Source organism: Procambarus clarkii, chromosome 29 (assembly GCF_040958095.1).
Source record: "Procambarus clarkii isolate CNS0578487 chromosome 29, FALCON_Pclarkii_2.0, whole genome shotgun sequence".
NCBI lineage: Eukaryota > Metazoa > Arthropoda > Malacostraca > Decapoda > Cambaridae > Procambarus > Procambarus clarkii.
In genome coordinates, this window is record NC_091178.1 from 38,011,875 (window position 1) to 38,083,963 (window position 72,089).

The following is a 72,089-nucleotide window of genomic DNA, read 5'->3' on the forward strand; positions in this document are numbered from 1 at the left end:
TGGCATATTTTTTTTTTGAGATAAAAAGTCGTAATTTCAAACTGCGAATAGGTGCAGAGAGCCAGAATTTGGGTCCAAAATATGGCTCAGGTATCGAATTTGGGATGTCTGGGATATTTTGAAAACTGCAGAGGAGTTTGGGCAAAATGTGACCCACCGCCGCTTTCAGTAATTGGCATATTTTTGTTATAAAAAGTCGGAATTTCAAACTGCGAATAGGTGCAGAGAGCCAGAATTTGAGTCCAAAATATGGCTCAGGTATCGAATTTGGGATGTTTGGGATATTTTGAAAACTGCAGGGGGGTTTGGGCAAAATTTGACCCACCACCGCTTTCAGTAATTGGCATATTTTTGGTATAAAAAGTCGGAATTTCAAACTGCGATTACGTGCAGAGAGCCAAAATTTGGGTCGAAAATATGGCTCAGGTATCGAATTTGGGATGTTTGGGACATTTTGAAAACTGCACGGGGGGTTAGGGCAAAATGTGACCCACCGCCGCTTTCAGTAATTGGCCGATTTTTGGTATAAAAAGACGGAATTTCAAACGGCGAATAGGTGCAGAGAGCCAGAATTAGAGTCCACAATATGGCTCAGGTATCGAATTTGGGATATTTGGGATATTTTGAAAACTGCAGGAGGGTTTGGGCAAAATGTGACCCAACGCCGCTTTCAGTAATTGGCACATTTTTGGTATAAAATTCGGAATTTCAAACTGCGAATAGGTACAGAGAGCCAGAATTTGGGTCCAAAATATGGCTCAGGTATCGAATTTGGGATGTTTGTGATATTTTGAAAACTGCAGTGGGGTTTGGGTCAAAATGTGACCCACCGCCGCTTTCAGTAATTGGCATATTTTTGGTATAAAAAGTGTGAATTTTAAACTGCGAATATGTGCAGAGAGCCAGAATTTGGGTCCAAAATACGACTCAGGTATCGAATTTGGGATGTTTCTAATATTTTGAAAACTGCAGAGGGGTTTGCGCAAAATGTGACGCACCGCCGCTTTCAGTAATTGGCATATTTTTGGTATAGAAAGTCGAAATTTCAAACTGCGAATAGGTGCAGAGAGCCAGAATTTGGGTCCAAAATATGGCTTAGGTATCGAATTTGGGTTGTTTGGGATATTTTGAAAACTGCAAGGGGGTTTGGGCAAAATGTGACCCACCGCCGCTTTCAGTAATTGGCATATTTTTGGTATAAAAATTCGGAACTTCAAACTGCGAATAGGTGCAGAGACTCAGAATTTGGGTCGAAAATATGGCTCAGGTATCGAATTTGGGATGTTTGGGATATTTTGAAAACTGCAGGGGGGTTTGGGCAAAATGTGATCCATCGCCGCTTTCAGTAATTGGCATATATTTGGTATAAAATTCGGAATTTCAAACTGCGAATAGGTGCAGAGAGCCAGAATTTGGGTCGAAAATATGGCTCAGGTATCGAATTTGGGATGATTGGGATATTTTGAAAACTGCAGGGGGGTTTGGGTAAAATGTGACCCACCGCCACTTTCAGTAATTGGCATATTTTTGGTATAAAAATTCAGAATTTCATACTGTTAATAGGTGCAGAGAGAAAGAATTTGGGTTGAAAATATGGCTCAAGTACCGAATTTGGGATGTTTGGGATATTTTGAAAGCTGCAGGGGGGTTTGGGCAAAATGTGACCCACTGCCGATTTCAGTAATTGGCAGATTTTTGGTATAAAAAGTCGGAATTTCGAACTGCGAATAGGTGCAGAGAGCCAGAATTTGGATCCAAAATATGTCTCAGGTATCGAATTATATATGTCTGGGATATTTTGAAAACTGCAGGGGGGTTTGGGCAAAATGTGACCCACCGTCGCTTTCAGTAATTGGCAGATTTTTAAAATAAAAAGTCGGAATTTAAAACGGCGAATAGGTGTAGAGAGCCAGAATTTGGGTCCAAAATATGGCTAAGGTATCGAAATTGGGATGTTTGGGATATTTTGAAAACTGCAGGTGGGGTTTGGGCAAAATGTGACCCACCGCTGCTTTCAGTAATTGACATATTTTTGGTATAGAAATTCGAAATTTCAAACTGCGAACAGGTGCAGAGAGCCAGAATTTGGGTCGAAAATATGGCTTAGGTATCGAATTTGGGATGTTTGGGATATTTTGAAAACTGCAGGGGGGTTTGGGCAAAATGTGACCCACCGCCGCTTTCAGTAATTGGCATAATTTTGGTATAAAAATTCGGAACTTCAAACTGCGAATAGGTGCAGAGAGACAGAATTTGGGTCGAAAATATGGCTCAGGTATCGAATTTGGGATGTTTGGGATATTTTGAAAACTGCAGGGGGGGTTTGGGCAAAATGTGACCCACCGCTGCTCTCAGTAATTGGCATATTTTTTAGATAAAAAGTAGTAATTTCAAACTGCGAATAGGTGCAGAGAGCCAGAATTTGGGTCCAAAATATGGCTCAGGTATCGAATTTGGGATGTCTGGGATATTTTGAAAACTGCAGGGGAGTTTGGGCAAAATGTGATCCACCGCCCCTTTCAGTAATTGGCATATTTTTGGTATAAAAAGTCGGAATTTCAAACTGCGAATAGGTGCAGAGAGCCAGAATGTCTGTACAAAATATGGCTCAGGTATCGAATTTGGGATATTTGGGATATTTTGAAAACTGCAGGGGGTTTGGGCAAAATAAGACCCACCGCTGCTTTCAGTAATTGGCAGATTTTTTGTATAAAAAATCGGAATTTCAAACTGCGAATAGGTGCAGAGAGCTAGAATTTGAGTCCAAAATATGGCTCAGGTATCGAATTTGGGATGTTCGGCATATTTTGAAAACTGCAGGGTGTGTTAGGGCAAAATGTGACTCACCCCCGATTTCAGTAATTGCCATATTTTTGGCATAAAAATTCGGAATTTCAAACTAGGAATAAGTGCAGAGAGCCACAATTTGGGTCCAAAATTTGGCTCAGGTATCTAATTTGGGATGTTTGGGATATTTTGAAATATGCAGGTGGGTTTGGGCAAAATGTGACCCACAGCCGCTTTCAGTAATTGGCATTATTTTGGTATAAAAAGTCGGAATTTCAAAGTAGGAATAAGTGCAGAGAGCCAGAATTTGGGTCGAAAATATGGCTCAGGTATCGAATTTGGGATGTTTGGGACATTTTGAAAACTGCAGGGGGGGTTTGGGCAAAATGTGACCCACCGCTGCTTTCAGTAATTGGCCGATTTTTGGTATAAAAATTCGTAATTTCAAACTGCGAATAGGTGCAGAGAGCCAGAATTTCGGTCCAAAATATGGCTCAGGTATCGAATTTGGGATGTCTGGGATATTTTGAAAACTGCAGGGGAGTTTGGGCAAAATGTGATCCACCGCCCCTTTCAGTAATTGGCATATTATTGGTATAAAAAGTCGGAATTTCAAACTGCGAATAGGTGCAGAGAGCCAGAATTTCTGTCCAAAATATGGCTCAGGTATCGAATTTGGGATGTTTGGGATATTTTTAAAACTGCAGCGGGGTTTGGGCAAAATAAGACCCAACGCCGCTTTGCGTAATTGGCATATTTTTTGTATAAAAAGTCGGAACTTCAAACTGCGAATAGGTGCAGAGAGACAGAATTTGGGTCGAAAATATGGCTCAGGTATCTAATTTGGGATGTTTTGTATATTTTGAAAACTGCAGGGGGGTTTGGGCAAAATGTGACCCACCGCCGCTTTCAGTAATTGGCATATTTTTTTTTTTAGATAAAAAGTCGTAATTTCAAACTGCGAATAGGTGCAGAGAGCCAGATTTTGGGTCCAAAATATGGCTCAGGTATCGAATTTGGGATGTCTGGGATATTTTGAAAACTGCAGGGGAGTTTGGGCAAAATGTGACCCAGCGCCGCTTTCAGTAATTGGCATATTTTTGTTATAAAAAGTCGGAATTTCAAACTGCGAATAAGTGCAAAGAGCCAGAATTTGGGTCCAAAATATGGCTCAGGTATCGAATTTGGGATGTTTGGGTTATTTTGAAAACTGCACGGGGGGTTTGGGCAAAATGTGACCCACCGCCGCTTTCAGTAATTGGCCGATTTTTGGTATAAAAATTCGGAATTTCAAACTGCGAATAGGTACAGAGAGCCAGAATTTGGGTCCAAAATATGGCTCAGGTATCGATTTTGGGATGTTTGTGATATTTTGAAAACTGCAGGGGGGTTTGGGCAAAATGTGACCCACCGCCGCTTTCAGTAATTGGCATATGTTTGGTATAAAAAGTCGGAATTTTAAACTGCGAACAGGTGCAGAGAGCCAGAATTTGGGTCGAAAATATGACTTCGGTATCAAATTTGGGATGTTTGGAATATTTTGAAAACTTCAAGGGGGTTTGGGCAAAATGTGACCCACCGCCGCTTTCAGTAATTGACATATTTTTGGTATAGAAATTCGAAATTTCAAACTGCGAACAGGTGCAGAGAGCCAGAATTTGGGTCGAAAATATGACTTAGGTATCGAATTTGGGATGTTTGGGATATTTTGAAAACTGCAGGGGGGTTTGGGCAAAATGTGACCCACCGCTGCTCTCAGTAATTGGCATATTTTTGAGATAAAAAGTCGTAATTTTAAACTGTGAATAGGTGCAGAGAGCCAGAATTTGGGTCCAGAATGTGGCTCAGGTATCGAATTTGGGATGTCTGGGATATTTTGAAAACTGCAGGGGAGTTTGGGCAAAATGTGACCCACCGCTGCTCTCAGTAATTGGCATATTTTTGAGATAAAAAGTCGTAATTTTAAACTGTGAATAGGTGCAGAGAGCCAGAATTTGGGTCCAGAATGTGGCTCAGGTATCGAATTTGGGATGTCTGGGATATTTTGAAAACTGCAGGGGAGTTTGGGCAAAATGTGACCCACCGCCGCTTTCAGTAATTGGCATATTTTTGTTATACAAATTCGGAATTTCAAACTGCGAATAGGTGCAGAGAGCCAGAATGTCTGTCTAAAATATGGCTCAGGTATCGAATTTGGGATGTTTGGGATATTTTGAAAAGTGCAGGGGGGTTTGGGCAAAATACGACCAAACGCCGCTTTGCGTAATTGACATATTTTTGGTATAAAAAGTCGGAACTTCAAACTGCGAATAGGTGCAGAGAGCCAGAATTTGGGTCGAAAATGTGGCCCAGGTATCGAATTTGGGATGTTTGGGACATTTTGAAAACTGCAGGGGGGTTTGGGCAAAATGTGACCCACCGCCGCATTCAGTAATTGGCAGATTTTTGGTATAAAAATTCGGAATTTCAAACGGCGAATAGGTGCAGAGAGCCAGAATTTGGGTCGAAAATATGGCTCAGGAATCGAATTTGGGATGTTTTGGATATTTTGAAAACTGCTTGGGGGTTTGGGCAAAATGTGACCCACCGCCGCTTTCAGTAATTGACATATTTTTGGTATAAAAAGTAGTAATTTCAAACTGCGAATAGGTGCAGAGAGCCAGAGATTCCGACTTTTAATACCAAAAATCTGCCAATTACTGAAAGCGGCGGTGGGTCACATTTTGCCCAAACCCCCCTGCAGTTTTCAAAATGTCCCAAACATCCCAAATTCGATACCTGAGCCATATTTTCGACCCAAATTCTGTCTCTCTGCACCTATTCGCAGTTTGAAGTTCCGACTTTTTATACAAAAAATATGCCAATTACGCAAAGCGGCGTTGGGTCTTATTTTGCCCAAACCCCCCTGCAGTTTTAAAAATATCCCAAACATCCCAAATTCGATACCTGAGACATATTTTGGACAGAAATTCTGGCTCTCTGCACCTATTCGCAGTTTGAAATTACGACTTTTTTTACCAATAATATGCCAATTACTGAAAGGGGCGGTGGATCACATTTTGCCCAAACCCCCCCTGCAGTTTTCAAAATGTCCCAAACATCCCAAATTCGATACCTGAGCCATATTTTCGACCCAAATTCTGGCTCTCTGCACGTATTCGCAGTTTGAAATTCCGACTTTTTATACCAAAAATATGCCAATTATTGAAAGCGGCGGTGGGTCAAATTTTGCCCAAACCCCCCTGCAGTTTTCAAAATATCCCAAACATCCCAAATTCGATACCTGAGCCATATTTTGGACCCAAATTCTGGCTCTCTGCACCTATTCGCAGTTTGAAATTATGACTTTTTATCTCAAAAAAATATGCCAATTACTGAAAACGGCGGTGGGTCACATTTTGCCCAAACCCCCCTGCAGTTTTCAAAATATCCCAAACATCCCAAATTCGATACCTGAGCCATATTTTCGACACAAATTCTGGCTCTCTGCACCTATTCGCAGTTTGAAATTCCGAATTTTATACCAAAAATATGCCAATTACTAAATGCAGTGTTGGGTCACATTTTGCCCAAACCCCCTTGCAGTTTTCAAAATATCCCAAACAACCCAAATTCGATACCTGAGCCATATTTTGGACCCAAATTCTGGCTCTCTTCACCTATTCGCAGTTTGAAATTTCGACTTTATATACCAAAAATATGCCAATTACTGAAAGCGGCGGTGAGTCACATTTTGCGCAAACCCCCCTGCAGTTTTCAAAATATCAGAAACATCCCAAATTCGATACCTGAGTCGTATTTTGGACCCAAATTCTGGCTCTCTGCACCTATTCGCAGTTTAAAATTCCGACTTTTTATACCAAACATATGCCAATTACTGAGAGCGGCGGTGGGTCACATTTTGCCCAAACCCCCCTGCAGTTTTCAAAATATCACAAACATCCCAAAATCGATACCTGAGTCGTATTTTGGACCCAAATTCTGGCTCTCTGCACCTATTCGCAGTTTGAAATTCCGAATTTTTATACCAAAAATCGGCCAATTACTGAAAGCGGCGGTGGGTCACATTTTGCCCAAACCCCCCGTGCAGTTTTCAAAATGTCCCAAACATCCCAAGTTCGATACCTGAGCCATATTTTCGACCCAAATTCTGGCTCTCTGCACGTATTCGCAGTTTGAAATTCCGACTTTTTATACCAAAAATATGCCAATTACTGAAAGCAACGGTGGGTCAAATTTTGCCCAAACCCCCCTGCAGTTTTCAAAATAACCCAAACATCCCAAATTCGATACCTGAGCCATATTTTGGACCCAAATTCTGGCTCTTTGCACTTATTCGCAGTTTGAAATTCCGACTTTTTATAACAAAAATATGCCAATTACTGAAAGCGGCGGTGGGTCACATTTTGCACAAACTCCCCTGCAGTTTTCAAAATATCCCAGACATCCCAAATTCGATACCTGAGCCATATTTTGGACCCAAAATCTGGCTCTCTGCACCTATTCGCAGTTTGAAATTACGACTTTTTATCTCAAAAAAAATATGCCAATTACTGAAAGCGGCGGTGGGTCACATTTTGCCCAAACCCCCCTGCAGTTTTCAAAATATCCCAAACATCCCAAATTCGATACCTGAGCCATATTTTCGACCCAAATTCTGGCTCTCTGCACCTATTCGCAGTTTGAAATTCCGACTTTTTATACCAAAAATATGCCAATTACTGAAAGCGGTGTTGGGTCACATTTTGCCCAAACGCCCCTGCAGTTTTCAAAATATCCCAGACATATCAAATTCGATACCTGAGCCATATTTTGGACCCAAATTCTGGCTCTCTGCACCTATTCGCAGTTTGAAATTACGACTTTTTATTTAAAAAATCTGCCAATTATTGAAAGCGACGGTGGGTCACATTTTGTCCAAACCCCCCTGCAGTTTTCAAAATATCCCAGACATATCAAATTCGATACCTGAGCCATATTTTGGACCCAAATTCTGGCTCTCTGCACCTATTCGCAGTTTGAAATTCCGACTTTTTATACCAAAAATCTGCCAAATACTGAAAGCGGCGGTGGGTCACATTTTGCCCAAACACCCCTGCAGATTTCAAAATATCCAAAATTCGATACCTGAGCCATATTTTCGACCCAAATTCTGGCTCTCTGCACCTATTCGCCGTTTGAAATTCCGACTTTTTATACCAAAAATCTGCCAATTACTGAAAGCGGCGGTGGGTCACCTTTTGCCAAAACCCCCCTGCAGTTTTCAAAATGTCCCAAACATCCCAAATTCGATACCTGAGCCATATTTTCGACCCAAATTCTGTCTCTCTGCACCTATTCGCAGTTTGAAGTTCCTACTTTTTATACCAAAAATATGCCAATTACGCAAAGCGGCGTTGGGTCACATTTTGCCCAAACTCCCCTGCAGTTTTCAAAATATCCCAGACATCCCAAATTCGATACCTGAGCCATATTTTGGACAGAAATTCTGGCTCTCTGCACCTATTCGCAGTTTGAAATTCCGACTTTTTATAACAAAAATAAGCCAATTACTGAAAGGGGCGGTGGATCACATTTTGCCCAAACCTCCCCTGCAGTTTTCAAAATATCCTAAACATCCCAAATTCGATACCTGAGCCATATTTTCGACCCAAATTCTGGCTCTCTGCACCTATTCGCAGTTTGAAATTTTGAATTTCCATACCAAAAATATGTCAATTACTGAAAGCGGCAGTGGGTCACATTTTGCCCAAACCCCCCCCCCCCCCTGCAGTTTTCAAAATATCCCAAACATCCCAATTTTGATACCTGAGCCATATTTTGGACCCAAATTCCGGCTCTCTGCACCTATTCGCCGTTTTAAATTCCAACTTTTTATTTTAAAAATCTGCCAATTACCGAAAGCGACGGTGGGTCACATTTTGCCCAAACCCCCCCTGCAGTTTTCAAAATATTCCAAACATCCCAAATTCGAAACCTGAGCCATATTTTGGACCCAAATTCTGACTCTCTGCACCTATTCGCAGTTTGAAATTTCGACTTTCTATACCAAAAATATGCCAATTACTGAAAGCGGCCGGGGGTCACATTTTGCCCAAACCCCCCTGCAGTTTTCAAAATATCAGAAACATCCCAAGTTCGATACCTAAGTCGTAATTTGGACCCAAATTCTGACTCTCTGCACCTATTCGCAGTTTGAAGTTCCGAATTTTTATACCAAAAATATGCCAATTACTGAAAGCGGCGGTGGGTCACATTTTGCCCAAACTCCCCTGCAGTTTTCAAAATATCCCAGACATCCCAAATTCGATACCTGAGCCACATTCTGGACCCAAATTCTGGCTCTCTGCACCTATTCACAGTTTAAAATTACGACTTTTTATCTCAAAAATATGCCAATTACTGAGAGCAGCGGTGGGTCACATTTTGCCCAAACCCCCCTACAGTTTTCAAAATATCCCAAACAATCCAAATTCGATACCTGAGCCATATTTTGGACCCAAATTCTGGCTCTTTGCACTTATTCGCAGTTTGAAATTTCGACTTTCTATACCAAAAATATGCCAATTACTGAAAGCGGCGGTGGGTCACATTTTGCGCAAACCCCCCTGCAGTTTTATAAATATCAGAAACATCCCAAATTCGATACCTGAGCCATATTTTGGACCCAAATTCTGGCTCTCTGTACCTATTCGCAGTTTGAAATTCCGAATTTTATACCAAAAATGTGCCAATTACTGAGAGCGGCGTTGGGTCACATTTTGCCCAAACCCTCCTGCAGTTTTCAAAATATCCCAAACATCCCAAATTCGATACCTGAGCCATATTGTGGACTCTAATTCTGGCTCTCTGCACCTATTCGCCGTTTGAAATTCCGTCTTTTTATACCAAAAATCGGCCAATTACTGAAAGCGGCGGTGGGTCACATTTTGCCCAAACCCCCCGTACAGTTTTCAAAATATCCCAAACATCCCAAATTCGATACCTGAGCCATATTTTCGACCCGAATTTTGGCTCTCTGCACGTATTCGCAGTTTGAAATTCCGACTTTTTATACCAAAAAATATGCCAATTGCTGAAAGCGGTGGTGGGTCAAATTTTGCCCAAACCCCCCTGCAGTTTTCAAAATATCCCAAACATCCCAAATTCGATACCTGAGCCATATTTTGGACCCAAATTCTGGCTCTCTGCACCTATTCGCAGTTTGAAATTCCGACTTTTTATAACAAAAATATGCCAATTACTGAAAGCGGCGGTGGGTCACATTTTGCCCAAACTCCTCTGCAGTTTTCAAAATATCCCAGACATCCCAAATTCGATACCTGAGCCATATTTTGGACCCAAATTCTGGCTCTCTGCACCTATTCGCAGTTTGAAATTACGACTTTTTATCTCAAAAAAAAGTATGCCAATTACTGAAAGCGGCGGTGGGTCACATTTTGCCCAAACTCCCCTGCAGTTTTCAAAATATCCCAAACACCCCAAATTCGATACCTGAGCCATATTTTGGACCCAAATTCTGGCTCTCTGCACCTATTCGCAGTTTGAAATTCCGACTTTTTATACCAAAAATATGCCAATTACTGAAAGGGGCGGTGGATCACATTTTGCCCAAACACCCCTGCAGTTTTCAAAATATCCCAAATTCGATACCTGATCCATATTTTCGACCCAAATTCTGGCTCTCTGCACCTATTCGCCGTTTGAAATTCCGACTTTTAATACCAAAAATCTGCCAATTACTGAAAGCGGCGGTGGGTCACATTTTGCCCAAACCCCCCTGCAGTTTTCAAAATGAACCAAACATCCCAAATTCGATACCTGAGCCATATTTTCGACCCAAATTCTGTCTCTCTGCACCTATTCGCAGTTTGAAGTTCCGACTTTTTATACAAAAAATATGCCAATTACGCAAAGCGGCGTTGGGTCTTATTTTGCCCAAACCCCCCTGCAGTTTTCAAAATATCCCAAACATCCCAAATTCGATACCTGAGCCATATTTTGGACAGAAATTCTGGCTCTCTGCACCTATTTGCAGTTTGAAATTCCGACTTTTTATACCAATAATATGCCAATTACTGAAAGGGGCGGTGGATCACATTTTGCCCAAACCCCCCCTGCAGTTTTCAAAATGTCCCAAACATCCCAAATTCGATACCTGAGCCATATTTTCGACCCAAATTCTGGCTCTCTGCACGTATTCGCAGTTTGAAATTCCGACTTTTTATACCAAAAATATGCCAATTACTGAAAGCGGCGGTGGGTCAAATTTTGCCCAAACCCCCCCTGCAGTTTTCAAAATATCCCAAACATCCCAAATTCGATACCTGAGCCATATTTTTGACCCAAATTCTGGCTCTCTGCACCTTTTCGCAGTTTGAAATTCCGAATTTTATAACAAAAATATGCCAATTACTGAAAGCGGCAGTGGGTCACATTTTGCCCAAACTCCCCTGCAGTTTTCAAAATATCCCAGACATCCCAAATTCGATACCTGAGCCATATTTTGGACCCAAATTCTGGCTCTCTGCACCTATTCGCAGTTTGAAATTACGACTTTTTATCTCAAAAAAATATGCCAATTACTGAAAGCGGCGGTGGGTCACATTTTGCCCAAACCCCCCTGCAGTTTTCAAAATATCCCAAACATACCAAATTCGATACCTGAGCCATATTTTCGACCCAAATTCTGGCTCTCTGCACCTATTCGCAGTTTGAAATTCCGAATTTTATACAAAAAATATGCCAATTACTAAATGCAGTGTTGGGTCACATTTTGCCCAAACCCCCCTGCAGTTTTCAAAATAACCAAGACATCCCAAATTCGATACCTGAGCCATATTTTTGACCCAAATTCTGGCTCTCTGCACCTATTCGCCGTTTGAAATTCCGACTTTTAATACCAAAAATCTGCCAATTACTGAAAGCGGCGGTGGGTCACATTTTGCCCAAACCCCCCTGCAGTTTTCAAAATGAACCAAACATCCCAAATTCGATACCTGAGCCATATTTTCGACCCAAATTCTGTCTCTCTGCACCTATTCGCAGTTTGAAGTTCCGAATTTTTATACAAAAAATATGCCAATTACGCAAAGCGGCGTTGGGTCTTATTTTGCCCAAACCCCCCTGCAGTTTTCAAAATATCCCAAACATCCCAAATTCGATACCTGAGCCATATTTTGGACAGAAATTCTGGCTCTCTGCACCTATTCGCAGTTTGAAATTCCGACTTTTTATACCAATAATATGCCAATTACTGAAAGGGGCGGTGGATCACATTTTGCCCAAACCCCCCCTGCAGTTTTCAAAATGTCCCAAACATCCCAAATTCGATACCTGAGCCATATTTTCGACCCAAATTCTGGCTCTCTGCACGTATTCGCAGTTTGAAATTCCGACTTTTTATACCAAAAATATGCCAATTACTGAAAGCGGCGGTGGGTCAAATTTTGCCCAAACCCCCCCTGCAGTTTTCAAAATATCCCAAACATCCCAAATTCGATACCTGAGCCATATTTTTTACCCAAATTCTGGCTCTCTGCACCTTTTCGCAGTTTGAAATTCCGAATTTTATAACAAAAATATGCCAATTACTGAAAGCGGCAGTGGGTCACATTTTGCCCAAACTCCCCTGCAGTTTTCAAAATATCCCAGACATCCCAAATTCGATACCTGAGCCATATTTTGGACCCAAATTCTGGCTCTCTGCACCTATTCGCAGTTTGAAATTACGACTTTTTATCTCAAAAAAATATGCCAATTACTGAAAGCGGCGGTGGGTCACATTTTGCCCAAACCCCCCTGCAGTTTTCAAAATATCCCAAACATACCAAATTCGATACCTGAGCCATATTTTCGACCCAAATTCTGGCTCTCTGCACCTATTCGCAGTTTGAAATTCCGAATTTTATACAAAAAATATGCCAATTACTAAATGCAGTGTTGGGTCACATTTTGCCCAAACCCCCCTGCAGTTTTCAAAATAACCAAGACATCCCAAATTCGATACCTGAGCCATATTTTTGACCCAAATTCTGGCTCTCTGCACCTATTCGCAGTTTGAGATTACTACTTTTTATTTAAAAAATCTGCCAATTATTGAGAGCGACGGTGGATCACATTTTGCCCAAACCCCCAAGCAGTTTTCAAAATATCCCAGACATATCAAATTCGATACCTGAGCCATATTTTGGACCCAAATTCTGGCTCTCTGCACCTATTCGCAGTTTGAAGTTCCGACTTTTTATACCAAAAATATGTCAATTACGCAAAGCGGCGTTTGGTCTTATTTTGCCCAAACCCCCCTGCAGTTTTCAAAATATCCCAAACATCCCAAATTCGATACCTGAGCCATATATTAGACAGACATTCTGGCTCTCTGCACCTATTCGCAGTTTGAAATTCCGAATTTTTATAACAAAAATATGCCAATTACTGAAAGTGGCGGTGGGTCACATTTTGCCCAAACTCCCCTGCAGTTTTCAAAATATCCCAGACATCCCAAATTCGATACCTGAGCCACATTCTGGACCCAAATTCTGGCTCTCTGCACCTATTCACAGTTTAAAATTACGACTTTTTATCTCAAAAATATTCCAATTACTGAGAGCAGCGGTGGGTCAAATTTTGCCCAAACCCCCCTGCAGTTTTCAAAATATCCCAAACATCCCAAATTCGATACCTGAGCCATATTTTGGACCCAAATTCTGGCTCTCTGCACCTATTCGCAGTTTGAAATTACGACTTTTTATTTAAAAAAAAAGTATGCCAATTACTGAAAGCGGCGGTGGGTCACATTTTGCCCAAACTCCCCTGCAGTTTTCAAAATATCCCAAACACCCCAAATTCCATACCTGAGCCATATTTTGGACCCAAATTCTGGCTCTCTGCACCTATTCGCAGTTTGAAATTCCGACTTTTTATACCAAAAATATGCCAATTACTGAAAGGGGCGGTGGATCACATTTTGCCCAAACCCCCCCTGCAGTTTTCAAAATGTCCCAAACATCCCAAATTCGATACCTGAGCCATATTTTCGACCCAAATTCTGGCTCTCTGCACGTATTCGCAGTTTGAAATTCCGACTTTTTATACCAAAAATATGCCAATTACTGAAAGCGGCGGTGGGTCAAATTTTGCCCAAACCCCCCCTGCAGTTTTCAAAATATCCCAAACATCCCAAATTCGATACCTGAGCCATATTTTTTACCCAAATTCTGGCTCTCTGCACCTTTTCGCAGTTTGAAATTCCGAATTTTATAACAAAAATATGCCAATTACTGAAAGCGGCAGTGGGTCACATTTTGCCCAAACTCCCCTGCAGTTTTCAAAATATCCCAGACATCCCAAATTCGATACCTGAGCCATATTTTGGACCCAAATTCTGGCTCTCTGCACCTATTCGCAGTTTGAAATTACGACTTTTTATCTCAAAAAAATATGCCAATTACTGAAAGCGGCGGTGGGTCACATTTTGCCCAAACCCCCCTGCAGTTTTCAAAATATCCCAAACATACCAAATTCGATACCTGAGCCATATTTTCGACCCAAATTCTGGCTCTCTGCACCTATTCGCAGTTTGAAATTCCGAATTTTATACAAAAAATATGCCAATTACTAAATGCAGTGTTGGGTCACATTTTGCCCAAACCCCCCTGCAGTTTTCAAAATAACCAAGACATCCCAAATTCGATACCTGAGCCATATTTTTGACCCAAATTCTGGCTCTCTGCACCTATTCGCAGTTTGAGATTACTACTTTTTATTTAAAAAATCTGCCAATTATTGAGAGCGACGGTGGATCACATTTTGCCCAAACCCCCAAGCAGTTTTCAAAATATCCCAGACATATCAAATTCGATACCTGAGCCATATTTTGGACCCAAATTCTGGCTCTCTGCACCTATTCGCAGTTTGAAGTTCCGACTTTTTATACCAAAAATATGTCAATTACGCAAAGCGGCGTTTGGTCTTATTTTGCCCAAACCCCCCTGCAGTTTTCAAAATATCCCAAACATCCCAAATTCGATACCTGAGCCATATATTAGACAGACATTCTGGCTCTCTGCACCTATTCGCAGTTTGAAATTCCGAATTTTTATAACAAAAATATGCCAATTACTGAAAGTGGCGGTGGGTCACATTTTGCCCAAACTCCCCTGCAGTTTTCAAAATATCCCAGACATCCCAAATTCGATACCTGAGCCACATTCTGGACCCAAATTCTGGCTCTCTGCACCTATTCACAGTTTAAAATTACGACTTTTTATCTCAAAAATATTCCAATTACTGAGAGCAGCGGTGGGTCAAATTTTGCCCAAACCCCCCTGCAGTTTTCAAAATATCCCAAACATCCCAAATTCGATACCTGAGCCATATTTTTGACCCAAATTCTGGCTCTCTGCACCTATTCGCAGTTTGAAGTTCCGAATTTTTATTCCAAAATTATGCCAATTACTGAAAGCCGCGGAGGGTCACATTTTGCCCAAACCCCCCTGCAGTTTTCAAAATATTCCAAACATCCCAAATTTGATACCTAAGTCATATTTTCGACCCAAATTCTGGCTCTCTGCACCTATTCGCAGTTTGATGTTCCGAATTTTTATACCAAAAATATGCCAATTACTGAAAGCGGCGTTGGGTCACATTTTGCCCAAACCCCCCTACAGTTTTCAAAATATCCTAAACATCCCAAATTCGATACCTGAGCCATATTTTCGACCCAAATTCTGGCTCTCTGCACCTATTCGCAGTTTGAAGTTCCGACTTTTTATACAAAAAATATGCCAATAACTGAAAGCGGCGGTGGGTCACATTTTGCCCAAACCCCCCTACAGTTTTCAAAATATCCTAAACATCCCAAATTCGATACCTGAGCCATATTTTCGACCCAAATTCTGGCTCTCTGCACCTATTCGCAGTTTGAAATTTTGAATTTCCATACCAAAAATATGTCAATTACTGAAAGCGGCAGTGGGTCACATTTTGCCCAAACCCCCCCCCCCCCCTGCAGTTTTCAAAATATCCCAAACATCCCAATTTCGATACCTGAGCCATATTCTGGACCCAAATTCCGGCTCTCTGCACCTATTCGCCGTTTTAAATTCCAACTTTTTATTTTAAAAATCTGCCAATTACTGAAAGCGACGGTGGGTCACATTTTGCACAAACCCCCCCCCCCCTGCAGTTTTCAAAATATTCCAAACATCCCAAATTCGAAACCTGAGCCATATTTTGGACCCAAATTCTGACTCTCTGCACCTATTCGCAGTTTGAAATTTCGACTTTCTATACCAAAAATATGCCAATTACTGAAAGCGGCCGGGGGTCACATTTTGCCCAAACCCCCCTGCAGTTCTCAAAATATCAGAAACATCCCAAGTTCGATACCTAAGTCGTATTTTGGACCCAAATTCTGGCTCTCTGCACCTATTCGCAGTTTAAAATTCCGACTTTTCATACCAAAAATATGCCAATTACTGAAATCGGCGGTGGGTCACATTTTGCCCAAACCCCCCTGCAGTTTTCAAAATATCCCAGACATCCCAAATTCGATACCTGAGCCACATTCTGGACCCAAATTCTGGCTCTCTGCACCTATTCGCAGTTTAAAATTACGACTTTTTATCTCAAAAATATTCCAATTACTGAGAGCAGCGGTGGGTCAAATTTTGCCCAAACCCCCCTGCAGTTTTCAAAATATCCCAAACATCCCAAATTCGATACCTGAGCCATATTTTTGACCCAAATTCTGGCTCTCTGCACCTATTCGCAGTTTGAAGTTCGGAATTTTTATTCCAAAATTATGCCAATTACTGAAAGCCGCGGAGGGTCACATTTTGCCCAAACCCCCCTGCAGTTTTCAAAATATTCCAAACATCCCAAATTTGATACCTAAGTCATATTTTCGACCCAAATTCTGGCTCTCTGCACCTATTCGCAGTTTGATGTTCCGAATTTTTATACCAAAAATATGCCAATTACTGAAAGCGGCGTTGGGTCACATTTTGCCCAAACCCCCCTACAGTTTTCAAAATATCCTAAACATCCCAAATTCGATACCTGAGCCATATTTTCGACCCAAATTCTGGCTCTCTGCACCTATTCGCAGTTTGAAGTTCCGACTTTTTATACAAAAAATATGCCAATAACTGAAAGCGGCGGTGGGTCACATTTTGCCCAAACCCCCCTACAGTTTTCAAAATATCCTAAACATCCCAAATTCGATACCTGAGCCATATTTTCGACCCAAATTCTGGCTCTCTGCACCTATTCGCAGTTTGAAATTTTGAATTTCCATACCAAAAATATGTCAATTACTGAAAGCGGCAGTGGGTCACATTTTGCCCAAACCCCCCCCCCCCTGCAGTTTTCAAAATATCCCAAACATCCCAATTTCGATACCTGAGCCATATTCTGGACCCAAATTCCGGCTCTCTGCACCTATTCGCCGTTTTAAATTCCAACTTTTTATTTTAAAAATCTGCCAATTACTGAAAGCGACGGTGGGTCACATTTTGCACAAACCCCCCCCCCCCTGCAGTTTTCAAAATATTCCAAACATCCCAAATTCGAAACCTGAGCCATATTTTGGACCCAAATTCTGACTCTCTGCACCTATTCGCAGTTTGAAATTTCGACTTTCTATACCAAAAATATGCCAATTACTGAAAGCGGCCGGGGGTCACATTTTGCCCAAACCCCCCTGCAGTTCTCAAAATATCAGAAACATCCCAAGTTCGATACCTAAGTCGTATTTTGGACCCAAATTCTGGCTCTCTGCACCTATTCGCAGTTTAAAATTCCGACTTTTCATACCAAAAATATGCCAATTACTGAAATCGGCGGTGGGTCACATTTTGCCCAAACCCCCCTGCAGTTTTCAAAATATCACAAACATCCCAAATTCGATACCTGAGCCATATTTTCGACCCAAATTCTGGCTCTCTGCACCTATTCGCAGTTTAAAATTCCGACTTTTTATACCAAACATATGCCAATTACTGAAAGCGGCGGTGGGTCACATTTTGCCCAAACCCCCCTGCAGTTTTCAAAATATCACAAACATCCCAAAATAGATACCTGAGCCATATTTTGGACCCAAATTCTGGCTCTCTGTACCTATTCGCAGTTTGAAATTCCGAATTTTTATACCAAAAATCGTCCAATTACTGAAAGCGGCGGAGGGTCACATTTTGCCCAAACCCCCCGTGCCGTTTTCAAAATGTCCCAAACATCCCAAATTCGATACCTGAGCCATATTTTCGACCCAAATTCTGGCTCTCTGCACGTATTCGCAGTTTGAAATTCCGACTTTTTATACCAAAAATATGCCAATTACTGAAAGCAACGGTGGGTCAAATTTTGCCCAAACCCCCCTGCAGTTTTCAAAATAACCCAAACATCCCAAATTCGATACCTGAGCCATATTTTGGACCCAAATTCTATCTCTTTGCACTTATTCGCAGTTTGAAATTCCGACTTTTTATACCAAAAATATGCCAATTACTGAAAGCGGCGGTGGGTCACATTTTGCCCAAACTCCCCTGCAGTTTTCAAAATATCCCAGACATCCCAAATTCGATACCTGAACCATATTTTGGACCCAAAATCTGGCTCTCTGCACCTATTCGCAGTTTGAAATTACGACTTTTTATCTAAAAAAAAATATGTCAATTACTGAAAGCGGCGGTGGGTCACATTTTTCCCAAACCCCCCTGCAGTTTTCAAAATATCCCAAACATCCCAAATTCGATACCTGAGCCATATTTTCGACCCAAATTCTGGCTCTCTGCACCTATTCGCAGTTTGAAATTCCGACTTTTTATAACAAAAATATGCCAATTACTGAAAGCGGCGGTGGGTCACATTTTGCCCAAACTCCTCTGCAGTTTTCAAAATATCCCAGACATCCCAAATTCGATACCTGAGCCATATTTAGGACCCAAATTCTGGCTCTCTGCACCTATTCGCAGTTTGAAATTATTACTTTTTATTTAAAAAAAAAGTATGCCAATTACTGAAAGCGGCGGTGGGTCACATTTTGCCCAAACTCCCCTGCAGTTTTCAAAATATCCCAAACACCCCAAATTCCATACCTGAGCCATATTTTGGACCCAAATTCTGGCTCTCTGCACCTATTCGCAGTTTGAAATTCCGACTTTTTATACCAAAAATATGCCAATTACTGAAAGGGGCGGTGGATCACATTTTGCCCAAACACCCCTGCAGTTTTCAAAATATCCCAAATTCGATACCTGAGCCATATTTTCGACCCAAATTCTGGCTCTGTGCACCTATTCGCCGTTTGAAATTCCGACTTTTAATACCAAAAATCTGCCAATTACTGAAAGCGGCGGTGGGTCACATTTTGCCCAAACCCCCCTGCAGTTTTCAAAATGTACCAAACATCCCAAATTCGATACCTGAGCCATATTTTCGACCCAAATTCTGTCTCTCTGCACCTATTCGCAGTTTGAAGTTCCGACTTTTTATACAAAAAATATGCCAATTACGCAAAGCGGCGTAGGGTCTTATTTTGCCCAAACCCCCCTGCAGTTTTAAAAATATCCCAAACATCCCAAATTCGATACCTGAGCCATATTTTGGACAGAAATTCTGGCTCTCTGCACCTATTCGCAGTTTGAAATTCCGACTTTTTATAACAATAATATGCCAATTACTGAAAGCGGCGGTGGATCACATTTTGCCCAAACCCCCCCCCTGCAGTTTTCAAAATGTCCCAAACATCCCAAATTCGATACCTGAGCCATATTTTCGACCCAAATTCTGGCTCTCTGCACGTATTCGCAGTTTGAAATTCCGACTTTTTATACCAAAAATATGCCAATTACTGAAAGCGGCGGTGGGTCAAAGTTTGCCCAAACCCCCCCTGCAGTTTTCAAAATATCCCAAACATCCCAAATTCGATACCTGAGCCATATTTTTTACCCAAATTCTGGCTCTCTGCACCTTTTCGCAGTTTGAAATTCCGAATTTTATAACAAAAATATGCCAATTACTGAAAGCGGCAGTGGGTCACATTTTGCCCAAACTCCCCTGCAGTTTTCAAAATATCCCAGACATCCCAAATTCGATACCTGAGCCATATTTTGGACCCAAATTCTGGCTCTCTGCACCTATTCGCAGTTTGAAATTACGACTTTTTATCTCAAAAAAAAGCCAATTACTGAAAGCGGCGGTGGGTCACATTTTGCCCAAACCCCCCTGCAGTTTTCAAAATATCCCAAACATCCCAAATTCGATACCTGAGCCATATTTTCGACCCAAATTCTGGCTCTCTGCACCTATTCGCAGTTTGAAATTCCGAATTTTATACCAAAAATATGCCAATTACTAAATGCAGTGTTGGGTCACATTTTGCCCAAACCCCCCTGCAGTTTTCAAAATATCCAAGACATCCCAAATTCGATACCTGAGCCATATTTTTGACCCAAATTCTGGCTCTCTGCACCTATTCGCAGTTTGAAATTACTACTTTTTATTTAAAAAATCTGCCAATTATTGAGAGCGACGGTGGATCACATTTTGCCCAAACCCCCAAGCAGTTTTCAAAATATCCCAGACATATCAAATTCGATACCTGAGCCATATTTTGGACCCAAATTCTGGCTCTCTGCACCTATTCGCAGTTTGAAATTCCGACTTTTTATACCAAAAATCTGCCAATTACTGAAAGCGGCGGTGGGTCACATTTTGCCCAAACCCCCCTGCAGTTTTCAAAATATCCCAAACATCCCAAATTCGATTCCTGAGCCATATTTTCGACCCAAATTCTGGCTCTCTGCACCTATTCGCCGTTTGAAATTCCGAATTTTTATACCAAAAATCTGCCAATTACTGAAAGCGGCAGTGGGTCACATTTTGCCCAAACCCCCCTGCAGTTTTCAAAATGTCCCAAACATCCCAAATTCGATACCTGAGCCACATTTTCGACCCAAATTCTAGCTCTCTGCACCTATTCGCAGTTTGAAGTTCCGACTTTTTATACCAAAAATATGTCAATTACGCAAAGCGGCGTTTGGTCTTATTTTGCCCAAACCCCCCTGCAGTTTTTAAAATATCCCAAACATCCCAAATTCGATACCTGAGCCATATATTAGACAGACAGTCTGGCTCTCTGCACCTATTCGCAGTTTGAAATTCCGAATTTTTATAAAAAAATATGCCAATTACTGAAAGTGGCGGTGGGTCACATTTAGCCCAAACTCCCCTGCAGTTTTCAAAATATCCCAGACATCCCAAATTCGATACCTGAGCCACATTCTGGACCCAAATTCTGGCTCTCTGCACCTATTCACAGTTTAAAATTACGACTTTTTATCTCAAAAATATGCCAATTACTGAGAGCAGCGGTGGGTCAAATTTTGCCCAAACCCCCCTGCAGTTTTCAAAATATCCCAAACATCCCAAATTCGATACCTGAACCATATTTTCGACCCAAATTCTGGCTCTCTGCACCTATTCGCAGTTTGAAGTTCCGAATTTTTATTCCAAAATTATGCCAATTACTGAAAGCCACGGAGGGTCACATTTTGCCCAAACCCCCCTGCAGTTTTCAAAATATTCCAAACATCCCAAATTTGATACCTAAGTCATATTTTCGACCCAAATTCTGGCTCTCTGCACCTATTCGCAGTTTGATGTTCCGAATTTTTATACCAAAAATATGCCAATTACTGAAAGCGGCGTTGGGTCACATTTTGCCCAAACCCCCCTACAGTTTTCAAAATATCCTAAACATCCCAAATTCGATACCTGAGCCATATTTTCGACCTAAATTCTGGCTCTCTGCACCTATTCGCAGTTTGAAGTTCCGACTTTTTATACCAAAAATATGCCAATAACTGAAAGCGGCGGTGGGTCACATTTTGCCCAAACCCCCCTACAGTTTTCAAAATATCCTAAACATCCCAAATTCGATACCTGAACCATATTTTCGACCCAAATTCTGGCTCTCTGCACCTATTCGCAGTTTGAAGTTCCGAATTTTTATACCAAAAATATGCCAATTACGCAAAGCGGCGTTGGGTCTTATTTTGCCCAAACCCCCCCTGCAGTTTTCAAAATATCCCAAACATCCCAAATTCGATACCTGAGCCATATTTTGGACAGAAATTCTGGCTCTCTGCACCTATTCGCAGTTTGAAATTCCGACTTTTTATACCAAACATATGCCAATTACTGAAAGCGGCGGTGGGTCACATTTTGCCTAAACCCCCCTGCAGTTTTCAAAATATCACAAACATCCCAAAATCGATACCTGAGCCATATTTTGGACCCAAATTCTGGCTCTCTGTACCTATTCGCAGTTTGAAATTCCGAATTTTTATACCAAAAATCGTCCAATTACTGAAAGCGGCGGAGGGTCACATTTTGCCCAAACCCCCCGTGCCGTTTTCAAAATATCCCAGACATCCCAAATTCGATACCTGAGCCATATTTTGGACCCAAATTCTGGCTCTCTGCACCTATTCGCAGTTTGAGATTACTACTTTTTATTTAAAAAATCTGCCAATTATTGAGAGCGACGGTGGATCACATTTTGCCCAAACCCCCAAGCAGTTTTCAAAATATCCCAGACATATCAAATTCGATACTTGAGCCATATTTTGGACCCAAATTCTGGCTCTCTGCACCTATTCGCAGTTTGAAGTTCCGACTTTTTATACCAAAAATATGTCAATTACGCAAAGCGGCGTTTGGTCTTATTTTGCCCAAACCCCCCTGCAGTTTTCAAAATATCCCAAACATCCCAAATTCGATACCTGAGCCATATATTAGACAGACATTCTGGCTCTCTGCACCTATTCGCAGTTTGAAATTCCGAATTTTTATAACAAAAATATGCCAATTACTGAAAGTGGCGGTGGGTCACATTTTGCCCAAACTCCCCTGCAGTTTTCAAAATATTTCAGACATCCCAAATTCGATACCTGAGCCACATTCTGGACCCAAATTCTGGCTCTCTGCACCTATTCACAGTTTAAAATTACGACTTTTTATCTCAAAAATATTCCAATTACTGAGAGCAGCGGTGGGTCACGTTTTGCCCAAACTCCCCTGCAGTTTTCAAAATATCCCAGACATCCCAAATTCGATACCTGAGCCATATTTTGGACCCAAAATCTTTCTCTCTGCACCTATTCGCAGTTTGAAATTACGACTTTTTATCTAAAAAAAAATATGCCAATTACTGAAAGCGGCGGTGGGTCACATTTTGCCCAAACCCCCCTGCAGTTTTCAAAATATCCCAGACATCCCAAATTCGAAACCTGAGCCATATTTTCGACCCAAATTCTGGCTCTCTGCACCTATTCGCAGTTTGAAATTCCGACTTTTTATAAAAAAAATATGCCAATTACTGAAAGCGGCGGTGGGTCACATTTTGCCCAAACTCCTCTGCAGTTTTCAAAATATCCCAGACATCCCAAATTCGATACCTGAGCCATATTTTGGACCCAAATTCTGGCTCTCTGCACCTATTCGCAGTTTGAAATTACGACTTTTTATTTAAAAAAAAAGTATGCCAATTACTGAAAGCGGCGGTGGGTCACATTTTGCCCAAACTCCCCTGCAGTTTTCAAAATATCCCAAACACCCTAAATTCGATACCTGAGCCATATTTTGGACCCAAATTCTGGCTCTCTGCACCAATTCGCAGTTTGAAATTCCGACTTTTTATACCAAAAATATGCCAATTACTGAAAGGGGCGGTGGATCACATTTTGCCCAAACCCCCCCTGCAGTTTTCAAAATGTCCCAAACATCCCAAATTCGATACTTGAGCCATATTTTCGACCCAAATTCTGGCTCTCTGCACGTATTCGCAGTTTGAAATTCCGACTTTTTATACCAAAAATATGCCAATTACTGAAAGCGGCGGTGGGTCAAATTTTGCCCAAACCCCCCCTGCAGTTTTCAAAATATCCCAAACATCCCTAATTCGATACCTGAGCCATATTTTTTACCCAAATTCTGGCTCTCTGCACCTTTTCGCAGTTTGAAATTCCGAATTTTATAACAAAAATATGCCAATTACTGAAAGCGGCAGTGGGTCACATTTTGCCCAAACTCCCCTGCAGTTTTCAAAATATCCCAGACATCCCAAATTCGATACCTGAGCCATATTTTGGACCCAAATTCTGGCTCTCTGCACCTATTCACAGTTTGAAATTACGACTTTTTATCTCAAAAAAATATGCCAATTACTGAAAGCGGCGGTGGGTCACATTTTGCCCAAACCCCCCTGCAGTTTTCAAAATATCCCAAACATACCAAATTCGATACCTGAGCCATATTTTCGACCCAAATTCTGGCTCTCTGCACCTATTCGCAGTTTGAAATTCCGAATTTTATACAAAAAATATGCCAATTACTAAATGCAGTGTTGGGTCACATTTTGCCCAAACCCCCCTGCAGTTTTCAAAATAACCAAGACATCCCAAATTCGATACCTGAGCCATATTTTTGACCCAAATTCTGGCTCTCTGCACCTATTCGCAGTTTGAGATTACTACTTTTTATTTAAAAAATCTGCCAATTATTGAGAGCGACGGTGGATCACATTTTGCCCAAACCCCCAAGCAGTTTTCAAAATATCCCAGACATATCAAATTCGATACTTGAGCCATATTTTGGACCCAAATTCTGGCTCTCTGCACCTATTCGCAGTTTGAAGTTCCGACTTTTTATACCAAAAATATGTCAATTACGCAAAGCGGCGTTTGGTCTTATTTTGCCCAAACCCCCCTGCAGTTTTCAAAATATCCCAAACATCCCAAATTCGATACCTGAGCCATATATTAGACAGACATTCTGGCTCTCTGCACCTATTCGCAGTTTGAAATTCCGAATTTTTATAACAAAAATATGCCAATTACTGAAAGTGGCGGTGGGTCACATTTTGCCCAAACTCCCCTGCAGTTTTCAAAATATTTCAGACATCCCAAATTCGATACCTGAGCCACATTCTGGACCCAAATTCTGGCTCTCTGCACCTATTCACAGTTTAAAATTACGACTTTTTATCTCAAAAATATTCCAATTACTGAGAGCAGCGGTGGGTCAAATTTTGCCCAAACCCCCCTGCAGTTTTCAAAATATCCCAAACATCCCAAATTCGATACCTGAGCCATATTTTTGACCCAAATTCTGGCTCTCTGCACCTATTCGCAGTTTGAAGTTCCGAATTTTTATTCCAAAATTATGCCAATTACTGAAAGCCGCGGAGGGTCACATTTTGCCCAAACCCCCCTGCAGTTTTCAAAATATTCCAAACATCCCAAATTTGATACCTAAGTCATATTTTCGACCCAAATTCTGGCTCTCTGCACCTATTCGCAGTTTGAAGTTCCGAATTTTTATTCCAAAATTATGCCAATTACTGAAAGCCGCGGAGGGTCACATTTTGCCCAAACCCCCCTGCAGTTTTCAAAATATTCCAAACATCCCAAATTTGATACCTAAGTCATATTTTCGACCCAAATTCTGGCTCTCTGCACCTATTCGCAGTTTGAAATTTCGACTTTCTATACCAAAAATATGCCAATTACTGAAAGCGGCCGGGGGTCACATTTTGCCCAAACCCCCCTGCAGTTCTCAAAATATCAGAAACATCCCAAGTTCGATACCTAAGTCGTATTTTGGACCCAAATTCTGGCTCTCTGCACCTATTCGCAGTTTAAAATTCCGACTTTTCATACCAAAAATATGCCAATTACTGAAATCGGCGGTGGGTCACATTTTGCCCAAACCCCCCTGCAGTTTTCAAAATATCACAAACATCCCAAATTCGATACCTGAGCCATATTTTCGACCCAAATTCTGGCTCTCTGCACCTATTCGCAGTTTAAAATTCCGACTTTTTATACCAAACATATGCCAATTACTGAAAGCGGCGGTGGGTCACATTTTGCCCAAACCCCCCTGCAGTTTTCAAAATATCACAAACATCCCAAAATCGATACCTGAGCCATATTTTGGACCCAAATTCTGGCTCTCTGTACCTATTCGCAGTTTGAAATTCCGAATTTTTATACCAAAAATCGTCCAATTACTGATAGCGGCGGAGGGTCACATTTTGCCCAAACCCCCCGTGCCGTTTTCAAAATGTCCCAAACATCCCAAATTCGATACCTGAGCCATATTTTGGACCCAAATTCTGGCTCTCTGCACCTATTCGCAGTTTGAAATTCCGACTTTTTATACCAAAAATATGCCAATTACTGAAAGGGGCGGTGGATCACATTTTGCCCAAACACCCCTGCAGTTTTCAAAATATCCCAAATTCGATACCTGAGCCATATTTTCGACCCAAATTCTGGCTCTGTGCACCTATTCGCCGTTTGAAATTCCGACTTTTAATACCAAAAATCTGCCAATTACTGAAAGCGGCGGTGGGTCACATTTTGCCCAAACCCCCCTGCAGTTTTCAAAATGTACCAAACATCCCAAATTCGATACCTGAGCCATATTTTCGACCCAAATTCTGTCTCTCTGCACCTATTCGCAGTTTGAAGTTCCGACTTTTTATACAAAAAATATGCCAATTACGCAAAGCGGCGTTGGGTCTTATTTTGCCCAAACCCCCCTGCAGTTTTAAAAATATCCCAAACATCCCAAATTCGATACCTGAGCCATATTTTGGACAGAAATTCTGGCTCTCTGCACCTATTCGCAGTTTGAAATTCCGACTTTTTATACCAATAATATGCCAATTACTGAAAGGGGCGGTGGATCACATTTTGCCCAAACCCCCCCCTGCAGTTTTCAAAATGTCCCAAACATCCCAAATTCGATACCTGAGCCATATTTTCGACCCAAATTCTGGCTCTCTGCACGTATTCGCAGTTTGAAATTCCGACTTTTTATACCAAAAATATGCCAATTACTGAAAGCGGCGGTGGGTCAAAGTTTGCCCAAACCCCCCCTGCAGTTTTCAAAATATCCCAAACATCCCAAATTCGATACCTGAGCCATATTTTTTACCCAAATTCTGGCTCTCTGCACCTTTTCGCAGTTTGAAATTCCGAATTTTATAACAAAAATATGCCAATTACTGAAAGCGGCAGTGGGTCACATTTTGCCCAAACTCCCCTGCAGTTTTCAAAATATCCCAGACATCCCAAATTCGATACCTGAGCCATATTTTGGACCCAAATTCTGGCTCTCTGCACCTATTCGCAGTTTGAAATTACGACTTTTTATCTCAAAAAAAAGCCAATTACTGAAAGCGGCGGTGGGTCACATTTTGCCCAAACCTTCCTGCAGTTTTCAAAATATCCCAAACATCCCAAATTCGATACCTGAGCCATATTTTCGACCCAAATTCTGGCTCTCTGCACCTATTCGCAGTTTGAAATTCCGAATTTTATACCAAAAATATGCCAATTACTAAATGCAGTGTTGGGTCACATTTTGACCAAACCCCCCTGCAGTTTTCAAAATATCCAAGACATCCCAAATTCGATACCTGAGCCATATTTTTGACCCAAATTCTGGCTCTCTGCACCTATTCGCAGTTTGAAATTACTACTTTTTATTTAAAAAATCTGCCAATTATTGAGAGCGACGGTGGATCACATTTTGCCCAAACCCCCAAGCAGTTTTCAAAATATCCCAGACATATCAAATTCGATACCTGAGCCATATTTTGGACCCAAATTCTGGCTCTCTGCACCTATTCGCAGTTTGAAATTCCGACTTTTTATACCAAAAATCTGCCAATTACTGAAAGCGGCGGTGGGTCACATTTTGCCCAAACCCCCTTGCAGTTTTCAAAATATCCCAAACATCCCAAATTCGATTCCTGAGCCATATTTTCGACCCAAATTCTGGCTCTCTGCACCTATTCGCCGTTTGAAATTCCGAATTTTTATACCAAAAATCTGCCAATTACTGAAAGCGGCAGTGGGTCACATTTTGCCCAAACCCCCCTGCAGTTTTCAAAATGTCCCAAACATCCCAAATTCGATACCTGAGCCACATTTTCGACCCAAATTCTATCTCTCTGCACCTATTCGCAGTTTGAAGTTCCGACTTTTTATACCAAAAATATGTCAATTACGCAAAGCGGCGTTTGGTCTTATTTTGCCCAAACCCCCCTGCAGTTTTTAAAATATCCCAAACATCCCAAATTCGATACCTGAGCCATATATTAGACAGACAGTCTGGCTCTCTGCACCTATTCGCAGTTTGAAATTCCGAATTTTTATAAAAAAATATGCCAATTACTGAAAGTGGCGGTGGGTCACATTTAGCCCAAACTCCCCTGCAGTTTTCAAAATATCCCAGACATCCCAAATTCGATACCTGAGCCACATTCTGGACCCAAATTCTGGCTCTCTGCACCTATTCACAGTTTAAAATTACGACTTTTTATCTCAAAAATATGCCAATTACTGAGAGCAGCGGTGGGTCAAATTTTGCCCAAACCCCCCTGCAGTTTTCAAAATATCCCAAACATCCCAAATTCGATACCTGAGCCATATTTTCGACCCAAATTCTGGCTCTCTGCACCTATTCGCAGTTTGAAGTTCCGAATTTTTATTCCAAAATTATGCCAATTACTGAAAGCCACGGAGGGTCACATTTTGCCCAAACCCCCCTGCAGTTTTCAAAATATTCCAAACATCCCAAATTTGATACCTAAGTCATATTTTCGACCCAAATTCTGGCTCTCTGCACCTATTCGCAGTTTGAAGTTCCGACTTTTTATACCAAAAATATGCCAATAACTGAAAGCGGCGGTGGGTCACATTTTGCCCAAACCCCCCTACAGTTTTCAAAATATCCTAAACATCCCAAATTCGATACCTGAGCCATATTTTCGACCCAAATTCTGGCTCTCTGCACCTATTCGCAGTTTGAAATTTTGAATTTCCATACCAAAAATCTGCCAATTACTGAAAGCGGCGGTGGGTCACATTTTGCGAAAACCCCCCCTGCAGTTTTCAAAATGTCCCAAACATCCCAAATTCGATACCTGAGCCATATTTTGGACAGAAATTCTGGCTCTCTGCACCTATTCGCAGTTTGAAATTCCGACTTTTTATAACAAAAATAAGCCAATTACTGAAAGCGGCGGTGGGTCACATTTTGCCAAAACTCCCCTGCAGTTTTCAAAATATCCTAAACATCCCAAATTCGATACCTGAGCCATATTTTCGACCCAAATTCAGGCTCTTTGCACCTATTCGCAGTTTGAAGTTCCGATTTTTTATACCAAAAATATGCCAATTACGCAAAGCAGCGTTGGGTCATATTTTGCCCAAACCCCCCTGCAGTTTTCAAAATATCAGAAACATCCCAAATTCGATACCTGAGTCTTATTTTAGACCCAAATTCTGGCTCTCTGCACCTATTCGCAGTTTAAAATTCCGACTTTTTATACCAAACATATGCCAATTACTGAAAGCGGCGGTGGGTCACATTTTGCCTAAACCCCCCTGCAGTTTTCAAAATATCACAAACATCCCAAAATCGATACCTGAGCCATATTTTGGACCCAAATTCTGGCTCTCTGTACCTATTCGCAGTTTGAAATTCCGAATTTTTATACCAAAAATCGTCCAATTACTGAAAGCGGCGGAGGGTCACATTTTGCCCAAACCCCCCGTGCCGTTTTCAAAATGTCCCAAACATCCCAAATTCGATACCTGAGCCATATTTTCGACCCAAATTCTGGCTCTCTGCACGTATTCGCAGTTTGAAATTCCGATTTTTTATACCAAAAATATGCCAATTACTGAAAGCAACAGTAGGTCAAATTTTGCCCAAACCCCCCTGCAGTTTTCAAAATAACCCAAACATCCCAAATTCGATACCTGAGCCATATTTTGGACCCAAATTCTGGCTCTTTGCACTTATTCGCAGTTTGAAATTCCGACTTTTTATATCAAAAATATGCCAATTACTGAAAGCGGCGGTGGGTCACATTTTGCCCAAACTCCCCTGCAGTTTTCAAAATATCCCAGACATCCCAAATTCGATACCTGAGCCATATTTTGGACCCAAAATCTGGCTCTCTGCACCTATTCGCAGTTTGAAATTACGACTTTTTATCTAAAAAAAAATATGCCAATTACTGAAAGCGGCGTTGGGTCACATTTTGCCCAAACCCCCCTGCAGTTTTCAAAATATCCCAAACATCCCAAATTCGAAACCTGAGCCATATTTTCGACCCAAATTCTTGCTCTCTGCACCTATTCGCAGTTTGAAATTCCGACTTTTTATAACAAAAATATGCCAATTACTGAAAGCGGCGGTGGGTCACATTTTGCCCAAACTCCTCTGCAGTTTTCAAAATATCCCAGACATCCCAAATTCGATACCTGAGCCATATTTTGGACCCAAATTCTGGCTCTCTGCACCTATTCGCAGTTTGAAATTACGACTTTTTATTTAAAAAAAAAGTATGCCAATTACTGAAAGCGGCGGTGGGTCACATTTTGCCCAAACTCCCCTGCAGTTTTCAAAATATCCCAAACACCCTAAATTCGATACCTGAGCCATATTTTGGACCCAAATTCTGGCTCTCTGCACCTATTCGCAGTTTGAAATTCCGACTTTTTATACCAAAAATATGCCAATTACTGAAAGGGGCGGTGGATCACATTTTGCCCAAACACCCCTGCAGTTTTCAAAATATCCCAAATTCGATACCTGAGCCATATTTTCGACCCAAATTCTGGCTCTGTGCACCTATTCGCCGTTTGAAATTCCGACTTTTACTACCAAAAATCTGCCAATTACTGAAAGCGGCGGTGGGGCACATTTTGCCCAAACCCCCCTGCAGTTTTCAAAATGTACCAAACATCCCAAATTCGATACCTGAGCCATATTTTCGACCCAAATTCTGTCTCTCTGCACCTATTCGCAGTTTGAAGTTCCGACTTTTTATACAAAAAATATGCCAATTACGCAAAGCGGCGTTGGGTCTTATTTTGCCCAAACCCCCCTGCAGTTTTAAAAATATCGCAAACATCCCAAATTCGATACCTGAGCCATATTTTGGACAGAAATTCTGGCTCTCTGCACCTTTTCGCAGTTTGAAATTCCGAATTTTATAACAAAAATATGCCAATTACTGAAAGCGGCAGTGGGTCACATTTTGCCCAAACTCCCCTGCAGTTTTCAAAATATCCCAGACATCCCAAATTCGATACCTGAGCCATATTTTGGACCCAAATTCTGGCTCTCTGCACCTATTCGCAGTTTGAAATTACGACTTTTTATCTCAAAAAAAAAGCCAATTACTGAAAGCGGCGGTGGGTCACATTTTGCCCAAACCCCCCTGCAGTTTTCAAAATATCCCAAACATCCCAAATTCGATACCTGAGCCATATTTTTGACCCAAATTCTGATTCTCTGCACCTATTCGCAGTTTGAAATTCCGAATTTTATACCAAAAATATGCCAATTACTAAATGCAGTGTTGGGTCACATTTTGCCCAAACCCCCCTGCAGTTTTCAAAATATCCAAGACATCCCAAATTCGATACCTGAGCCATATTTTTGACCCAAATTCTGGCTCTCTGCACCTATTCGCAGTTTGAAATTACTACTTTTTATTTAAAAAATCTGCCAATTATTGAGAGCGACGGTGGATCACATTTTGCCCAAACCCCCAAGCAGTTTTCAAAATATCCCAGACATATCAAATTCGATACCTGAGCCATATTTTGGACCCAAATTCTGGCTCTCTGCACCTATTCGCAGTTTGAAATTCCGACTTTTTATACCAAAAATCTGCCAATTACTGAAAGCGGCGGTGGGTCACATTTTGCCCAAACCCCCCTGCAGTTTTCAAAATATCCCAAACATCCCAAATTCGATTCCTGAGCCATATTTTCGACCCAAATTCTGGCTCTCTGCACCTATTCGCCGTTTGAAATTCCGAATTTTTATACCAAAAATCTGCCAATTACTGAAAGCGGCGGTGGGTCACATTTTGCCCAAACCCCCCTGCAGTTTTCAAAATGTCCCAAACATCCCAAATTCGATACCTGAGCCACATTTTCGACCCAAATTCTGGCTCTCTGCACCTATTCGCAGTTTGAAGTTCCTACTTTTTATACCAAAAATATGTCAATTACGCAAAGCGGCGTTTGGTCTTATTTTGCCCAAACCCCCCTGCAGTTTTCAAAATATCCCAAACAACCCAAATTCCATACCTGAGCCATATATTAGACAGACATTCTGGCTCTCTGCACCTATTCGCAGTTTGAAATTCCGAATTTTTATAAAAAAATATGCCAATTACTGAAAGTGGCGGTGGGTCACATTTTGCCCAAACTCCCCTGCAGTTTTCAAAATATCCCAGACATCCCAAATTCGATACCTGAGCCACATTCTGGACCCAAATTCTGGCTCTCTGCACCTATTCACAGTTTAAAATTACGACTTTTTATCTCAAAAATATGCCAATTACTGAGAGCAGCGGTGGGTCAAATTTTGCCCAAACCCCCCTGCAGTTTTCAAAATATCCCAAACATCCCAAATTCGATACCTGAGCCATATTTTCGACCCAAATTCTGGCTCTCTGCACCTATTCGCAGTTTGAAGTTCCGAATTTTTATTCCAAAATTATGCCAATTACTGAAAGCCACGGAGGGTCACATTTTGCCCAAACCCCCCTGCAGTTTTCAAAATATTCCAAACATCCCAAATTTGATACCTAAGTCATATTTTCGACCCAAATTCTGGCTCTCTGCACCTATTCACAGTTTGATGTTCCGAATTTTTATACCAAAAATATGCCAATTGCTGAAATCGGCGTTGGGTCACATTTTGCCCAAACCCCCCTACAGTTTTCAAAATATCCTAAACATCCCAAATTCGATACCTGAGCCATATTTTCGACCCAAATTCTGGCTCTCTGCACCTATTCGCAGTTTGAAGTTCCGACTTTTTATACCAAAAATATGCCAATAACTGAAAGCGGCGGTGGGTCACATTTTGCCCAAACCCCCCTACAGTTTTCAAAATATCCTAAACATCCCAAATTCGATACCTGAGCCATATTTTCGACCCAAATTCTGGCTCTCTGCACCTATTCGCAGTTTGAAATTTTGAATTTCCATACCAAAAATATGTCAATTACTGAAAGCGGCAGTGGGTCACATTTTGCCCAACCCCCCCCCCTCCCCTGCAGTTTTCAAAATATCCCAAACATCCCAATTTCGATACCTGAGCCATATTTTGGACCCAAATTCCGGCTCTCTGCACCTATTCGCCGTTTTAAATTCCAACTTTTTATTTTAAAAATCTGCCAATTACTGAAAGCGACGGTGGGTCACATTTTGCCCAAACCCCCCCCCTGCAGTTTTCAAAATATTCCAAACATCCCAAATTCGAAACCTGAGCCATATTTTGGACCCAAATTCTGACTCTCTGCACCTATTCGCAGTTTGAAATTTCGAATTTCTATACCAAAAATATGCCAATTACTGAAAACGGCCGGGGGTCACATTTTGCCCAAACCCCCCTGCAGTTTTCAATAAATCAGAAACATCCCAAGTTCGATACCTAAGTCGTATTTTGGACCCAAATTCTGGCTCTCTGCACCTATTCGCAGTTTAAAATTCCGACTTTTCATACCAAAAATCTGCCAATTACTGAAAGCGGCGGTGGGTCACATTTTGCCAAAACCCCCCTGCAGTTTTCAAAATGTCCCAAACATCCCAAATTCGATACCTGAGCCATATTTTCGACCCAAATTCTGGCTCTTTGCACCTATTCGCAGTTTGAAGTTCCGAATTTTTATACCAAAAATATGCCAATTACGCAAAGCGGCGTTGGGTCTTATTTTGCCCAAACTCCCCCTGCAGTTTTCAAAATATCCCAAACATCCCAAATTCGATACCTGAGCCATATTTTGGACAGAAATTCTGGCTCTCTGCACCTATTCGCAGTTTGAAATTCCGACTTTTTATAACAAAAATAAGCCAATTACTGAAAGCGGCGGTGGGTCACATTTTGCCAAAACTCCCCTGCCGGTTTTCAAAATATCCTAAACATCCCAAATTCGATACCTGAGCCATATTTTCGACCCAAATTCTGGCTCTCTGCACCTATTCGCAGTTTGAAATTTTGAATTTCCATACCAAAAATATGTCAATTACTGAAAGCGGCGGTGGGTCACATTTTGCCCAACCCCCCCCCCCCCCCTTGCAGTTTTCAAAATATCCCAAACATCCCAATTTCGATACCTGAGCCATATTTTGGACCCAAATTCCGGCTCTCTGAACCTATTCGCCGTTTTAAATTCCAACTTTTTATTTTAAAAATCTGCCAATTACTGAAAGCGACGGTGGGTCACATTTTGCCCAAACCCCCCCTGCAGTTTTCAAAATATTCCAAACATCCCAAATTCGAAACCTGAGCCATATTTTGGACCCAAATTCTGACTCTCTGCACCTATTCGCAGTTTGAAATTTCAACTTTCTATACCAAAAATATGCCAATTACTGAAAGCGGCGGAGGGTCACATTTTGCCCAAACCCCCCAGCAGTTTTCAAAATATCAGAAACATCCCAAGTTCGATACCTAAGTCGTATTTTGGACCCAAATTCTGGCTCTCTGCACCTATTCGCAGTTTAAAATTCCGACTTTTCATACCAAAAATATGCCAATTACTGAAATCGGCGGTGGGTCACATTTTGCCCAAACCCCCCTGCAGTTTTCAAAATATCACAAACATCCCAAATTCGATACCTGAGCCATATTTTGGACAGAAATTCTGGCTCTCTGCACCTATTCGCAGTTTGAAATTCCGACTTTTTATACCAATAATATGCCAATTACTGAAAGGGGCGGTGGATCACATTTTGCCCAAACTCCCCTGCAGTTTTCAAAATATCCCAGACATCCCAAATTCGATACCTGAGCCATATTTTGGACCCAAATTCTGGCTCTATGCACCTATTCGCCGTTTGAAATTCCGACTTTTTATACCAAAAATCTGCCAATTACTGAAAGCGGCGGTGGGTCACATTTTGCCAAAACCCCCCTGCAGTTTTCAAAATGTCCCAAACATCCCAAATTCGATACCTGAGCCATATTTTCGACCCAAATTCTGGCTCTTTGCACCTATTCGCAGTTTGAAGTACCGAATTTTTATACCAAAAATATGCCAATTACGCAAAGCGGTGTTGGGTCTTATTTTGCCCAAACCCCCCTGCAGTTTTCAAAATATCCCAAACATCCCAAATTCGATACCTGAGCCATATTTTGGACAGAAATTCTGGCTCTCTGCACCTATTCGCAGTTTGAAATTCCGACTTTTTATACCAAAAATATGCCAATTTCCTGAAAGGGGCGGTGGATCACATTTTGCCCAAACTCCCCTGCAGTTTTCAAAATATCCCAGACATCCCAAATTCCATACCTGAGCCATATTTTGGACCCCAATTCTGGCTCTCTGCACCTATTCGCAGTTTGAAATTCCGACTTTTTATACCAAAAATATGCCAATTACTGAAAGCGGCGGTTGATCACATTTTGCCCAAACCCCCCTGCAGTTTTCAAAATATCCCAAACATCCCAAATTCGATACCTGAGCCATATTTTCGACCCAAATTCTGGCTCTCTGCACCTATTCGCAGTTTGAAGTTCCGACTTTTTATACCAAAAATATGCCAATAACTGAAAGCGGCGGTGGGTCACAATTTGCCCACCCCCCCTGCAGTTTTCAAAATATCCCAAACATCCCAATTTCGATACCTGAGCCATATTTTGGACCCAAATTCCGGCTCTCTGCGCCTATTCGCCGTTTTAAATTCCAACTTTTTATTTAAAAAATCTGCCAATTACTGAAAGCGACGGTGGGTCACATTTTGGCCAAACCCCCACTGCAGTTTTCAAAATATCCCAAACATCCCAAATTCGAAACCTGAGCCATATTTTGGACCCAAATTCTGGCTCTCTTCACCTATTTGCAGTTTGAAATTTCGACTTTCTATACCAAAAATATGCCAATTACTGAAAGCGGCGGTGGGTCACATTTTGCCCAAACCCCCCTGCAGTTTTCAAAATATCAGAAACATCCCAAATTCGATACCTAATTCGTATTTTGGACCCAAATTCTGGCTCTCTGCACCTATTCGCAGTTTATAATTCCGAATTTTTATACCAAAAATATGCCAATTACTGAAATCGGGGGTGGGTCACATTTTGCCCAAACCCCCCTGCAGTTTTCAAAATATCACAAACATCCCAAATTCGATACCTGAGCCATATTTTGGACCCAAATTCTGGCTCTCTGTACCTATTCGCAGTTTGAAATTCCGACTTTTTATACCAAAAATCTGCCAATTACTGAAAGCGGCTGTGGGTCACATTGTGGGAAATTTTTACCCACCATATCTAATAATCAACTAAGAAATGTATAATTTCTATATCATATCTAAATCATATCAAAATCATATCTAAATCATATCAAAATCATATCTAAATTGTATCAAAATCATATTAGAATCATTATAGATTCATTATATAGCTTGATCCTGGATGACAATGGTACCATGAACACGTACGCAACAGGGGCCCTTTTGATGCCTACGTGACTTTGTACATGATCTCTCAAGGATCCAGAAGCTTCTAGAAGGATTTGTTAATTAAAAAACTATTGGAACATTTATTCAACATCCGGTAGGGATAATATCGAATCCTTAATAAGAATCAGTGGTACTTACAAATACTACTTATAATCTTTAAATCTTATATCTAATTATATTATAATCACATCTTATTTCAATAATAAGTCTAGACTGTAAAAATAATCAATCAATATTCATAGAAGGCTACCGTGCACAGAGAGCATGGCAGGGCGATGGGGGGAGTGAAGCGCCCACCAACAAAGCCCAGAGGCACTCCGCGTTTGTTTACAAATGAGTGAACAAGTGACTGATCCTTAGCGAACATTACCAGCTCAAGGACACCTTATCTAATATTTTTTATCGCCAGTGAATGCTCTCTAGAACTTGGGGAGTACCTGGACAATATCTACAAGGAAAATCCTAGAACATTTCTATAAAATAAGAGTGTTTAGTGGAGATCACGGTGACACGGTTTCCTCCACCTTCATTCTTTATCTTTATCTACTCATTCTTCTGCAACAGCAGGGACAATCACGTAGCAACGCTACCAGATCATCATACAGCAACGCTGTAGCAAAATATAGTGCCTAAACTCGACAAGAGAGTTAATCAGTCTGGCAAACTTGTCAGACAGGCACCCGGCTTCAGATAAGTATATTGAAGTTTATTACAGTAGCGTATTAATTGGCCAATTGTATGCTTGTATAACTTTAATATTCTATAAATCTGTCTGTCGGTAATAAAGCGAGGCAAAGCCTCATTCATCGGTACGTTTATTAAAATTGTAGTGTAGCTGTGAATCTTATCCAAGCACTGAACCTCATGAGTGTCCATTGTGTCAGAAAGAATTCAGCCTCAATAAGTAAAAACCTCACAAGTGTCCACAGTGTTGGAAAAGATTCAGTCAAGCTAACTGTATAAATTGAATATGTCTGCATATATATTTGAATATATAAATTAAGTTATCAATTGCTTGCTTAGTTATTTTTAAGTTATCATATAAGTTCATTTAATTGAATATCATTTCTAGTAGTTACTTAACAGTATTTAGACTACATTTAAGGTCATTTATTATACTTTTACAATTTAATTTGTTGTTTATAGTATAAGAATCTATTGGCTGTAAGTTATGGTGCTAGGTTAGACTATGTATGTTTAAATCCCTGATTTAAACAGAGCCAGTGTTCAGTCATACAACTGAATTTATTAAATCTTATCCTTGTATAAAATACAAGCTGATGTGAGATCCCTGTCTACAGGTGGATTGGAACTTCTATCAACTAAGTCATTCACCCCACCTGTCCCTTACAGCCCACAGTCTGTCATTAGGAAAAGAGGATCTAGGATTTACAACCCTAGCTAGAGATTTTAGTTGAATTAATTTGCAGACAGTAAATTTTTAATTTAGTTCAGTACAAGTCCCTGGTAGTCTCCTCTTATATCAATCCCAGCAGGTTTTTCCCAAATTAATGGTCCTTCGAACCTAGATATTAATTGGTCCTTTATACCTAGATATTTATGATCATTCGTTTACCGAATATTTCAATGCCAAATACATAAGAAACTTCTTGATTTTGCATTGGAATAATTCTTACATATTCTAGCCTAACCTAGCTATCAGCCAATATTTATCATAGCTATATATCTAAGTAAACAAATAGTTTGCAGTGGCTTAAGCCACCATATCCATTAACTAGTAAGCATTCATAGCATACTGATACTGTTCAATGTTAAGAAACCACAGTACTTAATTATATCAGTGTCACAGACACAACTGCATCTTAATCATAAATATCAATTATCTACCTCATTGTGGTAACATTACATATATATTTAAGTGTATTATCTTGCATTATCTCTAATCTACTGATTTTCAGAGCTGCTCATTACATAATATTCTTTAAAAAAGTGTTATCATCACTGTAAGAGCATTCATTACAATCTAACTATAATCAACTGTATCAAACCCTATTACAGGTAAAACCAGTAGACATTCTACTGTATTTTATCTAACAATTATTATGGTAACAGATTTTGTAATAACTTTGCAAAAATAATGCCATTTACTATTTTTAAAAAATTATTACAAGATTTACCAACTTGGTGCATTCGTGCATTCGGGTCACAAATCAAATTATTACAGTACTTTTGATAATTGAACACCTGCTACAACCAGATTCCAGGGAGGAAATGAAGGACGATCTTTGGAATCATTACCTAAGTAGACAGGAAAGCTCATTTATCAAAATACATTAACATCATACATATTTATCAGAAAAAAGAGAAAAATCTCGGAATCTCCGAAACTCGGAAAAGGTCAAAATGACTAACAGTATTCCACCTGCAGCTGAAACAGAAAAGAAGAGGACACAAAGTGTCTAAAAAATCACTTGAATCTACAGCCTACAGACCATTTAAATCAGGTGATAGACAAATGTCATCATCACTTGGCTACAATAGTCTACAATTGGGGATTAAGACCAATCTTAATCTCACAACACAATCTGAAAGGCTAACAGCCCATTGACAATGTCAATACAAATATTATCATCCATCTAAGATAACTATCTTAATCCAAGAATAAAGTCTTGATCACCTAATCTCATGCTTTGACTGGAGTGAAAGCAGCCTCAGAAAATCTGAAGTTAATCAAGCATCTCAGAGACTTACTTAATAGAAAAGGCAAAGCCGAGAAAAAAGCAAAAGCAAAATGCTTCATCACATCATGAATAATGTAGATACACATTATTACAGATACAATTCATCCTTTAAGGAAATCCTTGGAGGAGTACAAGTGTTACATGCTTGTATGACCTACTTGCATGTAATTACTTACCTACAAGTTTTACATACTTGTAACAACATCTTATCACAAAGCCAAATCTTTGATGGACTTCGAGCTTACGTACAAAGATTACGAAGCCGAGGAAAACTTAGATCTCAAGAAAAAATCCCCAAAGGTGAATCCACGGACAAAAATAAAAATGTCCAAAATGGCAGTCAAAAATCAAGGCAACAAAATTCCTCTTCTGCAAAGTGGAAAAAGAATAATGTTGGCTCTTATGCTATATCCCCCACAGTTAACAGAACTGTAGGAAACCAAGCTCCTAAGACAGATAAGACAAAAGGAGCTACAACTGCCCCAAAATGTTTATTCTGTCAAGAAGCACATACCATTTATCAATGCACAGTATATGAAGGCCGTGCCAGTCGAAGCGATCGACTGAAATCTCTGAACAGGTGCATCCGTTGTCTACGGAAGCACGATACAAGTGAGTGTATCACTCAATTGCAGAACTGCCAATATTGTTATAAAAGTGTACATCACACAGCACTCTGTGGTGATATTAACACTCAATCCAGATCACAAACTTCCAATAATCAACCTGCATCTCAGGCAAAGCCCAAAGATGATAATACCACAACAGCCGTACAATTCTGTACAGTAATGAGCAATGTCAACGACTTGGATACAGAAATTGTTACAACAGCCATATTGCCTACTGCACAGCTAGAACTATGCAATCAAGGAATTTGTATTCCAACTAGAGGCTTTTTTGATCAAGGGTCACAGAAAACCTTTATCAGTAAAAAGATGGCAGAAGATTTACAACTTAAATCTTCAAAGCAAGTATCTACATCCATATCAGGGTTTTTTACTAATTCTGGTCGTAGAACCTTTCCAGTAGTAAAACTCAATGTCTGTCTAGGTACATCCCAAAGGACAGTAGAAGCCATAGTAGTTGATAAAATTCCTACTGAAATGGAAGTGACTGGTCTGACAGCAACTATTAAATTCCTAAAAGAAAAAGGAATCCAATTAGCAGATCCTCTACTCGATTCTGACCTCATAGGGGATATCGGAATCCTGATTGGAGCTGACTACTATCATCGATTCATTCTAGGATCAGAAGAATCTATGGGTATGAATATACTCAAATCAGCAGGAGGCATATTGATGACAGGACCTATACTAGATCTTGAACCTTCAACTCCTGAAAAATCACATCATACAGAAACTGTAATAGTGGCATGACTAGGCAAAGAACAGTCACCACTTAAAATCCCCCACATGATTGATGATGGATTGGAATCTGTACATCAATTGTGGGAACTTGATGCCATAGGAATAATTCCTGAACAACCAAGTCCTGATGATGTCTGTGCATACAATCAGTACTTAGAAACTGTACAGTACCATGATGGACAGTACTGGGTAAGGCTACCATGGAAAATCAACCATAAAACCTTACCTACCAATTATCACATGGCTTATAGTCAATTTAAATCTCAACTAGCAAAGCTAAGAAAAAGGCCTGAGCATTTAAAACTCTATCATGAGATTATTGCTCAACAATTAAAGAATAAATTCATCGAAGTCGTGAAACATGACAATAAGCAAACAGGCCATTTTTTACCACACATGGCTGTAAAGAGAGAATCAAAAACAACTCCTTTACGGATAGTTTTTAATTGTAGCTCTAAATCTGGACCCCAAGGAACCAGTCTAAATGATTGTTTGCAAACAGGTCCAAGTCTAACTCAGAAATTGTATGACATACTGTTGAAGTTTAGACTTAACAAATATGCGTATTCAGCAGATATAAGTAAGGCCTTTCTAAGAGTTGGCTTACAAGAAGAAGATAGAGACTTCACTAAGTTTCTATGGGTAGAGAACCCAGAAGATGTCAATAGTCCTGTAGTGACTTTCAGATTCTCATCAGTTCTTTTTGGCGCGACAAGCAGTCCATTTCTATTGCAAGCAACTCTAGATACTCATCTGAAGAAATCATCAAGTCCCTGTAAGACTGAAATCAGTCAAAATCTATATGTAGATAATTTTCAAGGGACAGTTAACAGTACTACTGAACTGTTACAATTATATCAAGAGGCCAACAAGGAGCTACAAGGTGCCAACATGCCACTACAATCTTGGGCCTCTAATAATGCAACATTGAATAATCAAATAGCAAGAGATTACCCTGAATATCACGTACCAGAATCACAAAAGGTGTTAGGTATGGATTGGGATTTAATCTCGGACACAATATCGATCAAATCCGTGCCAGTAAATTACAACATCACTACAAAAAGGGATTTGCTTTCACAAGTTAGCAAAGTATTCGACCCACTGGGTCTACTAAATCCTTTGACAATCAAGTGGCATTTATTGGTGCAAGAAGCATGGAAAGCTAAGGTTGGTTGGGATGATCCACTACCAATCCAGTTACAAAAAGCTTGGATGGAAGTGGCTCAAGAACAAACTTTAGTTGAAAAGATAATCTTTCCGAGACACATAGTCGAGGAAAATGAAGAAGTATCACTACATGTATTCGCAGACTCGTCAGCCAAAGCTTTTGGAGCTTGTGCTTACTTAGTGACTTCTAATCAATCATATCTTATCACCTCTAAGGCCAGAGTCGCTCCATTAAAAAAGAGGACTTTGCCTCAGATGGAACTAACAACAGCACTGCTAACTGGAACACGCTTAGCAGTGCATATCAAACAAGTCTTGTCTACCATGAACATCAAAGATGTCATTATATGGTCTGACAATGAAGCTGTCTTACAATGGGTACGAAACGACAACTGTCCAACTCCATATGTAAAAAATCGCGTCTCGGAAATTAAAGAAATTTCCGCAGGCTTTCAATTGTTGCATGTACCAACAAAGGATAATCCAGCTGATCTCTTATCAAGAGGTATGACATTTAAACAGTTTACAAAGGCAGATATTTGGTTTCATGGGCCTCGATGGTTAGTGAATGGTAGTTGGCCTGAACAAAAGCCACACGTCATTACGACACAAACCATAACTACCACCAGGCAGCAAGCTCAAATAGCAATCTTGGATTGTACTCGTTACTCCTCGCTCATCAAATTAATCAATGTAACACAGAACGTGTTTCATTATCTCAGGAAAAAAGGTATAAAATACACTTTTCCTGATGCACTTATCTATTGGGTAAGACAAGCCCAGAGAGAAACTTATGGGAATAACTATGAAAATCTTTCGCATAAGTTAAAACACAATCTCGGTCTGTGGATAGACCAAGAAAATCACAACATTCTGCGTTGTGGAGGGAGACTTAAACACGCAGATATCAATCTAAATACCGTGCATCCATGGCTTTTACCAAAAAATCATTGGATCACAAGGTTGATTGTGTTGCATACACATCAACAAATCATCAAACATGGAGGAGTGTTAGACACACACAAATCAGACAGCAGTACTGGATTCCTCAGGGAAGACAGTCAGTCAAATCAATCTTGAAGAATTGCATGATATGCCGAAGGTACGATGCAAGAACTTGCTCTTATCCAGGGCCACCACCCCTACCAAAGGAACGAGTGGTCCATCTACAACCTTTCGAAACGACAGGAGTAGATTATACAGGAGCAATATATCTAACAGGGACTGCAGATAAGCAACCTATCAAGGCATACATCTGTCTGTTCACCTGTGCTACCACCAGGGCAGTACATCTAGAGGTAACACCCGATATGACTGCTCAATCATTTATTCAAGCTTTCCGCAGATTCGCAGCACGCCGATCATGCCCTAAGCTGATGATTTCAGATAACGGAGCAAACTTGGTAGCTGGAGAAGCATGTCTACGGGAAATCTGTTCCCATCCTACAGTTACTTCCACACTGGAACAGCGTCATTGCAGATGGAAATTTATCCCTCCGAGAGCCCCATGGCACGGAGGATTTTATGAACGGTTAATAGGAACTGTAAAAAGATCCTTGAGAAAATCTCTACACCGTCAGAAAATCAATCTTCAAGAACTCCAGACAGTAATCACGGAAATAGAATCAAGGGTGAATAACCGGCCGTTGACTTACTTGTCTGAGGATCCTACTCAACATGAGCCATTAAGTCCTGCCCACCTAATGTATGGAAGACTTCTGACTCCAGTACCATCTCTAGTGGATGATGAGATCAGATATCCCTCATATGTGGGTCAGAGCGAGTTGGTTCAGGGGTATAAACATCTGTCCAGCATAATCCAAAAATGGAATGATATTTGGACAAAAGAATATCTTACATCTCTACGAGAACATCACTATGGGGCCAATGTCCCACATAATATAGCTAATCTCCAACCTGGCGATATTGTCTTGGTAGACAGTGATGGCCCTAGGGCTGACTGGCCATTAGGTAAAGTTGTCTCAGTCCATCCAGATAGTCAGGGGATTTTGAGAATAGTCAAAATCCTGTCTAAAGGAACAACTTCCCTGAAGACATTGGACAAACTCATCCACATGGAATCAGTGAGCCAGCTGCAGTTAGATCCTGAGAGACCTCAAGACACTCTAACTCCACAAGACCCACAGACTCCTAACAGACACAATCGTCCACAACGGACAGCAGCAGAAAAGTGCAAGCAAAATTTGCTCTTGTATTATCAATCCAATGGAGAGTAAATAAATACATATGGTTACTATTGTCCTAAGTATTGGACTCTGTGCCAGTTCTCTCCCTCTGGAAGATGTGGGAAATTTTTACCCACCATATCTAATAATCAACTAAGAAATGTATAATTTCTATATCATATCTAAATCATATCAAAATCATATCTAAATCATATCAAAATCATATCTAAATTGTATCAAAATCATATTAGAATCATTATAGATTCATTATATAGCTTGATCCTGGATGACAATGGTACCATGAACACGTACGCAACAGGGGCCCTTTTGATGCCTACGTGACTTTGTACATGATCTCTCAAGGATCCAGAAGCTTCTAGAAGGATTTGTTAATTAAAAAACTATTGGAACATTTATTCAACATCCGGTAGGGATAATATCGAATCCTTAATAAGAATCAGTGGTACTTACAAATACTACTTATAATCTTTAAATCTTATATCTAATTATATTATAATCACATCTTATTTCAATAATAAGTCTAGACTGTAAAAATAATCAATCAATATTCATAGAAGGCTACCGTGCACAGAGAGCATGGCAGGGCGATGGGGGAAGTGAAGCGCCCACCAACAAAGCCCAGAGGCACTCCGCGTTTGTTTACAAATGAGTGAACAAGTGACTGATCCTTAGCGAACATTACCAGCTCAAGGACACCTTATCTAATATTTTTTATCGCCAGTGAATGCTCTCTAGAACTTGGGGAGTACCTGGACAATATCTACAAGGAAAATCCTAGAACATTTCTATAAAATAAGAGTGTTTAGTGGAGATCACGGTGACACGGTTTCCTCCACCTTCATTCTTTATCTTTATCTACTCATTCTTCTGCAACAGCAGGGACAATCACGTAGCAACGCTACCAGATCATCATACAGCAACGCTGTAGCAAAATATAGTGCCTAAACTCGACAAGAGAGTTAATCAGTCTGGCAAACTTGTCAGACAGGCACCCGGCTTCAGATAAGTATATTGAAGTTTATTACAGTAGCGTATTAATTGGCCAATTGTATGCTTGTATAACTTTAATATTCTATAAATCTGTCTGTCGGTAATAAAGCGAGGCAAAGCCTCATTCATCGGTACGTTTATTAAAATTGTAGTGTAGCTGTGAATCTTATCCAAGCACTGAACCTCATGAGTGTCCATTGTGTCAGAAAGAATTCAGCCTCAATAAGTAAAAACCTCACAAGTGTCCACAGTGTTGGAAAAGATTCAGTCAAGCTAACTGTATAAATTGAATATGTCTGCATATATATTTGAATATATAAATTAAGTTATCAATTGCTTGTTTAGTTATTTTTAAGTTATCATATAAGTTCATTTAATTGAATATCATTTCTAGTAGTTACTTAACAGTATTTAGACTACATTTAAGGTCATTTATTATACTTTTACAATTTAATTTGTTGTTTATAGTATAAGAATCTATTGGCTGTAAGTTATGGTGCTAGGTTAGACTATGTATGTTTAAATCCCTGATTTAAACAGAGCCAGTGTTCAGTCATACAACTGAATTTATTAAATCTTATCCTTGTATAAAATACAAGCTGATGTGAGATCCCTGTCTACAGGTGGATTGGAACTTCTATCAACTAAGTCATTCACCCCACCTGTCCCTTACAGCCCACAGTCTGTCATTAGGAAAAGAGGATCTAGGATTTACAACCCTAGCTAGAGATTTTAGTTGAATTAATTTGCAGACAGTAAATTTTTAATTTAGTTCAGTACAAGTCCCTGGTAGTCTCCTCTTATATCAATCCCAGCAGGTTTTTCCCACACACATTTTGCCCAAACCCCCCTGCAGTTTTCAAAATGTCCTAAACATCCCAAATTCAATACCTGAGCCATATTTTCGACCCAAATTCTGGCTCTCTGCACGTATTCGCAGTTTGAAATTCCGACTTTCTATACCAAAAATATGCCAATTACTGAAAGCAGCAGTGGGTCACATTTTGCCCAAACCCCCCTGCAGTTTTCAAAATATCCCAAACATCCCAAATTCGATACCTGAGCCATATTTTGCACCCAAATTCTGGCTCTCTGCACCTATTCGCAGTTTGAAATTCCGAATTTTTATACCAAAAATAAGCCAATTACTGAAAGCGGCGGTGGGTCACATTTTGATCAACCTCCCCTGCAGTTTTCAAAATATCCCAGACATCCCAAATTCGATACCTGAGCCATATTTTGGACATAAATTCTGGCTCTCTGCACCTATTCGCAGATTAAAATTACGACTTTTTATCTCAAAAATATGCCAATTACTGAAAGCAGCGGTGGGTCAAATTTTGCCCAAACCCCCCTGCAGTTTTCAAAATATCCCAAACATCCCAAATTCGATACCTGAGCCGTATTTTGGAGCCAAATTCTGGCTCTCTGCACCTATTCGCAGTTTGAAGTTCCGAATTTTTATACCAAAAATATGCCAATTACTGAAAGCGGCTTTGGGTCACATTTTGCCCAAACCCCCTTGCAGTTTTCAAAATATCCCAAACAACCCAAATTCGATACCTGAGCCATATTTTGGACCAAAATTCTGGCTCTCTGCACCTATTCGCAGTTTGAAATTTCGACTTTCTATACCAAAAGTATGCCAATTACTGAAAGCGGCGGTGGGTCACATTTTGCCCAAACCCCCCTGCAGTTTTCAAACTATCACAAACATCCAAAATTCGATACCTGAGCCATATTTTGAACCAAAATTCTAGCTCTCTGTACCTATTCGCAGTTTGAAATTCCGACTTTTCATACCAAAAATGTGCCAATTACTGAAAGCAACGTTGGGTCACATTTTGCCCAAACCCTCCTGCAGTTTTCAAAATATCCCAAACATCCCAAATTCGATACCTGAGCTATATTTTCGACCCAAATTCTGGCTCTCTGCACCTATTCGCAGTTTGAAATTCCGAATTTTTATAACAAAAATATGCCAATTTCTGAAAGCAGCGGTGGGTCACATTTTGCCTAAACTCCCCTGCAGTTTTCAAAATATCCCAGACATCCCAAATTCGATACCCGAGCCAAATTTTGGACCCAAATTCTGGCTCTCTGCACCTATTCGCAGTTTAAAATTACGACTTTTTATCTCAAAAATATGCCAATTACTGAGAGCAGCGGTGGGTCACATTTTACCCAAACCCCCCTGCAGTTTTCAAAATATCCCAAACATCCCAAATTCGATACCTGAGCCATATTTTCGACCCAACTTCTGGCTCTCTGCACCTATTCGCAGTTTGAAGTTCCGACTTTTTATTCCAAAATTATGCCAATTACTGAAAGCGGCGGTGGGTCACATTTTGCCCAAACCCCCCTGCAGTTTTCAAAATATCCCAAACATCCCAAATTCGATACCTAAGCCATATTTTCGACCCAAATTCTGGCTCTCTGCACCTGTTCGCAGTTTGAAATTTCGAATTTCTATACCAAAAATATGTCAATTACTGAAAGCAGCGGTGGGTCACATTTTGCCCAAACCCCACCTGCAGTTTTCAAAATATCCCAAACATCCCAATTTCGATACCTTAGCCATATTTTGGACCCAAATTCTGGCTCTCTACACCTATTCGCCGCTTTAAATTCCGACTTTTTATTTAAAAAATCTGCCAATTACTTAAAGCGACGGTGGGTCACATTTTGCCCAAACCCCCCTGCAGTTTTCAAAATATCCCAGACATATCAAATTCGATACCTGAGCCATATTTTGAACCCAAATTCTGGCTCTCTGCACCTATTCGCAGTTCGAAACCCCGACTTTTATAACAAAAATATGCCAATTACTGAAAGCGGCGGTAGGTCACATTTTGCCCAAACCCCCCTGCAGTTTTCAAAATATCCCAAACATCCCAAATTCGATACCTGAGCCATATTTTCGACCCAAATTCTGGCTCTCTGCACCTATTCGCAGTTTGAAATTCCGAATTTTATACCAAAAATATGCCAATTACTAAAAGCAGTGTTGGGTCACATTTTGCCCAAACCCCCCTGCAGTTTTCAAAATATCCAAGACATCCCAAATTCGATACCTGAGCCAAATTTTGGACCCAAATTCTGGCTCTCTGCACCTATTCGCAGTTTGAAATTACGACTTTTTATTTCAAAAATCTGCCAATTATTGAAAGCGACGGTGGATCACATTTTGCCCAAACCCCCCTGCAGTTTTCAAAATATCCCAGACATATCAAATTCGATACCTGAGCCATATTTTGGACCCAAATTCTGGCTCTCTGCACCTATTCGCAGTTTGAAATTCCGAATTTTTATACCAAAAATCTGCCAAATACTGAAAGCGGCGGTGGGTCACATTTTGCCCAAGCCCCCCTGCAGTTTTCAAAATATCCCAAACATCCCAAATTCGATACCTGAGCCATATTTTGGACAGACATTCTGGCTCTCTGCACCTATTCGCAGTTTGAAATTCCGAATTTTTATACCAAAAATATGCCAGTTACTTAAAGGGGCGGTGGATCACATTTTGCCCAAACTCCCCTGCAGTTTTCAAAATATCCCAGACATCCCAAATTCGATACCTGAGCCATATTTTGGACCGAAATTCTGGCTCTCTGCACCTATTCGCAGTTTGAAATTACGAATTTTTATACCTAAAATATGCCAAATACTGAAAGCGGCGGTGGGTCACATTTTGCCCAAGCCCCCCTGCAGTTTTCAAAATAACCCCAACATCCCAAATTCGATTCCTGAGCCATATTTTCGACCCAAATTTTGGCTCTCTGCACCTATTCGCCGTTTGAAATTCCGACTTTTTATACCAAAAATCTGCCAATTACTGAAAGCGGCGGTGGGTCACATTTTGCCCAAACCCCCCTGCAGTTTTCAAAATGTCCCAAACATCCCAAATTCGATACCTGAGCCATATTTTCGACCCAAATTCTGGCTCTCTGCACCTATTCGCAGTTTGAAATTACGAATTTTTATACCTAAAATATGCCAATTACTGAAAGCGACGGTCGGTCACATTTTGCCCAAACCCCCCTGCAGTTTTGAAAATATCCCAAACATCCCAAATTCGATACCTGAGCCATATTTTCGACCCAAATTCTGGCTCTCTGCACCTATTCGCAGTTTGAAATTCCGACTTTTTATACCAAAAATCTGCCAATTACTGAAAGCGGCTGTGGGTCACATTTTGCCCAAACCCCCCTGCAGTTTTCAAAATGTCCAAAACATCCCAAATTCGATACCTGACCCATATTTTCAATCCAAATTCTGGCTCTCTGCACGTATTCGCATTTTGAAATTCCGAATTTTTATAACAAAAATATGCCAATTACTGAAAGCGGCGGTGGGTCACATTTTGCCTAAACTCCCCTGCAGTTTTCAAAATATCCCAAACATCCCAAATTCGGTACCCGAGCCAAATTTTGGACCCAAATTCTGGCTCTCTGCACCTATTCGCAGTTTAAAATTACGACTTTTTATCTCAAAAATATGCCAATTACTGAGATCAGCGGTGGGTCACATTTTGCCCAAACCCCCCTGCAGTTTTCAAAATATCCCAAACATCCCAAATTCGATACCTGAGCCATATTTTCGACCCAACTTCTGGCTCTCTGCACCTATTCGCAGTTTGAAGTTCTGACTTTTTATTCCAAAATTATGCCAATTACTGAAAGCGGCGGTGGGTCACATTTTGCCCAAACCCCCCTGCAGTTTTCAAAATATCCCAAACATCCCAAATTCGATACCTAAGCCATATTTTCGACCCAAATTCTGGCTCTCTGCACCTGTTCGCAGTTTGAAATTTCGAATTTCTATACCAAAAATATGTCAATTACTGAAAGCAGCGGTGGGTCACATTTTGCCCAAACCCCACCTGCAGTTTTCATAATATCCCAAACATCCCAATTTCGATACCTTAGCCATATTTTGGACCCAAATTCTGGCTCTCTACACCTATTCGCCGTTTTAAATTCCGACTTTTTATTTTAAAAATCTGCCAATTACTGAAAGCGACGGTGGGTCACATTTTGCCCAAACCCCCCTGCAGTTTTCAAAATATCCCAGACATATCAAATTCGATTCCTGAGCCATATTTTGGACCCAAATTCTGGCTCTCTGCACCTACAATGAGGGGCCTCGTAGCCTGGTGGATAGCGCGCAGGACTCGAAATTCTGTGGCGCGGGTTCGATTCCCGCACGAGGCAGAAACAAATGGGCAAAGTTTCTTTCACCCTGAATGCCCCTGTTACCTAGCAGTAAATAGGTACCTGGGTGTTAGTCAGCTGTCACGGGCTGCTTCCTGGGGGTGGAGGCCTGGTCGAGGACCGGGCCGCGGGGACACTAAAAAAAAGCCCCGAAATCATCTCAAGATAACCTCAAGATAACCTATTCGCAGTTCGAAACTCCGACTTTTTATACCAAAAATCTGCGAATTACTGAAATCGGCAATGGGTCACTTTTATAGACTGTGGGTTGGTTGGTGTTGTCGTCGTTGATCCTTCTCTACGGACAACCCAACCCACAACTCGGTAGAGTGCTTATACTAGGAGATCACCCTTGGCGCTTCTGGCTCTTGGAGAGGGGCTCAACGTCACACGTTTAGGGGATGCGGCTCCAACACTTAGCCTCGTTGTCACGTGCACACACCCACTCGAGCCGCTGTGACTCCCCACTCTCTCCTTAGATAAGATATGATCTCCTCAATCCCCTATGACTTACTAGTATTACCTCCTACCCTGTCCACAGCAGTGGTTCTTGGTTCTTTCTCTCTCCTTCTTTACTACCTCCTGGGAAGCCTCACTAGGACAAGGGCAAACACCAGCAAATTGTGACACATTTACTGGACAAAGCACATACACGATACATACACACATATAATAATAATGAATCCTATACTCTATAATATCACAATCAGGTTGCACTCCAACACCATCAGAACTCTATTATCAGCTTATCAAGTGGTATCCTATCTCCTGGTTCGCCACCTGATACTATTAACCTCCTCAAGTTGATCAAGTCTACATACACTGTTGCACCATCAGCAAGATAATATATATATATAGAAAATCAGCATTTGAATGCAATCACATATATCAGTATAAATGTTCATTGATACACAACAATGATCCATCAATCACTGTCAGTCCTGGAACGCATACATCCGTAGGTAATCCAGCCTACGACTGTAACTCTAAACTTCAGTATAAAACACTCCTTGACATAAGAATGCAAACAGTCACTCACCTCTCACTGCGTCTTGCACGCTAATGACAACCAAACACTATCAACTCCCTACTAGTAATCCACCAGAACTTCCCCTTCCACCTCTGGAAGTTCACTACCCTAATATCTTTAGGTTCTGCCGGGCTTCACTACCAGGATCCTCTGCAGCTCCTCCAGGCTGCTATCATGAAGTTTCCTTGTGCAACTACGGTGCTTCACCCTTCTGTTAGGTTCTTCCACAGCTCTCTTGGCTGCTACACCACCTCTACAGAAGCACGTGACACTCCTCTTCACTGCTGCTTCTCCTCACAGCTCGAGGTCCTCTGCTCCACTACCTTGGAGTCTCATCAGCTACATCATCTGCTGGCTTCGAAGTTCTCAGCAACTTCTTCCCCAAAGACAAACCTGCAACCCATCGACGTTCCAATAAAATGTTCCCCTTTAACACATAAACAAAAATAACCACACAATATGCTTGCCTCAAACCTCTATCTGTCCTCTACATACAGTGAGAGTGGACTCCCCCGTTTTGGGCGGGTCCATACTCCACCTCGCCTGGCGGCGGTCCTCACTCGCTGGGAGGGTCTTCCTCCATCCGGAGCCAGGCTCCCTCAGTCGTCCGCCAGCGCTCAGAGGGGGCGGACGTCGCTCCGTGTTCCTCCCTCTCCACTCTCTTATTTCAGGCTTTCTGCCTTATTAAAACATGTCTAACTTATAAATAAACATCGCTACTGTCGCTGGGCACACGACCAAACTACAAGCAATCACTATGAACTGGCGTATATCGTGCTTACCACAGATTAATTGGTCGAGGGCGCTTTCCCTCTGACGGCGTCTGGTCAGGGCGCTCCCACGGCCCACAATAATGCTTCTGGGCGATTTAATATCTGCTCGTCGACCAGGACTTGAGACCACACGTCCCCAGCTCGATTCCACAGCTGGCACGTCTGCACACTTCTCTTCTCTTAGAGATATATCACTAGGGGTTCCCTTCTGACGGGAGCTCAACGGAGCGCGGCTTCCCCCTGCGATGTCTGGCACTCAAGTGAGGTCAAGGTCCTCCAGAAGCGAGCCTCACGCCTCCAGCAAAATGTCCACATCTCCTAGCCCGTCATTTATCTATTTTCTTCTGCATTGCCCATAATCTCAAACTGTTACACATATCCAACCAACTATTTTGCATATGCGTTATCACCTCAATACTTGCTAGACCTTCTAGTTAGGTCAGGCTTGCTGAATAACTCTCAAAGAGGGAGACTCGTTTCTCCTGCAGGCTAAGATCATAACACTCCCCTCCCCTTATTTTGAGAGTTATTCCAGTGGCAAAGCTCGGGATAATACATCCGCCACCGCACTGTCTCGTTCTTCACCCGATATACTCCCTTAAGAGTCTACAATTAGTTCGTTGCACCTTGCAACATCCGGCTCACAACTCTCCAGAAACATGGTCTTCTCACAAACGATCTGACCTCTCTGGCACCTCTTGGCTAGGCTGTCCTCCTTGGACGCCTGCACTCCATCGGTCCACTCTACTTATTGTTTCCACCCTCCGTTTCCTCGTCTTCTTCTCTTCACGTCCAGAGTCAGACGTCTACTGTCTGTACCTCCTCTGTCGCCTTCACAATTCCATCTACTGCCATTATACTTCCGTCTCCTGTCATCACACTTCACTCCCTCGTTTTCACCAACTATCCTCCCTTTCGTCTCCTCATTTATCCGAGAGCTCATCCTGTTTGACCTCCATCGCGTCCTCGGCTTTCTTCTATTCATCCATGCTTGCATCATCATCCTCTTCTCACACCTCTCACCTCTATACAACTCCATTTCTTCTCCTTCAACTCTTCTTCGTTCCCTAAAAGTTTCTTCGGGCACTGTATTACATCCAACAGCACTCGACCGTACATGTCGCTTTACCTCTCCTAGAGTGCTCGTAGGCATCTCTCCACACATACTGTCTCTTCTCCTTTCATTTTCCCGGCTATTACTCTTCTTCACTATCTCTCCTCCACGTTTTCTGTGAAACATATCAACTCCTGACACCTCAAACAACTTAACTCCACTATCCCTATGCCTCTGTGCTCGTGGACAACGTGACGCTCTACTCCCGTCCTCAGTATGTCCACATCTTTCCTCATTCATACTCAGCACAGTTGCATTCACCTTCCGACTCTTAGTTTCAGCAGTCTGGGCTCTACTCAGGTCCGCTCTCTTCACATGATTCTTCTTCGGCTGGGCCATCTTCACTTTTGACCTCACCGAGACTTCATTTTCCTGGGCTGGACCTTCATCAAACCGCCATGATATATCTACATCGATATCTTCCACTGGCTGAATCGACACTGTCTCACCTTCTCCAGTGTCTTCCTCGTCGGCCACTTCTGCCTTCGTCACTACCGAGACAGGGTACTCAATGGCTTGGCGGTCTCCTGACGCATCTCCTCGGATGTCAGTCAGGTTCACACTCTCAGGTGTCCCACCCGTGCCGTGGCCTTCTGGGCACTCCTCTGGCACAGTCTCCGCTATGGCTCTTGGCAACACCTTTGTCCCGCACAAGTCATTCCCCAAGATCACTTGGACTCCTGGAATAGGTATGTCGGGGCACACTCCCAACATCACCTCTGCCGACGCATATTCCGACCTTAGCTGGACAGTACATACGGGCATGTCACTCTCAGACAATAACCCATATACTTTCATCCTACTCCTGCCAGCTAATCGTCGATCATTCCCAATCAGGCTTCTCGCAATCAAGCTCTGATTAGCTCCGGTATCTCTTAAGATACCAACTTCTACCTCAGGTTGGCTTCCTACACTGATCCAACCTTTGCTCATGAACGGCCTATACCTCTCGTTCACTAAGTTCGCTCACTGTGGTTTGTCTCGGAACACATTAGTATATTTACCTCGGGGGTCACACATGGCCAGGGTCACAACTCTCTTGCCCTGCCGACAATCTCGCATCACGTGGCCCAATCCGTTACAATTGTAACATCTCATCTGGGTAAAGTCTCTTCTATATGTACCAGAGTAGCTCTGACTCTGCCCACTCACATGAGAATTCCTCGGGCCAGGTACACTACTTGCACTCTGTGGGGTTCTACTGGACTCTTGATTTCCAGGATAACGATTAGTTTCTTGTTTAGCTCCTCCATCTTCACTTTCAGACGAAGTGCGCGACCTACTCTTCTGAGTTTTAGGGTACTTACTTTTATCTGCCCATTTATCAAAATTTTTCTCACCCCAGACTCTTCTGGGTCTTTCATAATTTCTTCCTCCCCAGACTCCACTGGGTCTGCCATTGCTGCGTCTCGCCTCGCTTCTTACTCTGTTCTCCCTTAAGCTCTTGTACGCTTCAGTAATCATATCCGCCCTATCTGCGGCATCTTTCACCTCCTTTATCCCTGCTTCTTGGATCTTGAACTTTGTTTCGGGATGCATCATCTCCAAGAACTTCTCCATGACCATCAGTTGCTTCAGGTCAGCATAAGATCCAACTCCAGCAGCCTCAATCCACTTCTGGAATCGTCTTTCCAGATCTCTTGCTGTCTCAGCAAACGTACATGCTCCAACTTTGATCATTTCTCTGAAGCGCTTTCTATAAGCTTCTGGGGTTAACTGAAACGAGCGCAATATGCTGCTCTTTACTGTGGCGTAATCCTGGCACTCTTCCAGTGACAATTGGGTGTATGCCTCCCTGGCTGCACCGGTCAATCTTAACTGGACCAGCTGGGCCCATTCCTCCTGTGGCCACTCCTTGATGCTGGCTACTTTTTCAAAGTGCTCGAAAAAGCTCTCTGCCTCTTCGGGAACAAACAAGGGAATGTCCTTCTCCCTAACCCTAACATCTGGTGGGTGTGATACCTGGGTGGTGCTCTCTGGCAACCCATGTTCAATCCTTTGCTCAGCCAAGGTTCTATTCGCTTCTATCTGCATTTGTTTTGTTCTCTCTTTTTCTTTTTCGACCTGGGCTTTTTCTTTTTCGACCTGGGCTTTTTCTTTTTCTTGTTCCAACTCCAGTTCCCTTACTCTGGTTTTCTCTTTTTCTTTCTCCACCTCTAGTCTTGCTTTCTCTTTTTCTTTCTCCTGTTCCAACTCCAGTTCTCTTACTCTGGTTTTCTCTTTTTCTACTTCCAACCTGGTTTTCTCTTTTTCTACTTCCAGCCTGGTTTTCTCTTTTTCCTTCTCGGCTTCATTTTTCATCTGGAGTTCTAATTTCATCTTTTCCAGCTGGAACTGTCTCTCCTTGTCCTCACGCTGCATCTGGAGCTCTAACTGGAATCTCTCCAAGCTCCTATTCCGGCTACTCCTGCTACTGCGGCTACTCTTGCTGCTCCTACTCGATCCCTGGGATCTCACGTCATCCTGCCCATCATCCTCCTTTCTACTTTCAGCTCCTTTCTGGGCTCCTTGTTCTGCCGCTTCACTTCTGGCTCTCAACTGCCTCAGGATCTCATCCTTCATCCCAGCTACTTTAGATGCTTTCAACCTGATGCCACATTTTTCTGCTATTTGTTTCAATTGATCCCTCGTGCAACCTTCTAAATCCTCAGGCTTGCCTGACTCCACAAACGCTTGCACCTTATCCATCTTTGTCCTGTGAGTCTTCCCAAGAGAGAATATACACCTGCGTTCACACAGTTTATCTATTTCAGCAAGGGTGTACAAATCCACTCTTGGACAGGGTGTGGGTGTGTCAGTTCACTCTCCCGGACACAGGCCCCCAATTTCTTATAGACTGTGGGTTGGTTGGTGTTGTCGTCGTTGATCCTTCTCTACGGACAACCCAACCCACAACTCGGTAGAGTGCTTATACTAGGAGATCACCCTTGGCGCTTCTGGCTCTTGGAGAGGGGCTCAACGTCACACGTTTAGGGGATGCGGCTCCAACACTTAGCCTCGTTGTCACGTGCACACACCCACTCGAGCCGCTGTGACTCCCCACTCTCTCCTTAGATAAGATATGATCTCCTCAATCCCCTATGACTTACTAGTATTACCTCCTACCCTGTCCACAGCAGTGGTTCTTGGTTCTTTCTCTCTCCTTCTTTACTACCTCCTGGGAAGCCTCACTAGGACAAGGGCAAACACCAGCAAATTGTGACACATTTACTGGACAAAGCACATACACGATACATACACACATATAATAATAATGAATCCTATACTCTATAATATCACAATCAGGTTGCACTCCAACACCATCAGAACTCTATTATCAGCTTATCAAGTGGTATCCTATCTCCTGGTTCGCCACCTGATACTATTAACCTCCTCAAGTTGATCAAGTCTACATACACTGTTGCACCATCAGCAAGATAATATATATATATAGAAAATCAGCATTTGAATGCAATCACATATATCAGTATAAATGTTCATTGATACACAACAATGATCCATCAATCACTGTCAGTCCTGGAACGCATACATCCGTAGGTAATCCAGCCTACGACTGTAACTCTAAACTTCAGTATAAAACACTCCTTGACATAAGAATGCAAACAGTCACTCACCTCTCACTGCGTCTTGCACGCTAATGACAACCAAACACTATCAACTCCCTACTAGTAATCCACCAGAACTTCCCCTTCCACCTCTGGAAGTTCACTACCCTAATATCTTTAGGTTCTGCCGGGCTTCACTACCAGGATCCTCTGCAGCTCCTCCAGGCTGCTATCATGAAGTTTCCTTTTGCAACTACGGTGCTTCACCCTTCTGTTAGGTTCTTCCACAGCTCTCTTGGCTGCTACACCACCTCTACAGAAGCACGTGACACTCCTCTTCACTGCTGCTTCTCCTCACAGCTCGAGGTCCTCTGCTCCACTACCTTGGAGTCTCATCAGCTACATCATCTGCTGGCTTCGAAGTTCTCAGCAACTTCTTCCCCAAAGACAAACCTGCAACCCATCGACGTTCCAATAAAATGTTCCCCTTTAACACATAAACAAAAATAACCACACAATATGCTTGCCTCAAACCTCTATCTGTCCTCTACATACAGTGAGAGTGGACTCCCCCGTTTTGGGCGGGTCCATACTCCACCTCGCCTGGCGGCGGTCCTCACTCGCTGGGAGGGTCTTCCTCCATCCGGAGCCAGGCTCCCTCAGTCGTCCGCCAGCGCTCAGAGGGGGCGGACGTCGCTCCGTGTTCCTCCCTCTCCACTCTCTTATTTCAGGCTTTCTGCCTTATTAAAACATGTCTAACTTATAAATAAACATCGCTACTGTCGCTGGGCACACGACCAAACTACAAGCAATCACTATGAACCGGCGTATATCGTGCTTACCACAGATTAATTGGTCGAGGGCGCTTTCCCTCTGACGGCGTCTGGTCAGGGCGCTCCCACGGCCCACAATAATGCTTCTGGGCGATTTAATATCTGCTCGTCGACCAGGACTTGAGACCACACGTCCCCAGCTCGATTCCACAGCTGGCACGTCTGCACACTTCTCTTCTCTTAGAGATATATCACTAGGGGTTCCCTTCTGACGGGAGCTCAACGGAGCGCGGCTTCCCCCTGCGATGTCTGGCACTCAAGTGAGGTCAAGGTCCTCCAGAAGCGAGCCTCACGCCTCCAGCAAAATGTCCACATCTCCTAGCCCGTCATTTATCTATTTTCTTCTGCATTGCCCATAATCTCAAACTGTTACACATATCCAACCAACTATTTTGCATATGCGTTATCACCTCAATACTTGCTAGACCTTCTAGTTAGGTCAGGCTTGCTGAATAACTCTCAAAGAGGGAGACTCGTTTCTCCTGCAGGCTAAGATCATAACAGTCACATTTTGCCCAAACCCCCCTGCAGCTTTCAAAATATCCCAAACATCCCAAATTCGGTATTTGAGCCATATTTTCGACCCAAATTCTGGCACTCTGCACCTATTCACAGTATGAAATTCTGAATTTTTATACCAATATTATGCCAATTACTGAAAGCGGCGGTGGGTCACATTCTGCCCAAACCCCCCTGCAGTTTTCAAAATATCCCAAACATCCCAAATTCGATACCTGATCCATATTTTTGACCCAAATTCTGGCTCTCTGCATCTACTCGCAGTTTGAAATTTCGACTTTCTATACCAAAAATATGCCAATTACTGAAAGTGGCGGTGGGACACATTTTACCCAAACCCCCCAGCAGTTTTCAAAATATCCCAAACATCCCAAATTCTATACCTGAGCCATATTTTGGACCCAAATTCTAGCTCTCTGCACCTATTCGCAGTTTGAAATTCTGAATTTTATACCAAAAATATGCCAATTACTGAAAGCGGCGATGGATCACATTTTGCCCAAACCCCCCTTCCGTTTTTCAAAATATCCCAAACAACCCAAATTCGATACCTGAGCCATATTTTGGACCCAAATTCTGGCTCTGCACCTATTCGCAGTTTGAAAATTCGACTTTCTATACCAAAAATATGCCAATTACTGAAAGCGGAGGTGGGTCACATTTTGCGCAAACCCCCCTGCAGTTTTCAAAATATCAGAAACATCCCAAATTCGATACCTGAGTCGTATTTTGGACCCAAATTCTGGCTCTCTGCACCTATTCGCAGTTTAAAATTCCGACTTTTTATACCAAAAATATGCCAATTACTGAAAGCGGCGGTGGGTCACATTTTGCCCAAACCCCCCTGCAGTTTTTAAAATATCACAAACATCCCAAATTCGATACCTGAGCCATATTTTCGACCCAAATTCTGGCTCTCTGCACCTATTCGCAGTTTGAAATTCCGACTTTTTATACCAAAAATCTGCCAATTACTGAAAGCGGCTGTGGGTCACATTTTGCCCAAACCCCCCTGCAGTTTTCAAAATGTCCAAAACATCCCAAATTCGATACCTGACCCATATTTTCAATCCAAATTCTGGCTCTCTGCACGTATTCGCATTTTGAAATTCCGAATTTTTATAACAAAAATATGCCAATTACTGAAAGCGGCGGTGGGTCACATTTTGCCTAAACTCCCCTGCAGTTTTCAAAATATCCCAGACATCCCAAATTCGATACCCGAGCCAAATTTTGGACCCAAATTCTGGCTCTCTGCACCTATTCGCAGTTTAAAATTACGACTTTTTATCTCAAAAATATGCCAATTACTGAGATCAGCGGTGGGTCACATTTTGCCCAAACCCCCCTGCAGTTTTCAAAATATCCCAAACATCCCAAATTCGATACCTGAGCCATATTTTCGACCCAACTTCTGGCTCTCTGCACCTATTCGCAGTTTGAAGTTCTGACTTTTTATTCCAAAATTATGCCAATTACTGAAAGCGGCGGTGGGTCACATTTTGCCCAAACCCCCCTGCAGTTTTCAAAATATCCCAAACATCCCAAATTCGATACCTAAGCCATATTTTCGACCCAAATTCTGGCTCTCTGCACCTGTTCGCAGTTTGAAATTTCGAATTTCTATACCAAAAATATGTCAATTACTGAAAGCAGCGGTGGGTCACATTTTGCCCAAACCCCACCTGCAGTTTTCATAATATCCCAAACATCCCAATTTCGATACCTTAGCCATATTTTGGACCCAAATTCTGGCTCTCTACACCTATTCGCCGTTTTAAATTCCGACTTTTTATTTTAAAAATCTGCCAATTACTGAAAGCGACAGTGGGTCACATTTTGCCCAAACCCCCCTGCAGTTTTCAAAATATCCCAGACATATCAAATTCGATACCTGAGCCATATTTTGGACCCAAATTCTGGCTCTCTGCACCTATTCGCAGTTCGAAACTCCGACTTTTTATACCAAAAATCTGCGAATTACTGAAATCGGCAATGGGTCACATTTTGCCCAAACCCCCCTGCAGCTTTCAAAATATCCCAAACATCCCAAATTCGGTATTTGAGCCATATTTTCGACCCAAATTCTGGCTCTCTGCACCTATTCACAGTATGAAATTCTGATTTTTTGTACCAATATTATGCCAATTACTGAAAGCGGCGGTGGGTCACATTTTGCCCAAACCCCCCTGCAGTTTTCAAAATATCCCAAACATCCCAAATTCGATACCTGATCCATATTTTTGACCCAAATTCTGGCTCTCTGCATCTACTCGCAGTTTGAAATTTCGACCTTCTATACCAAAAATATGCCAATTACTGAAAGTGGCGGTGGGTCACATTTTACCCAAACCCCCCAGCAGTTTTCAAAATATCCCAAACATCCCAAATTCTATACCTGAGCCATATTTTGGACCCAAATTCTAGCTCTCTGCACCTATTCGCAGTTTGAAATTCTGAATTTTATACCAAAAATATGCCAATTACTGAAAGCGGCGATGGATCACATTTTGCCCAAACCCCCCTGCAGTTTTCAAAATATCCCAAACATCCCAAATTTCATACCTGAGCCATATTTTCGACCCAAATTCTGGCTCTCTGCACCAATTCGCAGTTTGAAGTTCCGAATTTTTATACCAAAAATATGCCAATTACTGAAAGCGGCAGTGGGTCACATTTTGCCCAAACCCCCTTCCGGTTTTCAAAATATCCCAAACAACCCAAATTCGATACCTGAGCCATATTTTGGACCCAAATTCTGGCTCTCTGCACCTATTCGCAGTTTGAAAATTCGACTTTCTATACCAAAAATATGCCAATTACTGAAAGCGGAGGTGGGTCACATTTTGCGCAAACCCCCCTGCAGTTTTCAAAATATCAGAAACATCCCAAATTCGATACCTGAGTCGTATTTTGGACCCAAATTCTGGCTCTCTGCACCTATTCGCAGTTTAAAATTCCGACTTTTTATACCAAAAATATGCCAATTACTGAAAGCAGCTGTGGGTCACATTTTGCCCAAACCCCCCTGCAGTTTTTAAAATATCACAAACATCCCAAATTCGATACCTGAGCCATATTGTGGACTCAAATTCTGGCTCTCTGCACCTATTCGCCGTTTGAAATTTCGAATTTTTATACAAAAAATCGGCCAATTACTGAAAGCGGCGGTGGGTCACATTTTGGCCAAACCCCCCGTGCAGTTTTCAAAATGTCCCAAACATCCCAAATTCGATACCTGAGCCATATTTTCGACCCAAATTCTGGCTCTCTGCACGTATTAGCAGTTTGAAATTCCGACTTTTTATACCAAAAATATGCCAATTACTGAGAGCGGTGGTGGGTCAAATTTTGCCCAAACCCCCCTGCAGTTATCAAAATATCTCAAACATCCCAAATTCGATACCTGAGCCATATTTTGGACCCAAATTCTGGCTCTCTGCACCTGTTCGCAGTTTGAAATTTCGAATTTCTATACCAAAAATATGTCAATTACTGAAAGCAGCGGTGGGTCACATTTTGCCCAAACCCCCCTGCAGTTTTCAAAATATCCCAAACATCCCAAATTCGATACCTAAGCCATATTTTCGACCCAAATTCTGGCTCTCTGCACCTGTTCGCAGTTTGAAATTTCGAATTTCTATACCAAAAATATGTCAATTACTGAAAGCAGCGGTGGGTCACATTTTGCCCAAACCCCACCTGCAGTTTTCATAATATCCCAAACATCCCAATTTCGATACCTTAGCCATATTTTGGACCCAAATTCTGGCTCTCTACACCTATTCGCCGTTTTAAATTCCGACTTTTTATTTTAAAAATCTGCCAATTACTGAAAGCGACAGTGGGTCACATTTTGCCCAAACCCCCCTGCAGTTTTCAAAATATCCCAGACATATCAAATTCGATACCTGAGCCATATTTTGGACCCAAATTCTGGCTCTCTGCACCTATTCGCAGTTCGAAACTCCGACTTTTTATACCAAAAATCTGCGAATTACTGAAATCGGCAATGGGTCACATTTTGCCCAAACCCCCCTGCAGCTTTCAAAATATCCCAAACATCCCAAATTCGGTATTTGAGCCATATTTTCGACCCAAATTCTGGCTCTCTGCACCTATTCACAGTATGAAATTCTGATTTTTTGTACCAATATTATGCCAATTACTGAAAGCGGCGGTGGGTCACATTTTGCCCAAACCCCCCTGCAGTTTTCAAAATATCCCAAACATCCCAAATTCGATACCTGATCCATATTTTTGACCCAAATTCTGGCTCTCTGCATCTACTCGCAGTTTGAAATTTCGACCTTCTATACCAAAAATATGTCAATTACTGAAAGCAGCGGTGGGTCACATTTTGCCCAAACCCCCCTGCAGTTTTCAAAATATCCCAAACATCCCAAATTCGATACCTGATCCATATTTTTGACCCAAATTCTGGCTCTCTGCACCTGTTCGCAGTTTGAAATTTCGAATTTCTATACCAAAAATATGTCAATTACTGAAAGCAGCGGTGGGTCACATTTTGCCCAAACCCCACCTGCAGTTTTCAAAATATCCCAAACATCCCAATTTCGATACCTTAGCCATATTTTGGACCCAAATTCTGGCTCTCTACACCTATTCGCCGTTTTAAATTCCGACTTTTTATTTTAAAAATCTGCCAATTACTGAAAGCTACGGAGGGTCACACTTTGCCATAACCCCCCTGCAGGTTTCAAAATATCCCAGACATATCAAATTCGATACCTGAGCCATATTTTGGACCCAAATTCTGGCTCTCTGCACCTATTAGCAGTTCGAAATTCCGACTTTTTATTTTAAAAATCTGCCAATTACTGAAATCGGCGGTGGGTCACATTTTGCCCAAACCCCCCTGCAGCTTTCAAAATATCCCAAACATCCCAAATTCGGTACTTGAGCCATATTTTCGACCCAAATTCTGGCTCTCTGCACCTATTTACAGTATGAAATTCTGAATTTTTATACCAATATTATGCCAATTACTGAAAGCGGCCGTGGGTCACATTTTGCCCAAACCCCCCTGCAGTTTTCAAAATATCCCAAACATCCTAAATTCGATACCTGATCCATATTTTTGACCCAAATTCTAGCTCTCTGCATCTACTCGCTGTATGAAATTTCGACTTTCTATACCAAAAATATGCCAATTACTGAAAGTGGCGGTGGGTCACATTTTGCCCAAACCCCCCAGCAGTTTTCAAAATATCCCAAACATCCCAAATTCGATACCTGAGCCATATTTTGAACCCAAATTCTAGCTCTCTGTACCTATTCGCAGTTTGAAATTCCGACTTTTTATACCAAAAATGTGCCCATTACTGAAAGCGCCGTTGGGTCACATTTTGCCCAAACCCCCCTGCAGTTTTCAAAATATCCCAAACATCCCAAATTCGATACCTGAGCCATATTGTGGACTCAAATTCTGGCTCTCTGCACCTATTCGCCGTTTGAAATTCCGACTTTTTATACCAAAAATCGGCCAATTACTGAAAGCATCGGTGGGTCACATTTTGCCCAAACCCCCCCTGCAGTTTTCAAAATGTCCCAAACATCCCAAATTCGATACCTGAGCCATATTTTCGACCCAAATTCTGGCACTCTGCACGTATTCGCATTTTGAAATTCCGACTTTTTATACCAAAAATATGCCAATTACTAAAAGCGGCGGTGGGTCACATTTTGCCCAAACCCCCCTGCAGTTTTCAAAATATCACAAACATCCCAAATTCGATACCTGAGCCATATTTTGGACCAAAATTCTGGCTCTCTGTACCTATTCGCATTTTGAAATTCCGACTTTTTATACCAAAAATGTGTCAATTACTGAGAGCGGCGTTGGGTCACATTTTGCCCAAACCCCCCCTGCAGTTTTCAAAATATTCAAAACATCCTAAATTCGATACCTGGGCCATATTGTGGACTCAAATTCTGGCTCTCTGCACCTATTCGCCGTTTGAAATTCCGACTTTTTATACCAAAAATTGGCCAATTACTGAAAGCGGCGGAGGGTCGCATTGTGCCCAAACCCCCCGTGCAGTTTTCAAAATGTCCCAAACATCCCAAATTCGATACCTGAGCCATATTTTCGACCCAAATTCTGGCTCTCTGCACATATTCGCAGTTTGAAATTCCGACTTTTTATACCAAAAATATCCCAATTACTGAAAGCAGCGGTGGGTCAAATTTTGCCCAAACCCCCCTGCAGTTTTCAAAATATCCCAAACATCCCAAATTCGATACCTGATCCATATTTTCGACCCAAATTCTGGCTCTCTGCACCTATTCGCAGTTTGAAATTTCGAATTTCTATACCAAAAATATGTCAATTACTGAAAGCGACGGTGGGTCACATTTTGTCCAAACCCCCCTGCAGTTTTCAAAATATCCCAGACATATCAAATTAGATACCTGAGCCATATTTTGGACCCAAATTCTGGCTCTCTGCACCTATTCGCAGTTTGAAATTCCGACATTTTATACCAAAAATCTGCCAAATACTGAAAGCTGCGGTGGGTCACATTTTGCCCAAACACCCCTGCAGTTTTCAAAATATCCCAAATTCGATACCTGAGCCATATTTTCGACCCAAATTCTGGCTCTCTGCACCTATTCGCAGTTTGAAATTTCGAATTTCCATACCAAAAATATGTCAATTACTGAAAGCGGCGGTGGGTCACATTTTGCCCCCCCCCCCTGCAGTTTTCAAAATATACCAAACATCCCAATTTCGATACCTGAGCCATATTTTGGACCCAAATTCCGGCTCTCTGCACCTATTCGCCGTTTTAAATTCCAACTTTTTATTTTAAAAATCTGCCAATTACTGAAAGCGACGGTGGGTCACATTTTGCCCAAACCCCCCCTGCAGTTTTCAAAATATCCCAAACATCCCAAATTCGAAACCTGAGCCATATTTTGGACCCAAATTCTGTCTCTCTGCACCTATTCGCAGTTTGAAATTTCGACTTTCTATACCAAAAATATGCCAATTACTGAAAGCGGCGGTGGGTAACATTTTGCCCAAACCCCCCTGCAGTTTTCAAAATATCACAAACATCCCAAATTCGATACCTGAGCCATATTTTCGACCCAAATTCTGGCTCTCTGCACCTATTCGCTGTTTGAAAGTCAGACTTTTTATACCAAAAATCTGCCAATTACTGAAAGCGGCGGTGGGTCACATTTTGCCCAAACCCCCCTGCAGTTTTCAAAATGTCACAAACATCCCAAATTCGATACCTGAGCCATATTTTCGACCCAAATTCTGGATCTTTGCACCCATTCGCAGTTTGAAGTTCCGAATTTTTATACCAAAAATATGCCAATTACGCAAAGCGGCGTTGGGTCTTATTTTGCCCAAACCCCCCCTGCAGTTTTCAAAATATCCCAAACATCCCAAATTCGATACCTGAGCCATATTTTGGACAGAAATTCTGGCTCTCTGCACCTATTCGCAGTTTGAAATTCCGACTTTTTATACCAAAAATATGCCAATTTCCTGAAAGGGGCGGTGGATCACATTTTGCCCAAACTCCCCTGCAGTTTTCAAAATATCCCAGACATCCCAAATTCGATACCTGAGCCATATTTTCGACCCAAATTCTGGCTCTCTGCACCTATTCGCAGTTTGAAGTTCCGACTTTTTATACCAAAAATATGCCAATAACTGAAAGCGGCGGTGGGTCACATTTTGCCCAAACCCCCCTACAGTTTTCAAAATATCCCAAACATCCCAAATTCGATACCTGAGCCATATTTTGGACCCAAATTCTGGCTCTCTGCACCTATTCGCAGTTTGAAATTCCGAATTTTTATAACAAAAATAAGCCAATTACTGAAAGCGGCGGTGTGTCACATTTTGATCAACCTCCCCTGCAGTTTTCAAAATATCCCAGACATCCCAAATTCGTTACCTGAGCCATATTTTGGACCCAAATTCTGGCTCTTTGCACCTATTCGAAGATTAAAATTACGACTTTTTATCTCAAAAATATGCCAATTACTGAAAGCAGCGGTGGGTCACATTTTGCCCAAACCCCCCTGCAGTTTTCAAAATATCCCAAACATCCCAAATTCGATACCTGAGCCATATTTTCGACCCAAATTCTGGCTCTCTGCACCTATTCGCAGTTTGAAATTTCGAATTTCTATACCAAAAATATGTCAATTACTGAAAGCAGCGGTGGGTCACATTTTGCCCAAACCCCACCTGCAGTTTTCAAAATATCCCAAACATCCCAAATTCGATACCTGATCCATATTTTGGACCCAAATTCTGGCTCTCTGCACCTATTCGCCGTTTTAAATTCCGACTTTTTATTTAAAAAATCTGCCAATTACTGAAAGCGACGGTGGGTCACATTTTGCCCAAACCCCCCTGCAGTTTTCAAAATATCCCAGACATATCAAATTCGATACCTGAGAAATATTTTGGACCCAAATTCTGGCTCTCTGCACCTATTCGCAGTTTGAAATTCCGACTTTTTATACCAAATATCTGCCAATTACTGAAAGCGGCGGTGGGTCACATTTTGCCCAAACCCCCCTGCAGTTTTCAAAATATCCCAAACATCCCAAATTCGATACCTGAGCCATATTTTGGACCCAAATTCTGGCTCTCTGCACCTATTCGCCGTTTGAAATTCCGACTTTTTATACCAAAAATATGGCAATTACTGAAAACGGCGATGGGTCACATTTTGCCCAAACCCCCAAGCAGTTTTCAAAATATCCCAGACATCCCAAATTCGATACCTGAGCCATATTTTGGACCCAAATTCTGGCTCTCTGCACTTATTCGCAGTTTGAAATTACGACTTTTTATCTCAAAAAAATATGCCAATTACTGAAAGCGGCGGTGTGTCATATTTTGCCCAAACCCCACCTGCAGTTTTCATAATATCCCAAACATCCCAATTTCGATACCTTAGCCATATTTTGGACCCAAATTCTGGCTCTCTACACCTATTCGCCGTTTTAAATTCCGACTTTTTATTTTAAAAATCTGCCAATTACTGAAAGCGACGGTGGGTCACATTTTGCCCAAACCCCCCTGCAGTTTTCAAAATATCCCAGACATATCAAATTCGATACCTGAGCCATATTTTGGACCCAAATTCTGGCTCTCTGCACCTATTCGCCGTTTGAAATTCCGACTTTTTATACCAAAAATATGGCAATTACTGAAAACGGCGATGGGTCACATTTTGCCCAAACCCCCAAGCAGCTTTCAAAATATCCCAGACATCCCAAATTCGATACCGAAGCCATATTTTCGACCCAAATTCTGGCTCTCTGCACCTGTTCGCAGCTTGAAATTTCGAATTTCTATACCAAAAATATGTCAATTACTGAAAGCAGCGGTGGGTCACATTTTGCCCAAACCCCACCTGCAGTTTTCATAATATCCCAAACATCCCAATTTCGATACCTTAGCCATATTTTGGACCCAAATTCTGGCTCTCTACACCTATTCGCCGTTTTAAATTCCGACTTTTTATTTTAAAAATCTGCCAATTACTGAAAGCGACGGTGGGTCACATTTTGCCCAAACCCCCCTGCAGTTTTCAAAATATCCCAGACATATCAAATTCGATACCTGAGCCATATTTTGGACCCAAATTCTGGCTCTCTGCACCTATTCGCAGTTCGAAACTCCGACTTTTTATACCAAAAATCTGCGAATTACTGAAATCGGCAATGGGTCACATTTTGCCCAAACCCCCCTGCAGCTTTCAAAATATCCCAAACATCCCAAATTCGGTATTTGAGCCATATTTTCGACCCAAATTCTGGCTCTCTGCACCTATTCACAGTATGAAATTCTGAATTTTTATACCAATATTATGCCAATTACTGAAAGCGGCGGTGGGTCACATTTTGCCCAAACCCCCCTGCAGTTTTCAAAATATCCCAAACATCCCAAATTCGATACCTGATCCATATTTTTGACCCAAATTCTGGCTCTCTGCATCTACTCGCAGTTTGAAATTTCGACTTTCTATACCAAAAATATGCCAATTACTGAAAGTGGCGGTGGGTGACATTTTACCCAAACCCCCCAGCAGTTTTCAAAATATCCCAAACATCCCAAATTCTATACCTGAGCCATATTGTGGACTCAAATTCTGGCTCTCTGCACCTATTCGCCGTTTGAAATTCCGACTTTTTATACCAAAAATCGGCCAATTACTGAAAGCGGCGGTGGGTCACATTGTGCCCAAACCCCCCGTGCAGTTTTCAAAATGTCCCAAACATCCCAAATTCGATACCTGAGCCATATTTTCGACCCAAATTCTGGCTCTCTGCACATATTCGCAGTTTGAAATTCCGACTTTTTATACCAAAAATATCCCAATTACTGAAAGCAGCGGTGGGTCAAATTTTGCCCAAACCCCCCTGCAGTTTTCAAAATATCCCAAACATCCCAAATTCGATACCTGAGAAATATTTTCGACCCAAATTCTGGCTCTCTGCATCTATTCGCAAATTGAAATAACGACATTTTATTTAAAAAATCTGCCAATTATTGAAAGCGACGGTGGGTCACATTTTGTCCAAACCCCCCTGCAGTTTTCAAAATATCCCAGACATATCAAATTAGATACCTGAGCCATATTTTGGACCCAAATTCTGGCTCTCTGCACCTATTCGCAGTTTGAAATTCCGACATTTTATACCAAAAATCTGCCAAATACTGAAAGCTGCGGTGGGTCACATTTTGCCCAAACACCCCTGCAGTTTTCAAAATATCCCAAATTCGATACCTGAGCCATATTTTCGACCCAAATTCTGGCTCTCTGCACCTATTCGCAGTTTGAAATTTCGAATTTCCATACCAAAAATATGTCAATTACTGAAAGCGGCGGTGGGTCACATTTTGCCCCCCCCCCCCCTGCAGTTTTCAAAATATACCAAACATCCCAATTTCGATACCTGAGCCATATTTTGGACCCAAATTCCGGCTCTCTGCACCTATTCGCCGTTTTAAATTCCAACTTTTTATTTAAAAAATCTGGCAATTACTGACAGCGACGGTGGGTCACATTTTGCCCAAACCCCCCCTGCAGTTTTCAAAATATCCCAAACATCCCAAATTCGAAACCTGAGCCATATTTTGGACCCAAATTCTGTCTCTCTGCACCTATTCGCAGTTTGAAATTTCGACTTTCTATACCAAAAATATGCCAATTACTGAAAGCGGCGGTGGGTCACATTTTGCCCAAACCCCCCTGCAGTTTTCAAAATATCACAAACATCCCAAATTCGATACCTGAGCCATATTTTCGACCCAAATTCTGGCTCTCTGCACCTATTCGCTGTTTGAAATTCAGACTTTTTATACCAAAAATCTGCCAATTACTGAAAGCGGCGGTGGGTCACATTTTGCCCAAACCCCCCTGCAGTTTTCAAAATGTCACAAACATCCCAAATTCGATACCTGAGCCATATTTTCGACCCAATTTCTGGATCTTTGCACCCATTCGCAGTTTGAAGTTCCGAATTTTTATACCAAAAATATGCCAATTACGCAAAGCGGCGTTGGGTCTTATTTTGCCCAAACCCCCCCTGCAGTTTTCAAAATATCCCAAACATCCCAAATTCGATACCTGAGCCATATTTTCGACCCAAATTCTGGCTCTCTGCACCTATTCGCAGTTTGAAGTTCCGACTTTTTATACCAAAAATATGCCAATAACTGAAAGCGGCGGTGGGTCACATTTTGCCCAAACCCCCCTACAGTTTTCAAAATATCCCAAACATCCCAAATTCGATACCTGAGCCATATTTTCGACCCAAATTCTGGCTCTCTGCACCTATTCGCAGTTTGAAATTCCGAATTTTTATACCAAAAATATGCCAATTACTGAAAGCGGCGGTGGGTCACATTTTGCCCAAACCCCCCTGCAGTTTTCAAAGTATCCCAAACATCCCAAATTCGATACCTGAGCCATATTTTGGACCCAAATTCTGGCTCTCTGCACCTATTCGCAGTTTGAAATTCCGAATTTTTATAACAAAAATAAGCCAATTACTGAAAGCGGCGGTGGGTCACATTTTGATCAACCTCCCCTGCAGTTTTCAAAATATCCCAGACATCCCAAATTCGTTACCTGAGCCATATTTTGGACCCAAATTCTGGCTCTTTGCACCTATTCGAAGATTAAAATTACGACTTTTTATCTCAAAAATATGCCAATTACTGAAAGCAGCGGTGGGTCACATTTTGCCCAAACCCCCCTGCAGTTTTCAAAATATCCCAAACATCCCAAATTCGATACCTGAGCAATATTTTCGACCCAAATTCTGGCTCTCTGCACCTATTCGCAGTTTGAAGTTCCGACTTTTTATACCCAAATTATGCCAATTACTGAAAGCGGCCGTGGGTCACATTTTGCCCAAACCCCACTGCAGTTTTCAAAATATCCCAAACATTACAAATTCGATACCTGAGCCATATTTTCGACCCAAATTCTGGCTCTCTGCACCTATTCATAGTATGAAATTCCGACTTTTTATACCAAAAATATACCAATTACTGAAAGCGGCGGTGGGTCACATTTTGCCCAAACCCCCCTGCAGTTTTCAAAATATCCCAAACATCCCAAATTCGATACCTGAGCCATATTTTCGACCCAAATTCTGGCTCTCTGCACCTATTCGCAGTTTGAAATTTCGAATTTCTATACCAAAAATATGTCAATTACTGAAAGCAGCGGTGGGTCACATTTTGCCCAAACCCCACCTGCAGTTTTCAAAATATCCCAAACATCCCAAATTCGATACCTGATCCATATTTTGGACCCAAATTCTGGCTCTCTGCACCTATTCGCCGTTTTAAATTCCGACTTTTTATTTAAAAAATCTGCCAATTACTGAAAGCGACGGTGGGTCACATTTTGCCCAAACCCCCCTGCAGTTTTCAAAATATCCCAGACATATCAAATTCGATACCTGAGAAATATTTTGGACCCAAATTCTGGCTCTCTGCACCTATTCGCAGTTTGAAATTCCGACTTTTTATACCAAATATCTGCCAATTACTGAAAGCGGCGGTAGGTCACATTTTGCCCAAACCCCCCTGCAGTTTTCAAAATATCCCAAACATCCCAAATTCGATACCTGAGCCATATTTTGGACCCAAATTCTGGCTCTCTGCACCTATTCGCCGTTTGAAATTCCGACTTTTTATACCAAAAATATGGCAATTACTGAAAACGGCGATGGGTCACATTTTGCCCAAACCCCCAAGCAGTTTTCAAAATATCCCAGACATCCCAAATTCGATACCTGAGCCATATTTTGGACCCAATTTCTGGCTCTCTGCACTTATTCGCAGTTTGAAATTACGACTTTTTATCTCAAAAAATATGCCAATTACTGAGAGCGGCGGTGGGTCACATTTTGCCCAAACCCCCCTGCAGTTTTCAAAATATCCCAGACATCCCAAATTCGATACCTGAGCCATATTTTCGACCCAAATTCTGGCTCTCTGCACCTATTCGCAGTTTGAAGTTCCGACTTTTTATACCAAAAATATGCCAATAACTGAAAGCGGCGGTGGGTCACATTTTGCCCAAACCCCCCTACAGTTTTCAAAATATCCCAAACATCCCAAATTCGATACCTGAGCCATATTTTCGACCCAAATTCTGGCTCTCTGCACCTATTCGCAGTTTGAAATTCCGAATTTTTATACCAAAAATATGCCAATTACTGAAAGCGGCGGTGGGTCACATTTTGCCCAAACCCCCCTGCAGTTTTCAAAGTATCCCAAACATCCCAAATTCGATACCTGAGCCATATTTTGGACCCAAATTCTGGCTCTCTGCACCTATTCGCAGTTTGAAATTCCGAATTTTTATAACAAAAATAAGCCAATTACTGAAAGCGGCGGTGGGTCACATTTTGATCAACCTCCCCTGCAGTTTTCAAAATATCCCAGACATCCCAAATTCGTTACCTGAGCCATATTTTGGACCCAAATTCTGGCTCTTTGCACCTATTCGAAGATTAAAATTACGACTTTTTATCTCAAAAATATGCCAATTACTGAAAGCAGCGGTGGGTCACATTTTGCCCAAACCCCCCTGCAGTTTTCAAAATATCCCAAACATCCCAAATTCGATACCTGAGCAATATTTTCGACCCAAATTCTGGCTCTCTGCACCTATTCGCAGTTTGAAGTTCCGACTTTTTATACCCAAATTATGCCAATTACTGAAAGCGGCCGT